The following is a 72,089-nucleotide window of genomic DNA, read 5'->3' as shown; positions in this document are numbered from 1 at the left end:
ATAATAGCAATGACAGTGCCTCACACCTGATGACCAGGTTTTTTCCCGCGATGGAGAGCGACCGTAGCTTCCATCTTCCCAGTTTCTGCCTCACTTTGCTGATACGCTCCTCCCAAGACTTGGCGCACGCCCCAGCCCCTCCGAACCAAATACCCAGCACCTTCAGGTGGTCAGTCCTGATGGCGAAGGGGATCGAGGATTGGTCGGCCCAGTTCCCGAATAGCATGGCCTCGCTCTTGCCTCGGTTTACCTTGGCCCCCGAGGCCCGTTCGAACTGGTCACAAATGCACATGAGTCTGCGCACGGACAGCGGATCTGAGCAGAAAACGGCGACGTCATCCATGTACAGGGAGGCCTTAACCTGCAGGCCCCCGCTGCCAGGAATAGTCACCCCTCTCAGGCTCGCATCCTTTCTGATGGACTCGGCAAATGGCTCTATGCAGCACACAAACAAGGCAGGAGAGAGAGGGCAGCCCTGCCTGACTCCAGATCTGACTGGGAAGCTATCTGATTCCCACCCATTGATTGAGACTGCACTGACAATGTTGGTGTAGAGCAGTCTGATCCAATTGCAGATTCCCTCCCCAAAGCCCATTTTGGAGAGAACATCTCTCATATACCTGTGTGATATCCTGTCAAAGGCTTTCTCCTGATCCAGGCTGATCAGGCAGGTGTCCAACCCTCTGTCCTGCACGTAGGCGATCGCATCCCTGAGGATTGCGAGACTCTCAGCGATCTTCCTGCCCGGCACAGCACAGGTTTGGTCAGGGTGAATCACCGATCCCAGAGCAGACCTGACCCAGTTGGCGATTACCTTTGACAGAATTTTGTAATCTGCATTCAACAGTGAGATTGGTCTCCAATTTTTGAGTTCCTCCCTCTCCACCTTCCGCTTGTATACGAGGGTGATGATGCCTTTCCTCATGGATTCACTCATGGTACCTGCCCGAAGCATACTGACATACACCTCCAGCAGGTCCTGGCCAATCAAGTCCCACAGAGCGGAATAGAGCTCGACCGGTAAGCCGTCACTTCCGGGAGTTTTATTCTTTTCGAAGGACTCGAGGGCCTTGGTCAGCTCGTCCAGAGATAGCGGCTGGTCCAGCCTCTCCGGTGTTCTGTCGTCTAAGACCTCTGTGATAGAGGACAGGAACGACTGGGAGGCCGCGCTGTCGGTCGGCTTCGGGTCATACAGACTGGCGTAGAAGGATTTACTGATCCTCATGACGTCAGCCTGAGATGACGTTACCGAGCCATCTTCTTCCTTCAGGCTGCTGAGCACGGAGCTCTCTTTGTGCACCTTCTGGAAGAAGAAACGTGAGCACGTCTCGTCCTGCTCCACCGAGCAGACCCTGGACCGGAAGATTATCTTGGAGGCCTCCGAAGCAAAGAGCGAGGCTTGCTGGCCCTTCACCTCCTTGAGGTCCTCCGTGATATCCAACCCCATCGTCTGCAGCAGGAGCAGGTTCTGCATACTTTCCTGGATCTGGGACAGTTTTCCCCGCCTCTCTCTCTCGCCTCCTGAACACATTTGAGGATGAAGAACCTCTGATGTTCCCTTTTACTGTTTCCCACCAGTCCGCTTGGGACTCAAAGAGGGGCTTCACGGTTCTCCAACCTGCGTAGTCCATCTTGAGCTCCTCAATGTTTCCCGGGGTCAACAGCTTGGTGTTCAGCTTCCACGTTCCCTTACCAGCCCGCTGCTCGTCCTGTAGGTGACAGTCGGCCAGCAGGAGGCAGTGGTCAGAGAAGAACACCGGCTTGACGTCGGAGGATCTGACCGAGAGCGTTCGGGACACAAACAGGTAATCTATCCTTGAGCGGATAGACCCGTCTGCCCGTGACCAGGTGTATCTACGCTGCGCTCCGTCTGCAGGGGTGCTGAAGACATCGTGCAGCTTGGCATCTTTTACCGTGTCCATCAGGGCTCTGGACGTGGTGTCCAGTTTACTGTCCCCCCCGCCGGATCGTCCATCTGCATCGATGATACAGTTGAAGTCTCCGGCCAGACTGACTGGCCTGGACGTAGCCAGCAACAGAGGAAGCTGTTGCAAGACGGCCAACCGTTCCCTCTTACCCACTGGGGCGTACACATTAATCAGTCTCAGGGGAGCATTCCTGCACATGACGTCGGCGACGAGGAGGCGCCCGCCCACCACCTCCTTAACCTCGGAGATGGTGAAGTTGCCTCCTCTCAACAGGATACCGAGGCCGGAGGCGCGGCTATCGTTGCCCCCCGACCAAACTGACGGCCCATGGGCCCACAAGCTCGACCATCTCCTGTAGCTGCTGAGGTGCGGTATCCCACACTCCTGCAGAAACAGGACGTCGGCTTTAACGTTGGCCAGGAAGGCCATCGTAGAAACACATCGCGTAGCCGATTTGATGCTACACACATTGATGCTGGCAATTTTTAACCCCATTTTAACAGTTTACGAGGTTAACAGTGTCCATTTGCTGCTGGTCTTGCCCCTCTGGGGTAGCTGTGTGCATTCCCGTGGTGACGGCAAACTGCTGGACCTTCCCAGGGCTGAGGTAGCTGTCCGGCTCCACGCTGGAGCCATGTCTCCGCTCTGGTGTCTTTGGGTCGGGCCCAGGGTCCGCACGGTCCAGTTCTCCATCTGACAGCGGGGCTGTCACAGGACCGCTGCTCCCAGTTACCTGGAGCTGTGGGCCGGTGGGTACCTCTTGGTTCTCACCAGGTCGGGGGAGGCCTTTACCCGTCCCCTCAGAGGGATCGTCTTTTCCTGCTTAGGCGGTGCTGCCCTCCTTTTTCTCCACGGCGCTCTGTCTCTTCCTCTGGTGACGACCCTCCTTGCGCCCGTCCTCACTGTCGGAAGAGCTGCCTGTATCCTCGCCGTGTAGGTGTCACTTCCCCCTTCGCTGGGTGGCTCTGGGAGATTGACAGTAATCCAATCCTCTGCCTCCTTTGCTCCCTCCTCTTACATTTCCTCCGTCTGTCTTGCACGCAGTACACATCCTTTTTTTTTACTTACCAAAGGAGTGTAATTTATTTCTAAACCATTGCTCTAAAGTACAAAACTTCAAGTGCATCAGGGTTGTATCCAGCCCATGGGTTCTATGTGTATAAACATACACACATTTAAATTATATAGAAATTGCTAGAGTTACAAGACTAAAGGTCTGGTCATAGAATTCTAAATAGCTCAATCTTCAGTCAACAAGAAAGCATTAACAGTTCTCAGTGAACGTGGTCAGTTGATCAGTTTGAGTTTCAAACAGCCCTAATTTTTAATTTTAAAATTTAGTAGAATGCAAAAGCAGCTGACAAGGAGACGAAGGTCGGTGAGGACCTGGAAACAATCATTACCATGAAAGAGGCAGTGTGGGCAAGCTCATGGAGGTAAAGGTAGACAAGTCTCCTGGCCCTGACTGAGTACATCCCAGGGTACGAACAAGATGACGGGAGAAATAACAAATGCACTTGTGGTAACTTTACAAAATTGGCTGGATTCTGGGGAAATTCCAACAATTCAGTAAACAACAAATATGACACCACATGTTTTAAAAAGGAAGCAGACGAAAGGTGGGGAATTATAGGCTGGTTAGGTTAACCTCTGTGGTGGAAAATACTTGAATCTGTTATCAAGGAAGAAATAGCAAGACATCCAGATAGAAATTGTCCCATTGGGCAGATGCAGCATGGATTCATAAAAGACAGGTTGTGCTTTAACTGACCAACTGGAATTCTATGAAGAATTATGAACACAGTGAACAATGGGGACCCAGTAGATGTGGTGTATCTAGATTTCCAAATGGCATTCAAAGTGCCACACAAAAGGCTGCTTCATCAGAAAAGGATACAAGGCATTATGGGTAATGTATCAGCATGGATAGAGGATTGGTTAACTAAAAGGAGCCAAGAATGTCCATAAATTAGGGCTTTTCTGGTTGGCAATCAGTAACTAGTGGTGTGTCTCAGGAACCAGTATTGGAAATGCAATTGTTCACAATTTACATAGATGTTTTGGAATTCGGGACCATGTGTAGTGTATCAAAGTTTGCTGATGACACTAATACGAGTGGTAGAGCAAAGTGTGCAGAGGACTTTGAAACTTTGCAGAGGGAAATAGATATTTTCAGTGAGTGGACAAAGGTCTGGCAGATGAAATACAAATGTTAATAAATGTGAAGTCATCCATTTTAATAGGAGTAACAGTAAAAGAGATTATTACTTGAATGGTTAAAAAAAACTGCAGCATGCTGCTGTGCAGAGGGACCTGGGTGTCCTTGTGCATGAATCACAGAGAGTTGGTCTACAGTTACAACAGTGAATTAAGAAGGCAAATGGAATTCTGACCTTCATAGCTAAAGGGATTTAGTAATTTAAAGGGATTGAGTTTAAAAGCAGGGATGTTATGTTGTAGCTGTATGGAGTGTTAGCGAGGTCACATCTGGAGAACCGTGTGCAGTGTTTTTCTCCTTACCTGTGAAAGGGTGTACTTGCACTTGGGCGGGTGCAGAGGAGGGTCACTCGGTTGAATCCGGAGTTGAGGGGTCAGTTTAGGAGGAGAGACTGAGTAGACTGGGATCATATTTATTGGAATTTAGAAGACTGAGTGGGGATCTTATAAATTATGAAGGGAATCGATAAGTTAGAAGTAGAGAGGATGTTTCCACAGGTGGGTGAAACTAGGACAAGAGGCCACAGCCTCAAGATTAGGGGGAGCAGATTTAGGATTGAACTGAGAATGAACTTCTTCACCCAGAGGGTTGTGAATCTATGGAATTCCCTGCCCAGTGAAGTAGTTGAGGCTTCCTGAGTAAATGTTTTTAAAGCTAAGATAGATACGTTTTTGAACAGTAAAAGGATAAATGATTATAGTGAGAAGAGTGGGTAAGTGGAGCTGAGGCCATGGAAAGATTAGCCCTGATCTTATTGAAGGGTGGATCAGGCTCAAAGGGCCAGATGGCCTATTCCTGCTCCTAGTTCTTATGTTTGTATGTTCGAAGACAGAGCTCCTGTGATTGGTTGTCAGGTAATTGAAGTGGGATTTTTAAATCCTTTAAAATGATTATGATGTCTGTAGGAATAGTGGCAAATGATTTCCAACCTGTCATCCCCTGTGAGTCATGACAATGTGAAAACAGAACCCCACATTCATACTGAAATAACCATAATCATATGTTACCAAAACCCACCATTTACACTTGTCCTTCCTGTTTGCTGTGCTCCTGTGTCCTCTACCCTCAGGCACACACACACACAGACATGCATTCACACTCACACTCAGACACACACACTCTCCCTCTCTCTCATATACACACACACAGACATGCACACACAGACGCGCGCACACACAGACACAACACACATACATACTCTCCCTCTCTCTCACCCACACAAAGACACACACACACACACACTCCTTCTCTCTCACATACACAGACACACACACACTCTCCCTCTCTCTCACCCACACAAAGTCACACACACACACTCCTTCTCTCTCACGTACACAGACACGCACACAGACATACTCACACATGCACACACACACTCTCACACACACAGACACAGACATGCATTCACTCACACACAGACACGCACACACTCTCCCTCTCTCTAACACACACAGACACAGACACGCACACACTCTCCCTCTCATACACACAGACACGCACACACAGTCCCTCTCTCTCACACAGACACAGACACGCACACACACTCTCCCGCTCTCTCACATACACACACACTCTCCCACTCTCTCGTACACAGACACGCACACTCTCCCACTCTCTCGTACACACAGATACGCACACTCTCCCTCTCTCTCGTACACACAGACACGCACACTCTCCCACTCTCTCGTACACACAGACACGCACACTCTCCCACTCTCTCGTACACACAGACACGCACACTCTCCCACTCTCTCATACACAGACACGCACACACTCTCCCTCTCTCTCGTACACACAGACACGCACACACTCTCCCTCTCTCACACACACAGACACGCACACACTCTCCCTCTCTCACACACACAGACACGCACACTCTCCCACTCTCTCGTACACACAGACACGCACACTCTCCCACTCTCTCGTACACACAGACACGCACACTCTCCCACTCTCTCGTACACACAGACACGCACACTCTCCCACTCTCTCGTACACACAGACACGCACACTCTCCCACTCTCTCATACACAGACACGCACACTCTCCCACTCTCTCATACACAGACACGCACACTCTCCCACTCTCTCGTACACATAGACACGCACACTCTCCCACTCTCTCGTACACAGACACGCACACTCTCCCACTCTCTCGTACACAGACACGCACACTCTCCCACTCTCTCGTACGCACAGACACGCACACACACAGACAGACACACACTCTCCCACTCTCTCTCTCTCTCACACACAGACACGGACACACTCTCCCACTCAGACACGGACACACTCTCCCACTCAGACACGCACACACTCTCCCACTCAGACACGCACACACTCTCCCACTCAGACACGCACACACTCTCCCACTCTCTCTCACACACAGACACGCACACACTCTCCCACTCTCTCGTACACACAGACAGGCACACACTCTCCCACTCTCTCGTACACACAGACACGCACACACTCTCCCTCTCTCTCTCACACAGACACGCACACACTCTCCCACTCTCTCTCTCTCACACACACAGACACGGACACACTCTCCCACTCAGACACGCATACACTCTCCCACTCTCTCTCACACACAGACACGCACACTCTCCCACTCTCTCTCACACACAGACACGCACACTCTCCCTCTCTCTCTCTCACACACACAGACACGCACACACTCTCCCTCTCTCTCTCACACACAGACACCACACACTCTCCCTCTCTCTCTCACACACAGACATGCACACATTCTCCCTCTCCCTCTCCCACACAGACACTGACACGCAATCACTCTCCCTCTCTCTCACACACAGACAGACACACAAACACTCTCCCCCTCTCTCACACACACACTCTCCCTCTCTCTCACACACACAGACACTGACACGCACACACTCTCCCTCTCTCTCTCACACACAGACATGCACACATTCTCCCTCTCCCTCACAGACACTGACACGCACACACTCTCCCTCTCTCTCAAACACAGACATTCACACACTCTCCCTCTCTCTCACACACACAGACACTGACACGCAATCACTCTCCCTCTCTCACACACACACACAGACACTGACACACACACACTCTCCCTCTCTCACACACACACAGACACTGACACACACAGACACTGACACACACACACACTCTCCCTCTCTCACACACACAGACACTGACACGCACACACTCTCCCTCTCTCTCACACACACACAGACACTGACACGCACACACTCTCCCTCTCTCACACACACACAGACATGACACGCACACACTCTCCCTCTCTTACACACACAGACACTGACACGCACACACTCTCCCTCTCTCACACACAAAGACACTGACACGCACACACTCTCCCTCGCTCTCACACACACACACTCTCCCTCTCTCTCACACACACACACAGACACTGACACGCACACACTCTCCCTCTCTCTCTCACACAGACACTGACACGCACACACTCTCCCTCTCTCTCACACAGACACTGACACGCACACTCTCCCTCTCTCTCATACACACAGACATGCACACACTCTCCCTCTCTCTCACACACACAGACACTGACACGCACACACTCTCCCTCTCTCTCATACACACAGACACTGACATGCACACACTCTCCCCCTCTCTCTCACACACAGACATGCACACACTCTCCCTCTCTCTCACACACACAGACACTGACACGCACACACTCTCCCTCTCTCTCATACACACAGACACTGACACGCACACACTCTCCCTCTCTCACACACACAGACACTGACACGCACACACTCTCCCTCTCTCACACACACACAGACATGACACGCACACACTCTCCCTCTCTCTCACACAGACACTGACACGCACACACTCTCCCTCTCTCTCACACACACAGACACTGACACGCACACACTCTCCCTCTCTCTCATACACACAGACACTGACACGCACACACTCTCCCTCTCTCACACACACACAGACACTGACACGCACACACTCTCCCACTCTCACACACACACACAAACATTCTCTCTCTCTCTGCGTTCAGATAGTTTGCCTTCTCTTCAGTAACCTGCTTCTGTTGAACACACTGTTGTGTTGTGCCCTGGAGACGCGATGTTAGAATAGGCACTGAGGTGAGTGTTGCAGAGCTGTGAGAAAGCACAGCTACTGACAGGGAGACACAGGTACACACAGCATTGGCAGCTGCCATTAGAATTAAAACAATGCAAACATCCATAAAGCAAGCCACAGTTGATGTCCCTGATGGAAGAATGTGGCACAGCTATTTCCTACCAGCTCCTGTTAAATGGCAGGGAATTATGAAGCTAAATTGGATATTATTACACATACTATGGCAAAATTATCAAATAGCAACACACTTGTTGAACAAATCATTTCCAGTCTCTCTTTCTCTTTCCTTCCTGACTCCCCTTCCCCAGTTTCTCTCTAGTCTCTCTTAGATCCTCTCTCCATTCTCCCATCCTCCCTCCTCTCTCCATTCTCCCATCCTCCCATCCTCTCTCCATTCTCCCATACGCCCTCCATTCTCCCATCATCCCTCCTCCCTCCATTCTCCCATCCTCCCTCCATTCTCCCATCCTCCCTCCATTCTGCCATCCTCCCTCCATTCTGCCATCCTCCCTCCATTCTGCCATCCTCCCTCCTCTCTCCACTCTCCCATCCTCCCTCCACTCTCCCATCCTCCCTCCACTCTCCCATCCTTCCTCCTCTCTCCATTCTCCCAGCCTCCCTCCATTCTCCCATCCTCCCTCCTCTCTCCATTCTCCCATCATCCCTCCTCTCTCCATTCTCCCATCCTCCCTCCATTCTCCCATCATCTCTCCTCCCTCCATTCTCCCATCCTCCCTCCATTCTCCCATCCTCCCTCCTCTCTCCATTCTCCCATCCTCCCTCCATTCTCCCAGCCTCCCTCCTCTCTCCATTCTCCCATCCTCCCTCCATTCTCCCATCCTTCCTCCTCTCTCCATTCTCCCATCCTCCCTCCATTCTCCATTCTCCCATCCTCCCTCCTCTCTCCATTCTCCCATCCTCCCTCCATTCTCCCATCCACCCTCGTCTCTCCATTCTCCCATCCTCCCTCCATTCTCCCATCCTCCCTCCATTCTCCCATCCTCCCTCCATCCTCCCATCCTCCCTCCATTCTCCCATCCTCCCTCCATTCTCCCATCCTCCCTCCATTCTGCCATCCTCCCTCCATTCTCCCATCCTCCCTCCTCTCTCCATTCTCCCATCCTCCCTCCATTCTCCCATCCTCCCACCATTCTCCCATCCTCCCTCCATTCTCCCATCCTCCCATCCTCCCTCCATTCTCCCATCCTCCCTCCATTCTCCCATCCTCCCTCCATTCTCCCATCCTCCCTCCATTCTCCCATCCTCCCATCCTCCCTCCATTCTCCCATCCTCCCTCCATTCTCCATTCTCCCATCCTCCCTCCTCTCTCCATTCTCCCATCCTCCCTCCATTCTCCCATCCTCCCTCCATTCTCCCATCCTCCCTCCATTCTCCCATCCTCCCTCCATTCTCCATTCTCCCATCCTCCCTCCATTCTCCATTCTCCCATCCTCCCTCCTCTCTCCATTCTCCCATCCTCCCTCCATTCTCCCATCCTCCCATCCTCCCTCCATTCTCCCATCCTCCCACCATTCTCCCATCCTCCCTCCATTCTCCCATCCTCCCTCCATTCTCCCATCCTCCCTCCATTCTCCCATCCTCCCTCCATTCTCCCATCCTCCCTCCATTCTCCCATCCTCCCTCCATTCTCCCATCCTCCCTCCATTCTCCCATCCTCCCTCCATTCTCCCATCCTCCCTCCTCTCTCCATTCTCCCATCCTCCCTCCATTCTCCCATCCTCCCTCCATTCTCCCATCCTCCCTCCATTCTCCCATCCTCCCTCCATTCTCCATTCTCCCATCCTCCCTCTTCTCTCCATTCTCCCTCCTCTCTCCATTCTCCCATCCCCCCTCCTCTGCAGTCTGTCATCCACACAAATCCATCCATCTTCTCCCCAGTCTCTCTTCCAGCCATTCTCCACATCTCAGAATCCCTATCCCACTCTCTCCCTCACCATCTCCCCACCCCAGTTTCTTTCCCTCATTTCCAGACTCTCCACTTCCTCTAAAGTGTCTCTCTCTCACTCCAAAGATGCTTTCCCTCCTCCATAGCGTCTCTCCCCTCCCCAGTCACTTTCCCACCCATCCTAGGCTATGGGTTTCTCTTGGAGATAATGAGGACTGCAGATGCTGGAGAGTCAGAGTCGAAATGTGAGCTGCTGGAAAAGCCCAATGGATCAGGCAGCATCCGAGTCACTGTTTCAAGCATTCATCAGGAATGTAGAGAGGGAAGGGGGCTGAGAGATGGGTGGGGGTAGGGCTTTGGGGGGGAAGGTAGGTTGGCGAGATAGAGGTCAGTGTGCCATACTCTCTCTCATCCACTTCCCACACCTCTGCCCTCAAACCCCATCCCTCCAACTACAACAAGGATAGAAAATCCACTGGTCCTCACCTTCCCCCCACAGACCTCCAGATACAGAACATTATCTTCTGCCAATCAGACCCCACCACCAAAACTATATTTCCCTCCCCACACCAACTGTGTCCTGCATGGTGTGATAGGTTGGAGCAGATAGGAGGTGATTGTGATAGGTCAGTGGGGAGGATGGAGCAGATAGGTGGGAAGGAAGGTCAGAGGGTGGTGCCAAGTAGGAGGATTGGATCTGGGATGAGATGGGGGGAAGGGGAGATTTGAAAACTAATGACACCGATATTGATGCTGTATGGTTACAGGGCCCTGAGGTGGAAGATGAGACATGTTTCCTCCAGTCAGTGGGTGGCTTGGATGTGGCAGTGGAGGAGGTCCAGGACTTGTATGTCCTTGGGGCAGTGAGAGGGTAAGTTGAAGTGGTTGGCCACAGGGCAGTGGGGTTGGTTGGTGCGTGTGGACCAGTGATATTCCCTGAACCGCTAGGCAAGTTGGCGTTCTGTCTCCCAGATGAAGAGGAGACCATATCGAGAGCAATGGACAAACTAAATGAGTGGGTGGATGTGCAGGAAAATCTCTGCTGGACTGTAATGATCCTTTGGGGCTTTGGAATGGAGGTGAGGGGGGAGGTGTGGGCACAGGTTTTACACCACAAAGGGCAGCAGGGGAAGGTGCTGGGAGTGAAGGGTGGGTTGGTGTGGGTTGCATGGACCTAACGAGGGAGTCACAGGGACAATGGTCCATGCAGGACACAGTTGGTGTGGGGAGGGAAATATAGTTTTGGTGGTGGGGTCTGATTGGCAGAAGATAATGTTCTGTATCTGGAGGTCTGTGGGGAGAAGGTGAGGACCAGTGGATTTTCTATCCTTGTTGTAGTTGGAGGGATGGGTTTGAGGGCAGAGGTGTGGGAAGTGGATGAGAGAGAGTATGGCACACTGACCTCTATCTCGCCAACGCCAGATGCCAACTCGCTGACCTCTCATTCAACCACCCCCTTGACCACGACCCCACCTCATATCACAAAACTATCATCTCCCAAACCATCCACAACCACATCACCTCTGGGTATCTCCCATCCACAGCCTCCAACCTCATTGTTCCCCAATCTCACACTGCCTGGTTCGACCTCTTACCTAAAATCCACAAACCTGACTGCCTCGGTCGACCGATTGTCTCCCCCTGCTCCTTCCCCACTGAACTTGTCTCCTTGGATCGAAATTCCATCCTGACCCCCTTGGTCCATAAACTCCCCACATACATGCCGGAGACCACCCACGCCCTCTATATACTCCATGATTTTCAATTCCCAGGCCCCCAACGTGTCATCATCACCGTGGATATCCAGGACCTTTACAACTTCATCCCTCATGACAAAGGCCGAAAAGCCGCTCCCCCCGATCCAACCAGTCCCCTGTCCACCAACAATTTTATTCGATTGGCAGAATGGTTGTCACCCTCTACAACTTCTCCTTTGAATCCTCACACTTCTTACATATAGAAGGTAGCTATGGGCACCCACATGTGCCCCGGCTATGGCCTAACTTTGTTGGATACATTGAACATTCCCTCTTCCGTAACTACACTGGCACTATTCCCCACTTTTTCCTCTGCTACATCGATGACTGTATTGGTGCCACCTCATACTCCCACAAGGAGGGTGAATGGTTCATAAATTTTACAATCACCTTCCACCCCAACCTCACGTTCACCTAGACCATCTTGGACACTTACCTCCCCTTCCTGGACCTCTCAGTCTCTCTCTCTCTCTCTCTCTCTGACGATCAACTCAAAATGGACATATATTTCAAACCTCCCTCCACCCACAGCTGCCTTGACAACATCTCCGCCCACTCCCGCTCCTGTAAAAACATTTTCCCTTACTCACAATTCCTCCGTCTCCACTGCATCTACTCCCAGGAGGAGCAATTCCACTCCAAATGGCTTCTTATTTCAAGGAATGCAATTTCCCCTCACAATGCCCTCCAGTGCATCTCCTCCACTTGCTGCACCTCCACCCTTGAACCCCACCCCTCTAACCTCAACAAGGATAGAACCCCCGATCCTCACCTTCCACCTCACTGATCTCCAAATACGGCGCATCTTCCTCAACAATTTCAGCCACCTACAGTCATACCCCACCACCAGAGATATACTTCCCTCCCCATCCCTATCAGCATTCCACAGAGACTATTCCCTCTGCAACGCCCTCGTTAGGTCCATGCTCCCCCTAACCCACCCTCTTCCCCTGCCACCTCCCCCCTCTCACCTCCATCCAAGGGCCTAAAGGATCATTTCGCATCTGACAGGGATTTTCCTGCACATCCTCCCACCTCATCTACAATGTCTGTTGCTATCATAGAGTCACAGAGTCATAGGATGTACAGCATGGAAACAGACAGTTCAGACCAACCCGTCCATGCCGACCAGATATCCAAATCCAATCCAGTCCCATCTGCCAGCCCACGGCCCATATCCCTCCAAACTCTTCCTATTCATATACTCATCCAAATGCATTTTAAATGTTGCAATTGTACCAGCTTCCACCACTTCCTCTGGCATCTCATTCCAAACACATACCACCCTGTGTGTGAAAACATTGCCCCTTAGGTCTCTTTTATATCTTTCCCCTCTCACCATAAACCTATGCCCTCTAGTTCTGGACTCCCCAACCCAAGGGAAAAAGACTTTGTCTATTTATCCTACCCATGCCCCTCATGATTTTGTAAACCTCTAAGATCACCCCTCAGCCTCCAACGCTCCAGGGAAAACAGTCCCAGCCTGTTCAGCCTCTCCCTATAGCTCAAATGCTCCAACCCTGGCAGCATCCTTGTAAATCTTTTCTGAACCCTTTCAAGTTCCACAACATCTTTCCGATAGGAAGGAGACCAGAATTGCACACAATATTCCAACAGTGGCCAAACCAATGTCCTGTACAGCTGCAATATGACCTCCCACTTCCTATACTCAATACTCTGACCAATAAAAGAAAGCTTAGCAAATGCCTTCTTCACTATCCTATCTACCTTCGACTCCACTTTCAAGGAGCTATGACCCTGCACTCCAAGGTCTCTTTGTTCAGCAACACTCCCTCGGACCTTACCATTAAGTGTATAAATCCTGCTAAGATTTGCTTTGCCAAAATGCAGCACCTCGCATTTATCTGAATTAACCTCCATCTGCCACTTCTCAGCTCATTGGCCCATCTGGTCTAGATCCTGTTGTCATCTGAGGTAACCCTCTTCACTGTCCACTACACCTCCAATTTTGTGTCATCTGCAAACTTACTAACTGTACCTCTTATGCTCGCATCCGAATCATTTATGTAAATGACAAAATGTAGGGGCCCCAGCACCGATCCTTGTGGCACTCCACTGGTCACAGGCCTCCAGTCTGAAAAACAACCCTGCACCACCTTTGAGCCAGTTCTGTATCCAAATGGCTAGTTCTCCCTGTATTCCATGAGATCTAACCTTGCTAATCAGTCTCCCATGGGGAACCTTGTCGAACGCCTTACTGAAGTCCATGTAGATCAGATCTACTGCTCTGCCCTCATCAATCTTCTTTGTTTCTTCTTCAAAAAACTCAATCAAGTTTGTGAGACATGATTTCCCACGCACAAAACCATGTTGACTATCCCTAATCAGTCCTTGCCTTTCCAAATACATGTACATCCTGTCCCTCAGGATTGCCTCCAACAACTTGTCCACCACCGAGGTCAGGCTCACTAGCCTATAGTTCCCTGGGCTTGTCCTTACCACCCTTCTTAAACAGTGGCACCATGTTAGCCAACCTCCAGTCGTCCGGCACCTCACCTTTGCCTATCGATGATACACATATCTCAGCAAGAGGCCCAGCAATCACTTCTCTAGCTTCCCACAGATTTCTAGGCTACACCTGATCAAGTCCTGGGGATTTATCCACCTTTATGTGTTTCAAGACACCCAGCACTTCCTCCTCTGTAATATGGGCATTTTGCAAGGTTTCACCATCTATTTCCCTACATTCTCTGTCTTCCATATCCTTTTCCACAGTATCAATGTAGTCTCCTCTACGTCAGCGAGTCCAAGCACCAACTTACAGAGCAGTTCAGGCAGCATCTCTGGGACACTCATATTAATCAACCTCACTGCCCTATGACAGACCATTTTAACTCCCATTCCGCCAAGGACATGCAAGTCCTGGGCCTCCTCCACTGCCAAATCAAAGCCACCCGCCAACTGGAGGAAGAACTCCTCATCTTCGGCCTTGGGACCCCTCCAACCACACAGCATCCATATTGACTTCACCAGTTTCCTCATCTCCCCTCCCCCCAATTCATCCCAGGCTCCAACTTGGCACTGCCCTCTTGACCTGTTCTACCTGTCCATCGTCCTTCCCAACAATACACTCCACCCTACCCACCACCTGCATCCACCTATTGCCATCCCACCTACATTAACCCCCAGCCCCACCCCACCTCCACCTCTTGTTTATCTCTCAGCCCCCTTCCCCTTCCACATTGCTAATTAAGGGCTTATGCCTGAAATGTCAATTCTCCTGCTCCCCGGATGCTACCTGACCTGCTGTGCTTTTCCAACACCACAGTCTTTGCTTCTTATTCATAGAGTGGCCTGGAGTCATTTCAAATTGTACTAAATTACTTGTATTTACATGTAATATTCAGATGTTACAACCATTTACCAAGTAGAAAAGTTGCTCATTAATACAAATGATCTGAAAGGTTTTGATCTGAGCAGATGAAGTTGACGTTGTTCAGCAATATCTCCCACAAACATCCTGCAAAGTCTATTTACTGCTGAACGAAAATGTCCCTTGTTTCCCTCTCCATCTCCACTGCTCTTCTCTCTGATTTCCTGGGGGAGGGAGAGAGATTTTCTCCTCCTCAATATCCACATCCATCAGCCCCCAGCTGCTCTCGAGCTGCCCTGGCAGCTGCAGGCCGGGTTTCCTCAGCTGCTCCATGAGGCCTGGCTCCAGTCACATCCATGTTGGGAGCCTCCATTTCATTGGTTTCTGGCCCCATCTGGTCTGTGGGCTGAAGGCTCAGTGCTTCCTACAGGGGAACCTTGTACAATGTGCACCAGACCCACACAATCCTCGAGACATTCACAGGTGACCCCTGATCATACCCTTTACCATGTGACACGTCAATACCCTGATCGCTCGCTCCACCATGTGACACGTTGAAGAGTCTTTCACCTTAAAAGATTACAAGCCAGATAACTTGGTGTGAAATCCAATTTACATTTAAAACTCTTATCCAGTTCAAACTGGGTAAAATTCCCTTTGTGCTATGTCAGAAACCTGATAAAAAGTCATGTTTATTTCAGAATATTGGAAATGTCAGTTAAATTTTGTTAAGAACAGCAATTACATGAAATCCATTTTAAAAAGCAGATATTAGACTAACACTTCAGAACCAATTGTGAAATCAGATCCATTTCAACATTGAAATGGACAAACTTTCCGTTCTGGAAGCTCCTTTCTGCTGGGGGTTGAATCTCCCTGGAAAGATGAGATTGGGTTCTGCTCCTGGATAAAGCAGCCTGAAGGTTTCTCAGTGAAAAACCAGCATCAGCTCAGGGAAATGAGCCCAAAGTCTTGAGTGACACAGCCCACTGTTAGAGCAGCAGATCAGGAAAGGCTCATTTGGATCCTGATCATTGCTGAATAGTGTGTGACAGAAGTGGGAATCACATATTCAGACTACATTTGGAAATGGAATTACTTTGCCCTGAGCTTCCTGACACTGACAATGAATATCCTGATTGAATAAACTCCCTGTGTTATGTACCAGCCTGAACCCCCTCAGTGTATTCTGGGAAGGTCGACAAGATGCTAACATTTTCCTATTTTAAAGGTAGATGTGCAGTGCCGTGTTCCAGATACAGCGTGATTGGTCAAACTACTTGACATTAAGCCACTATTTTCCAGTGCTGAGCTATTAAATCTTAAATAATAGACTCCAGCATAATCCCCACTACCAACATCAGGCTGACTGCTCTATAATTCCAGTTTTCTCTCTGCCACTTTTTTTAAAATGATGGGGTTACATTACCGACCCTCCAATGTACAGAAACTATTCCATAGTCAACAGCATCTTGGAAAATTACCACCAATGCATCCGCTATTTCTAGGGGCACTTCCCACCATTTTCCCCAACATGATGTCACTGCTAATACTGAGTTCCTTCAGTTTTTACTCTTACTGAGCCTGGTGTTTCAAACATTCCTGGTCTGTTATTCATGTCCTTTCTTTGTGAACACACAACCAAAGGCTGGAGTTTGTTGGTTAGTTAATTCTTTGTTTCCCATAATAAATTGTCTTGTTTCTGACTATCTTAACCTATCTTTATCCTTTCAGACACCAATAGAAATTTCTACAGTAAAGTTTTATGTTGCCCACAAGCTTATTCTCATTGTCTGTTTTCCCTTTCTAAATCAATCCCTTTGGCCTCTTTTGCAGGATTCTAAACTGCTCCCACTCGTCAGCTCTGATGCTTTCTCCTGGCCAATTTGTATGCCTGTTCCTTGGATCTGCTGCTGTTGTAAGCCATGATTTGGTCACGTTTCCCATGTTACTTTTGTACCAGACACGAATGAACAATTGCTGCACTTCACCCATGCACTCTTTGAATGTTTGTCATCCTTTTAAGCGATTTGTCCCAATCTATAATAGCCAACTCGCACCTCATACCATCATAGTTTATTCTATGTAGCTACAGGGCGACAGTGTCAGAATCAAGTGCACTATTCTCCATATTGATGAGGACTTCTAACATATGATGGTCACTCATCCACAATGGGCATGGCACAACTGGATTACTAATTATTCTTTTCTCATTGCACAATACCCAGTCTGATTTGGCCTGCTCTCTAATTGGTTCCATAGTATTGGTTCAGAAAACATTCCGTATAGATTCCAGGATTCCTCCTCTATGCTATCGTCACTATTTGATTTGTCCAAAGAACCAATTGTAAAGTCAGATCTATTTCAACATTGAAATGGACAAACTCTCCGTTCTGGAAGGTCCTTTCTGCTGGGATTTGAATCTCCCTGGAAAGATGAGACTGGGTTCTGCTCCTGGATAAAGCAGCCTGAAGGTTTCTCAGTGAAAAACTCAGGGAAATGAGCCCAAATTCCTGATTGACACAGCCCAGTGTTAGAGCAGCAGGTCAGGAAAGGCTCATTTGGATCCTGATCATTGCCAAATAGTGTCACACATTTACACCACATTTGGAAATGAAATTACTTTGCCCTGGGCTTCCTGGCACTAACAATGAATATCCTGATTGAATAAAAACAAACCTGTGTTATGTACCAGGCCAAACCCCCTCAGTGTATTCTGGGAACATTGCCAAGACACTAATGTTTTCCGATTTTAAAGGTAGATGTGCAATGTACCCATAGTCACAGCTGTTCCTTTATTGCATGTGTTTCTAATGTCCCGTTTAATATGATTCTCAACATCATCCTTACTCCCACTAATGTTTTTGCTCTTGTGTTTCTCAGATCTACCCATATTGATCCCACACCATTGCAGCGAATGTCCTTCCTTACTACTGCATGAATTTCCTATTTAACCAGCAATGCACCTCCACTGCCAGTTCCTTTTTGTCTGTCCTACCTAAATACTGAATACATCTGAATATTCAGTTCCCATTTCTGGTCACCCTGCAACCATATCTCTGTAATCCAGATAATGCCATATCTGTTTTCATCTAGTTGCACAATTAATTCATCCATGTTATTGAGAATTATACTGTCATAGAGATGTACAAAACAGAAACAGATCCTTCTGTCCAACATCGAACAGATGTCCAAAATTAATCCAATCCCATTTTCCAGCTTTTGGCCCATAAACCTCTAAACTCTTTCTATTCATATATCTATCCAGATGCTTTTTAAATGCTGAAATTGAATTTCTTCTGGCAGCGCTGTGTGAAAAAGTTGCCCCTTAGGTCCGTTTAAATCATTCCCCTCTCACCTTAAACCTATGCCCTTTAGTTTTTGACTCCCCTACTCTGGGAAAAAGACTTTGTCATGCAACTTTTGATCTTATAAACTCCTATAAGGTCACCCCCTGACCTCTGACGCTCCAGGGAAAATAATCCCAGTCTGTTCAGACTCTCCCTGTAGCTTAAATCCTTCAATCCTGGTAACATCCTTGTAAATCTTTTCTGAACCCTTTCAAGGTTCACAACATCCTTCCTATAGCAGGGAGACCAGATTTGCTAGCAGTATTCTAAAATTGGCCTAGCCAATGATCTGTACAACTGCAACATGATCTCCCAACTCTTAAACTCGATGCTCTGACCAATACAGGAAAGCATACCCAAATACTTTCTTCAGTATCCTATCTACTACTTCACCTTCAAAGAATGATGAACCTGCACCCCAAAGTCTGTTTATTCAGCAACACTCCCCAGGGCCTTATCATTTAGTATATAAATCCGGTCCTGATTTTCCTTTCTAAAATGCCACACCTCACATTTATCTAAATTAAACTCCATCTGCCACTCTTCAGCCCATTTGCCCATTGGATCAAGGTCCCGTTGTACTCTGAGCTGGTCTTTTTAACATTACTTATCCCATTCCCATTCTTTATAACTATGCTCTTGTTTGATTCTGGTCCTCGATTTCGCTGCCTGTCATTTTTCTGTCTTTTGGTGTTGCCTGATTTTACTTTCCCTTGTCACCCTCCATTGTCAGTGCTGAGGGATGAACTGTATGGAGTGACCTGTGGGTCAGTGCTGGGGGATGGAGTGAGTGGAGTGACACAGGGGTCAGTGCTGGGGGATGGACTGAGTGGAGTGACTCAGGAGTCAGTGCTGGGGGATCGATTGAGTAGAGTATTCATGATAGAACAGTCAGAGAGTTAATGATCTTGATGGATTCATGATAGTTTCAGTAGGAACATGGAATCCTCCTCTGTGCGCGCGCACACACACATACTTTTGGAAAAGATCTGCTACCCTGCTAACCCACAATAGGCACACAAAAGCAAAATTGGCCAATGGGAGCAAAAACACCCAGAATGCCTCAACAGGGACCAAGCAGGCTGACAAACGAAACTAGTCAGCACTCTCAGTCAAGGGAACACACTAACAATGTCAGAGCACCACAGCTATCCCAAAGCCCCGAGGGCAGTTTCACAACTCAGCAATACCAAAGCCACACAAAGAACAGGTCAGACAGACAGGCACCACCAAGAGCATTGCTCCCAGTACAGGACAATGGAAACACCTCACTATTTCAGAGGAGAGATTAGCCCCTACCTGCCTGGAGGAATGGAAGCTCCAAATCCATTGATCCAGTCAAGATGCTGTTTTGTGGAGAGAATTAGGACATTCTTCCAATAACTGCTTTCCGATTAGCATCATTGTAAGTAGATTACTCCAGCTCCAGATACATTCCAGATACATTGTATTTTCCCCATTTCTAATTAGCTTCATTGTAAAGGATTATTCAGCTCAAGGAAGAGAAATTCTGATCTACCTGCAGAGACCTCAGTGCTGTGTCAGCCTAGTCAATTTCTCTTCCAGTGATATCCCTTGTAATAAACACCATGTCATTTCACCTGATCTGGTTTGTATGGTCTCTGCTTTATTGGGCAAGTTTCCCTATCAAATACAAAGAGTGATATGTGGATTGAATGAAACAATAAATGTAAATATTTATTCATTGAATGCTTTAATTAATGAATAAATCCAAAGATTCATTCAATGAATGAAAGAAAGAATGAATAAGTGAGTGCAATGATTGATTCACTGAAGAAATGAATGGATGCCAAGATTGTCTCATTGAATGAATGAATGAAAACAAAGTTTGATTCATTGAATGAATGAATGCATTACTGATGGCAAATAATAATTCATTGAATGAATGAATGCATTACTGATGGCAAATAATGATTCATTGAATGAATGAATGATTTCAAAGATTGATTCATTGAATGACTGATTCAATCTATGCATTTATTCATTGAAATAATAAATGAATGCAAGTATTGATTAAGTATATGAATTAATGCAAAGATTGATTAATTGAATGAATGAATGAATGAATGAATACAATGATTGAGTCAAAGTATGAATGAATGAATGAATTCAACAGTTGGTTAATTGAATGAATAACTGAATGAATGAATCCAAAGATTGGTTTATTGAATGGATGATTGAATGAGTGAATGAATTCAAAGTTTGAATAATTGAATGAATACATGAATGAATAAAATGAAAGATTGATTCATTGAATGAATGGATGGATGTATGAATGAATGGATGGATGAATTAATGAATGAATGCAATGTTTGATTTATTGAATGAGTGAGTAAATGAATAAATGTAAAGATTTTTTGATTGACTGAAGGAATGGCAGGAATAGGAGCATGGAGCAGATGAATGCATGGCTGAGGAGCTGGTGTATGGGAGAAGGATTCACATTTTTGGATCATTGGAATCTCTTTTGGGGTAGAAGTGACCTGTACAAGAAGGACAGATTGCACCTCAATTGGAAGGGGACTAATATATTGGCAGGAAAATTTGCTGGAGGATTTAAACTAGTAAAATGGGAAGGTGGCACCCAGGGAGATAGTGAGGAAAGAGATCAATCTGAGACTGATACAGTTGAGAACAGAAGTGAGTCAAATAGTCAGGGCAGGCAGGGACAATGTAGGACTAATAAATTAAACTGCATTTATTTAAATGCAAGGGGTGTAACAGGGAAGGCAGATGAACTCAGGGCATGGTTAGGAACATGGGACTGGGATGCCATAGCAATTACAGAAACATGGCTCAGGGATGGGTATGACTGGCAGCTTAATGTTCCAGGATATAAATGCTACAGGAAGGATAGAAAGGGAGGCAAAAGAGGAGGGGGAGTGGCATTTTTGATAAGGGATAGCATTACAGCTGTGCTGAGGGAGGACATTCCTGGAAATACATCCAGGGAAGTTATTTGGGTGGAACTGAGAAATAAGAAAGGGATGATCACCTTATTGGGATTATAGACCCCCTAATAGTCAGAGGGAAATTGTGAAACAAACTTGTAAGGAGATCTCAGCTATCTGTAAGAATAATAGGGTGGTTATGGTAGGGGATTTTAACTTTCCAAACATCAACTGGGACTGCCATAATGTTAGGTTTAGATGGAGAGGAATTTGTTAAGGGCTTACAAGATAATTTTCTGATTCAGTATGTGGATGTACCTACTAGAGAAGGTGCAAAACTTGACCAACTCTTGGGAAATAAGGCAGGGCAGGTGACTGAGGTGTCAGTGGGGGAGCACTTTGGGGCCAGCGACCATAATTCTATTCGATTTAAAATAGTGATGGAAAAGGATAGACCAGATCTAAAGTTGAAGTTCTAAATTGGAGAAAGGCCAATTTTGACAGTATTAGGCAAGAACTTTCAAAAGCTGATTGGAGGCAGATGTTTGCAGGTAAAGGGACGGCTGGAAAACGGGAAGCCTTCAGAAATGAGATATCAGAATCCAGAGAAAGTATATTCCTGTCAGGGTGAAAGGGAAGGCTGGTAGGTAGAGGGAATGCTGGATGACTAAAGAAATTGAGGGTTTGGTTAAGAAACAGAAGGAAGCATACGTCAGGTATAGACAGGATAAATCGAGTGAATCCTTAGAAGAGTATAAAGAAAGTAGGAGTATACTTAAGAGGGAAATCAGGAGGGCAAAAAGGGGATACGAGATAGTTTTGGCAAATAGAATTAAGGAGAATCCAAAGAGGTTTTTACAAATATGTTATGGACAAAAAGATAACTCGTGAGAGAATAGGGCCCCCCCAAAGATCAGCAAGGCGGCCTTTGAGTGGAGCCACAGAAAATGGAGGAGATACTAAATGAATATTTTGCATCAGTATTTACTGTGGAAAAGGATATAGAAGATATAGACTGTAGGGAAGTAGATGGTGACATCTTGCAAAATGTCCAGATTACAGAGGAGGAAGTGCTGGATGTCTTGAAATAGTTAAAGGTGGATAAATCCCCAGGACCTGATCAGGTGTACCCGAGAACTCTGTGGGAACCTAGAGAAGTGATTGCTGGGCCTCTTGCTGAGATATTTGTATCATCGATAGTCACAGGTGAGGTGCCGGAAGACTGGAGGTTGGCTAACGTGGTGCCACTGCTAAGAAAGGTAGTAAGGACAAGCCAGGGAACAATAGACCAGTGAGCCTGACCTCAGTGGTGGACAAGTTGTTGGAGGGAATCCTGAGGGACAGGATGTACATGTATTTGGAAAGGCAAGGATTGATTAGGGATAGTCAACATGGCTTTGTGCGTGGGAAATCATGTCTCACAAACTTGATTGAGCTTTTTTGAAGAAATAGCCAAGAGGATTGATGAGGGCAGAGCAGTAGATGTGATCTATATGCACTTCAGTAAGGCTTTCGACAAGGTTCCCCATGGAGACTGGTTAGCAAGGTTAGATCTCATGGAATACAGGGAGAACTAGCCATTTGGATACAGAACTGGCTCAAAGGTAGAAGACACAGGGTGGTGGTGGAGAGTTGTTTTTCAGACTGTAGGCTTGTGACCAGTGGAGTACCACTGAAAATGTGTTGCTGGAAAAGCGCAGCAGGTCAGGCAGCATCCAGGGAACTTCTATGTACCACAAGGATCGGTGCTGGGTCCACTACTTTTCGTCATTTACATAAATGATTTGGAAGTGAGCATAAGAGGTACAGTTAGTAAGTTTGCAGATGACACCAAAATTGGAGGTTAGTGGACAGTGAAGAGGGTTACCTCAGATTACAACAGGATCTAGACCAGATGGGCCAATAGAGAGGAGACCACATCGAGAGCAACAGGCACAGTAAATGAGGGGGTGGATGTGCAGGAACATCTGTCGTATTTGAAATGATCCTTTGGGGTCTTGGATGGAGGTGAGTGTGGAGGTGTGGGCACAGGTTTTACACCTTGTGTCTTGGCAAGGGAAGGTGTAGAGAGTAGAGGGTGGGTTGGTGGTGGGGGGAAGCATGGACCTAATGAGAGAGTCACAGAGGGAATGGGCTCTGCAGAATGCAGGTAGGGTGAGATTTAACTGTAGGTGGTGAAAATGGCAGAGGATATTGCATTGTATCTGGAGATTTGTTGGGGTGGGGGTGAGGAAGGTGAGAACCAGGGGGTTTTCTATTCTTGTTGTGGTCAGATGGGTGGGGTTCAAGAGCCGGAGATGTGGGAAGTAGAAGAGTGAGAGTATGGCACACTGACCTCTACCTTGCCGATGCCAGATGCCAACTCGCTGACACCTCGTCCTACCGCGCCCTTGATGATGACCCCCACCTCACATCACCAAACTGTCAGCTCCCAAACCATCCACAACCACATCACCTCTGGGCATCTCCCATCCACAGCCTCCAACCTCATCATTCCCCAACCCATCACTGCCCGGTTCGACCTCTTACCCAAAATCCACAAACCTGACTGCCCCGGTTGACTGATTATCTCCCCTGAAGCTGCCTGAACTGCTGTGCTCTTCCAGCACCACTAATCCAGAATCTGGTTTCCAGCATCTGCAGTCATTGTTTTTACCCAGCTAATTTTAACCCTACTGCGAATCGTCTTGCAAGGACAACTGCCTTGAAGAAGTTTTCCTCCTCTCTCTACAAGAATCTCAGGGAGTCCCTCTCCCATTGCAACTCCCAGGTCATTTCCTCTGCCCTGAAGCTCTTCAACCATGTCCTGAAACAAACTCGCTACCACAGCCACATTTGCTTCCTCAGTGCCTGCCTCCGTAACCAACTCATCCCACACGGACTCCAGACCACCTTTAAACCAGCAGAGTTCGGACCCGAACAGGACAAACAGTACAGACTACAGATTCAAAAACACCAGCAACGGTTCTCCTTCAAGATCCTCCGCTCCACGCTTGCAGCAATGCGCTGGCACCTAACCTCTCTACAGTCTGCCCTGCCTCAGCTGAGGGCCACACTCTCTCAGAATTGCAAAGGACCCACTCTGTACTACATCCTCAGGAGAATCCATACTCTCAACAAACAGTATTTCAACTCCATCTCAAACATCAAAAACTGTAAGTACAACAAACTTTTATCTACCCACCTCCATAACCAGTACTCCTCAAACATTCCAGTAGATTCCCCCAGCCTCTGGAACTGCTTGGGCGCCATTAGCCAACCCCCACGCTGATTGATGATGTCACTTCCGCCCCCATCATGGCCACTCCCACAGCCACTTCCACCCCTCACAATGCCTCATGCACTACACATGACATCACTTCTGCCCCTCACATCATCACCGATGTCACATGCTCAGTGACTTCTGCCTCCCCTACTGCCGTGTTTGCCACCACTTCGCCCCCCCCAACAGCGCCACTCACCTGCATTCTGCTGACATGCCCCCCACAGATCCCACTGTCACCATCCCCGCCCCCCAGAACCCTGAGGGGAACACCACCCCTGCTCATGACTCCATCCCCATTCCCCCATCACCACACCAACTCCAGTTACAGGCTCCATCCCCATTCCCAGCTCACACCCACATCGGGTCCCAGATCCCAGCCCTACTGAGTTTTCACCATCCCTCTAGACCTCCCCCTCACTGAGGACGAACGACCAGTCCTCAGCAAAGGACTCACCTTCATCCCCCTCCGTCCACGCATCAATGACTTTCTTCCGCTGCCTCCACGTCCGAGCTTACTTTCACCATCAGGACTCCCGTCCACATACCGAGGACCCCTTCGCCCACCTCCAACACATTGTATCCACTTGGATACCCCCCGCTGGCCTATTACCCGCCCTTGACCTCTTCATTTCCAACTGCCGCCAGGACATTAACCGCCTCAACCTATCTAACCCCCCCCCCACTCCAACCTCTCACCCTCACAACGCACAGCCCTCCAATTCCTCTGCTCCAATCCTGACCTCACCATCAAACCAGCAGATAAAGGGGGTGCAGTGGTAGTCTGGCGCACTGACCGCTACACCGCCAAAGCTAAACGTCAACTCAAGGACACCTCTTCCTACTGCCCACTCGACCATGATCCCACCCCCCATCACCAAACCATCATCTCCCAGACCATACAGAACCTCATCACCTCAGGAGATCTGCCACCCACAGCTTCCAACCCCAGTCCGGGAACCCCGCACTGCCCGGTTCTACCTCCTTCCCAAGATCCACAAGCCTGACCACCCTGGCTGACCCATTGTCTCAGCATGCTCCTGCCCACTGAACTCATCTCTACCTACCTCGACACTGTCCTACCCCCCCCAGTCCAGGAACTCCCCACATACGTTCGAGACACCACCCACGCCCTCCACCTCCTCCAAGACTTCCGTTTCCCTGGCCCCCAATGCCTCATCTTCACCATGGATATCCAATCGCTCTACACCTCCATCCGCCACGACCAGGGCCCCAACAGTACCTTTCCAACGACACTCTCATTCGTTTGGCCGAACTGGTCCTCACCTTTAACAATTTCTCCTTCGAATCCTCCCACTTCCTGCAGACCAAAGGGGAAGCCATTGGCACCCATATGGGCCCCAGTTATGCCTGTCTCTTTGTTGTCTATGTAGAACAGTCCATCTTCTGTAATTACACCGGCACCACTCCCCACCTCTTCCTCCGCTACATTGATGACTGCATTGGCGCCACCTCGTGCTCCCGCGAGGAGGTTGAGCAATTCATCAACTTCACCAACACATTCCACCCTTACCTTAAATTTACCTGGACCATCTCTGACACCTCCCTCCCCTTCCTGGACCTCTCTATCTCCATTATGGACGACCGACTTGACACCGACATTTTTTACAAACCCACCGACTCCCACAGCTACCTGGATTATACCTCTTCCCACCCTACCTCCTGCAAAAATGCCATCCCATATTCCCAATTCCTCCGCCTCCACCGTATCTGCTCCCAGGAGGACCAGTTCCACCACAGAACACACCAGATGGCCTCCTTCTTTAGAGACCACAATTTCCCTTCCCCTGTGGTTAAAGATGCCCTCGAACGCATCTCGCCACATCCCGCACCTCTGCCCTCAGACCCCTCCCCTCCAACTGCAACAAGGACAGAACCCCCCTGGTGTTCACCTTCCACCCTACCAACCTTCGCATAAACCACATCATCTGACGACATTTCCGCCACCTCCAAAAAGACCCCACCACCAGGGATATATTTCCCTCCCCACCCCTTTCCGCCTTCCGCAAAGACCGTTCCCTCCGTGACTACCTGGTCAGGTCCACATCCCCCTACAACCCACCCTCCCGTCCTGGCAACATCCCCTGCTAGCGTAGGAATTGCAAAACCTGCCACTCCACCCTCCCCGACCTATCACCTTCATCCCCTCCCCCACTCACCTATTGGACTCTATGCTACTTTCTCTCCACCCCCACCCTCCTCTCACTTATCTCTCCACCCTTATCTCTCTCTGCCTGTATTCCTGATGAAGGGTGTTTGCTGCTCGATTTTACTGCTCCTCGGATGCTGCCTGAACTGCTGTGCTCTTCCAGCACCACTAATCCAGAATCTGGTTTCCAGCATCTGCAGTCATTGTTTTTACCTCTCCCCTGCTCCTGCCCCATTGAACTTATCTCCATGTCCCCCTTGGTCCATGATCTCCCCACATACATCCCAGAGACCACCCACACCCTACATGTCCTCCATGATTTTCAATTCCTCGACCCCCAATGTGTCATCTTCACCATGGATATCCAGGCCTTCTACATGTCCATCCCTTGTGACAAAGTTTTAAAAGCCTTCCTTTTCTTCCTCTCTTCCCCCCAACACCGCCCAACCCAACCAGTTCCCTGTACTGACACTCTCCTTCGATTGGTAGAACTGGCCATCACCCTCAACAACTTCTCCTTTGAATTCTCCCACTTCCTACAGACTGGGGTGGGAGATGTAGCCATGGGCACCTGCATGGGCCGCAGCTATGCCTGCATCTTTGTAAGATATGTGGAACAGTCCATCTTCCATAGCTACATGGGCACCATCCCCCCACCTTTTCCTCCGCTACATCGATGACTGTATTGGTACCACAAGGAGAGTGAACAGTTCATCAACCTCATCAACACCTCCCATCCTGACCTCATGGACCATCTCCAACATTGCCTTCCTCTTCCTGGACCTCTCTCTCTCTCTCTCTCCAGTGGCTGACTCAACACAGACATCTCGTTCAAAGCCACCTCCTCCCACCCCGCCCCTTCTGTAAAAGCACAATTCCATACTCCGAAATCCTCCACTTCTGCCATATCTAGTATCGAATTCCACTCCAGCTCACCCAGATGGTCTCCTATTTCAAGGTCCGCAAATTCCCCTCTTCCATGATCATCAATGCCCTCCAGCACACCTCCTCCAGTCCGGCAGCCTTGCCTTCGAAGCCCACACTCCCAACTACAATAACAATAGAAGCGCGCCTCACTCCGGCTCCTTTCCCAATGCTCACCTTCCACTCCTCTGCAATTTCTGCCACCTACATTCACACCCCACCACTAAATATGTTTCCCTCCCCACACCTATCTGTGTTCTGCTGAGACCCCTCCCTCCGCGAATCCCTCGTTCGGTCGGCCCTCCCTTCTTTCTCCTCCTTGGCCTGACCCTCCTCTTCCTTCCTCTCCCAATTCTCCTCCCTTTTCTCACATTCCTTCTGTCCTTCTCCAATCCTTTCTCCAAGTCCCCCCTCCCCCATACCCCCCCCATCCTCTAAGTCCCCCCGTCCACCCCACCCCCACTGTCCTCTTTCCCTCTTCCTCCCCCCGTCCTCTTTCCCACTTCCTCCCCACCCCCCTGTCCCTTTTCCCTCTTCCTCCCCACCCCCCGTCCTCTTTCCCTCTTCCTCCCCCCGTCCTCTTTCCCTCTTCCTCCCCCCGTCCTCTTTCCCTTTTCCTCCCCCCCCTGTCCTTTTTCCCTTTTCCTCCCCCCGCCGTCCTCTTTCCCTTTTCCTCCCCCCGCCGTCCTCTTTCCCTCTTCCACCCCCCCGTCCTCTTTCCCTCCTCCTCCCCCCCGTCCTCTTTCCCTCTTCCTCCCCTCCCGTCCTCTTCCCCCCCCCCCCCGTCCTCTTCCTCCCCCCCGTCCTCTTCCCCCCCCGTCCTCTTCCTGCCCACCCGTCCTCTTCCTCCCCCCACCCGTCCTCTTCCCCCCCCGTCCTCTTCCCCCCCCCCGTCCTCTTCCCCCCCCCGTCCTCTTCCCCCCCCGTTCTCTTTCCCCCGTCCTCTTTTTACCCCCCCGTCCTCTTCGCCGCCCCGTCCTCTTCCTCCCCCCCCCGTCCTCATCCCCCCACCCGTCCTCTTCCTCCCCCCCCCGTCCTCATCCCCCCACCCATCCTCTTCCCCCCACCCGTCCTCTTCCCCCCCCTGTCGTCTTCCCCCCCCGTCCTCTTCACCCCCCCCGTCCTCTTCCCCCACCCCCGTCCTCTTCCCACCCCCCCCCCCGTCCTCTTCCCCCCCGTCCTCTTTTCCACCCCCCGTCCTCTTCCCGCCCCCGTCCTCTTTTTCGCCCCCCCGTCGTCTTCCCCCCCCCCGTCCTCTTCCCCCCCCCCGTCCTCTTCCCACCCCCCCCGTCCTCTTCCCCCCCCCCCGTCCTCTTCCCCCCCCCGTCCGCTTTTCCACCCCCCGTCCTCTTCCCGCCCCCGTCCTCTTTTTCGCCCCCCCGTCCTCTTTCTTCCTCCCCCCGTCCTCTTCCTCCCCCCCCACCATCCTCTTCCTCCGCCCCCCCGTCCTCTCCCCCCTTCTCCCACACCCCCGTCCCCCCGTCCTCTCCCCCCGTCCTCTTCCCCCCCCGTCCTCTTCCTCCCCCCCACCGTCCTCTTCCTCCCCCCCACCGTCCTCTTCCTCCCCCCCACTGTCCTCTTCCTCCCCACCCCCGTCCTCTTCCCCACCCGACCTCTTCCCCCCCTCCTCTCCCCTCTTCCCCCCCGTCCTCTTCCCTCTTCCCCCCCGTCCTCTCCCCCCCCGTCCTCTTCCCCCCCCGTCCTCTTCCTCCCCCCACCGTCCTCATCCCCCCACCCGTCCTCTTCCTCCCCCCCCCCGTCCTCATCCCCCCACCCGTCCTCTTCCTCCCCCCCCCCCGTCCTCATCCCCCCACCCGTCCTCTTCCCCCCCCCATCGTCTTCCTCCCCCGTCCTCTTCACCCCCCCGTCCTCTTCACCCCCCCCGTCCTCTTCCCCCCCCCGTCCTCTTCCCCCCCCCCGTCCTCTTCACCCCCCGTTCTCTTCACCCCGTCCTCTTTTTACCCCCCCGTCCTCTTTTTACCCCCCCGTCCTCTTCGCCGCCCCGTCCTCTTCCTCCCCCCCCCGTCCTCATCCCCCCACCCGTCCTCTTCCTCCCCCCCCCCGTCCTCATCCCCCCACCCGTCCTCTTCCTCCCCCCCCCCCGTCCTCATCCCCCCACCCGTCCTCTTCCCCCCACCCGTCCTCTTCCCCCCCCCATCGTCTTCCCCCCCCGTCCTCTTCACCCCCCCGTCCTCTTCACCCCCCCCGTCCTCTTCCCCCCCCCGTCCTCTTCCCAACCCCCCGTCCTCTTCCCCCCCCGTCCTCTTTTCCACCCCCCGTCCTCTTCCCGCCCCCGTCCTCTTTTTCGCCCCCCCGTCGTCTTCCCCCCCCCGTCCTCTTCCCCCCCCCCCGCCGTCCTCTTCCCACCCCCCCCGTCCTCTTCCCCCCCCGTCCTCTTCCCCCCCCCGTCCTCTTTTCCACCCCCCGTCCTCTTCCCGCCCCCGTCCTCTTTTTCGCCCCCCCCGTCCTCTTTCTTCCTCCCCCCGTCCTCTTCCTCCCCCCCCACCGTCCTCTTCCTCCCCCCCACTGTCCTCTTCCTCCCCCCCACTGTCCTCTTCCTCCCCACCCCCGTCCTCTTCCCCACCCGACCTCTTCCCCCCCTCCTCTCCCCTCTTCCCCCCGTCCTCTTCCCTCTTCCCCCCGTCCTCTCCCCCCCCGTCCTCTTCCCCCCGTCCTCTCCCCTCTTCCCCCCGTCCTCTTCCTCCCCCCCCCGTCCTCTTCCTCCCCCCCCCCCCGTCCTCTTCCCCCCCTCCTCTCCCCTCTTCCCCCCCCGTCCACTTCCTCCCACCCCCGTCCTCTTCCTCCCCCCCCCCCGTCCTCTTTCTCCCCCCGTCCTCTTTCTCCCCCCCCGTCCTCTTCCTCCCCCCCACCGTCCTCTTCCTCCCACCCACCGTCCTCTTTCTCCCCCCCACCGTCCTCTTTCACCCCCCCCGTCCTCTTCCCCCCCTCCTCTCCCCTCTTCCCCCCACCCCCGTCCTCTTCCTCCCCCCCACCGTCCTCTCCCCGCCCCCCCCCGGCCGCTTCCCCCCCTCCTCTCCCCCCTTCCCCCCCCCCCCGTCCTCTTTCCCTCCCAGTCCTCTCCCCCCCCGGTCCTATTCCCCCCCTCGTCCCCTTTCCCTCTTCCCCCCCCACCGTCCCCTTTCCCTCTTCCCCACCCCCCCGTCCCCTTTCCCTCTTCCCCCCCCACCGTCCCCTTTCCCTCTTCCTCCCCCCCCCCGTCACCTTTCCCTCTTCCTCCCCCCCCGTCACCTTTCCCTCTTCCCCCCCCCCCGTCCCCTTTCCCTCCCCCCCCGTCCCCTTTCCCTCTTCCCCCCCCGTCCCCTTTCCCTCTTCCCCCCCCCCCGTCCCCTTTCCCTCCCCTCCCCCGACCCCTTTCCCTTTTCCTCCCCCCCCGGCCCCTTTCCCTCTTCCTCACCCCCGTCCCCTTTCCCTCTTCCTCCCCCCCCCGTCACCTTTCCCTCTTCCCCCCCCCCCGTCCCCTTTCCCTCTTCCCCCCGCGTCCCCTTTCCCTCTTCCCCCCCCGTCCCCTTTCCCTCTTCCCCCCCCCCGTCCCCTTTCCCTCTTCCCCCCCCCGTCCCCTTTCCCTCTTCCCCCCCCGTCCCCTTTCCCTCTTCCTCACCACCCCGTCCCCTTTCCCTCTTCCTCCACCCCCCCTCTTCCTCCACCCCCCCTCTTCCTCCACCCCCCCCGGTCCCCTTTCCCTCTTCCTCCCACCCCCGTCCCCTTTCCCTCTTCCCTCCCCGTCCCCTTTCCCTCTTCCTCCCCCCCTCCCCTTTCCCTCTTCCTCCCCCGCCGTCCCCTTTCCCTCTTCCTCCGCCCCCTTTCCCTCTTCCTCTCCCCTCCCCCCGTCTCCCTTCCCACTTCCTCCCCCCTCCCCCCGTCTCCCTTCCCTCTTCCTCCCCCCGTCCCCCGTCCCCCCCCCCCCGTCCCCCGTCCCCCCCCCCCCGTCTCCCTCCCCCCGTCTCCGTCTCCCTCCCCCCGTCTCCGTCTCCCTCCCCCCCCGTCTCCGTCTCCCTCCCCCCCCGTCTCCGTCTCCCTCCCCCCCCCGTCCTCTCCCCCCCGTCCTCTTCCCCCCGTCCTCTCCCCTCTTCCCCCCGTCCTCTTCCTCCCTCCCCCCCCGTCCTCTTTCCCTCTTCCCCCCCCGTCCCCTTTCCCTCTTCCCCCCCCGTCCCCTTTCCCTCTTCCCCCCCCGTCCCCTTTCCCTCTTCACCCCCCCGTCCCCTATCCCTCTTCCCCCCCGTCCCCTTTCCCTCTTCCTCACCCCCCCGTCCCCTTTCCCTCTTCCTCACCCCCCCGTCCCCTTTCCCTCTTCCTCCACCCCCCCGTCCCCTTTCCCTCTTCCCCCCCCGTCCCCTTTCCCTCTTCCCCCCCCCGTCCCCTATCCCTCTTCCCCCCCCCGTCCCCTATCCTCTTCCCCCCCCCCCGTCCCCTATCCCTCTTCCCCCCCCCGTCCCCTTTCCCTCTTCCCCCCCGCGTTCCCTTTCCCTCTTCCCCCCCCGTTCCCTTTCCCTCTTCCTCCCCTTTCCCTCTTCCTCCCCCCCGCCCCCTTTCCCTCTTCCTCCCCCCGCCCCCTTTCCCTCTTCCTCCCCCCCGCCCCCTTTCCCTCTTCCTCCCCCCCTCCCCTTTCCCTCTTCCTCCCCCCCTCCCCTTTCCCTCTTCCTCCGCCCCCCCGTCCCCTTTCCCTCTTCCTCCGCCCCCCCGTCCCCTTTCCCTCTTCCTCCGCCCCCCCGTCCCCTTTCCCTCTTCCTCTCCCCTCCCCCCGTCTCCCTTCCCACTTCCTCCCCCCTCCCCCGTCTCCCTTCCCTCTTCCTCCCGTCTCCCCCCCGTCTCCCCCCCGTCTCCCTCCCCCCGTCTCCCTCCCCCCCCCGTCTCCCTCCCCCCCCCACCGTCTCCCTCCCCCTCCCCCCACCGTCTCCCTCCCCCTCGTCTCCCTCCCCCTCCCCCCGTCGTCTCCCTCCCCCTCCCCCCCACCGTCTCCCTCCCCCTCCCCCCCTCGTCTCCCTCCCCCTCCCCCCCCTCGTCTCCCCCCCCCTCCCCCCGTCGTCTCCCTCCCCCTCCCCCCCCTCTCCCCCCCCACCGTCTCCCTCCCCCTCCCCCCCTCGTCTCCCTCCCCCTCCCCCCCCTCGTCTCCCCCCCCTCCCTCCCGTCTCCCCCCCCTCTCCCTCCCGTCTCCCCCCCCTCCCGCTCGTCTCCCCCCCCCTCTCCCGCCTCCCCCCGTCTCCCCCCCCCTCTCTCCCCCGTCTCCCCCCCGTCCCCCTCCTCTCCCCCCGTCTCCCCCCCGTCCCCCTCCCCCCCGTCCCCCCCTCTCCCCCGTCCCGTCCCCCCCCTTTCCTCCGTTCCCCCCCCTCTCCCCCGTCCCGTCCCCCCCCCGTCTCCCTCCCCCTCCCCCTCGTCTCCCCCCCCCGCTCCCGTCTCTCCCCCCCACTCCCCCGTCTCTCCCCCCCCCGCTCCCGTCTCTCCCCCCCTCCCCCGTCTCTCCCCCCCACTCCCCCGTCTCTCCCCCCCCCCCGCTCCCGTCTCTCCCCCCCCCGCTCCCGTCTCTCCCCCCCCCCCCGCTCCCGTCTCTCCCCCCCCCCGCTCCCGTCTCTCTCCCCCCCCCGCTCCCGTCTCTCCCCCCCCCCGCTCCCGTCTCTCTCCCCCCCCGCTCCCGTCTCTCCCCCCCCCCCCGCTCCCGTCTCTCCCCCCCCCCGCTCCCGTCTCTCCCCCCCCCCCGCTCCCGTCTCTCCCCCCCCCCCGCTCCCGTCTCTCCCCCCCCCCCGCTCCCGTCTCTCCCCCCCCCCCCCGCTCCCGTCTCTCCCCCCCCCCCCGCTCCCGTCTCTCTCCCCCCCGCTCCCGTCTCTCCCCCCCACTCCCCCGTCTCTCCCCCCCCCCGCTCCCGTCTCTCCCCCCCCCCGCTCCCGTCTCTCCCCCCCCCCGCTCCCGTCTCTCCCCCCCCGCTCCCGTCTCTCCCCCCCCCCGCTCCCGTCTCTCCCCCCCCCCCGCTCCCGTCTCTCCCGCTCCCGTCTCTCCCCCCCCCCGCTCCCGTCTCTCCCCCCCCCCGCTCCCGTCTCTCCCCCCCCCCCGCTCCCGTCTCTCCCCCCCCCCGCTCCCGTCTCTCCCCCCCCCCCGCTCCCGTCTCTCCCCCCCCCCCGCTCCCGTCTCTCCCCCCCCCCGCTCCCGTCTCTCCCCCCCCCCGCTCCCGTCTCTCCCCCCCCCGCTCCCGTCTCTCCCCCCCCCCGCTCCCGTCTCTCCCCCCCCCCGCTCCCGTCTCTCCCGCTCCCGTCTCTCCCCCCCCCCCGCTCCCGTCTCTCCCCCCCCCCCGCTCCCGTCTCTCCCGCCTCTCCCGCTCCCGTCTCTCCCCCCCCCCGCTCCCGTCTCTCCCGCTCCCGTCTCTCCCGCTCCCGTCTCTCCCCCCCCCCGCTCCCGTCTCTCCCCCCCCCCGCTCCCGTCTCTCCCCCCCCCCCGCTCCCGTCTCTCCCCCCCCCGCTCCCGTCTCTCCCCCCCCCCGCTCCCGTCTCTCCCCCCCCCCGCTCCCGTCTCTCCCGCTCCCGTCTCTCCCCCCCCCCGCTCCCGTCTCTCCCGCTCCCGTCTCTCCCCCCCCCCCGCTCCCGTCTCTCCCCCCCCCCCGCTCCCGTCTCTCCCGCTCCCGTCTCTCCCGCTCCCGTGTCTCCCCCCCCCGCTCCCGTCTCTCCCCCCCCCCCGCTCCCGTCTCTCCCCCCCCCCCGCTCCCGTCTCTCCCCCCCCCCCGCTCCCGTCTCTCTCCCCCCCCCCGCTCCCGTCTCTCTCCCCCCCCCCGCTCCCGTCTCTCTCCCCCCCCCCGCTCCCGTCTCTCTCCCCCCCCCCGCTCCCGTCTCTCTCCCCCCCCCCGCTCCCGTCTCTCTCCCCCCCCCCGCTCCCGTCTCTCTCCCCCCCCCCGCTCCCGTCTCTCTCCCCCCCCCCCGCTCCCGTCTCTCTCCCCCCCCCCCGCTCCCGTCTCTCCCGCTCCCGTCTCTCTCCCCCCCCCGCTCCCGTCTCTCCCCTCCCCGGCAGCTTGCCCTGCCCCACATTTAGTTGTTTCCCACTGAGCGCCCACCCGGAGATCCCCCCCCCCCCCTCCTCCAATCAGCCCCCACACACCCCCCCCCCCCCCCAATCAGCCCCCACACACCCCCCCCCCCCAATCAGCCCCCACACACCCCCCCCCCCAATCAGCCCCCACACTTCCACTGGGAATGAATCCAACCCCAAGCCATGGCTCATCTTCTGGGAAGCGAAAATGTAACTGAGTGCATCCTTTCCCCAGCCCCCAGTGATAGGCAGCAACCAGTAAAACTGGCGCTTTCCACGCCCTGGGACAACACAACTGCACAGAGGCCCGAGCCCTGGGCCGGGTGGGCGATTAAAGACCATTTCGGCTGCTCAGGAGCTTCACAAACTTCCCCCGGACTACGTGAACGTAGTGGCGGACCTTGATTTCAAAGTTACCCGCTCGAAGGAGCATGTCTTTCTGGTGTGACAGGTTGGAGACATGAGGCGATAACATCAGAGCGGGGATCAGACCGTTCTGAACACACAGTTAGACCGGCCTTAGGACCGAATGGTGCAGTCCAGGACCTTCTTTCAGACCTGGATTAGTCTGAACTCTGACGCTCTCTCACTGCCTGTAAGAAAACGGGTAGTGCCAGGGTCTAAAAGTGTAACTCCCAGTTCCTGTTTCACAGTCTGAACTCACCCTGACTGGCTTTGAGCCTCCTGGTAACTGGTGGCAAACAACGGAGTCCCTATTTAATTTTGGTTTTGTTTTTCTGATACGACCAATCATCCACTCGGTATCTCTGCTGTTTGACTTCAGGGAATTAAATTTTGTCAAGGTAACAAGTCATTTCGACACTTATTGTGTTTTCAAGTTTATAGACTGTTGTTATAAAATAAATGTTTTGTTCCTCCGCCCAAGAATGTTTTATTCCCAATCCCTGATGGGAATAGGGAGAGTGGATTCCCAGAATGTTGCTGATCCTTCTCTCCATCTCCCTGTGTTTTTCCTGGGTGTCTCCTGGTAAGTACAGAATTCAGCTTTCCATTCTCTCTCTCTCTCTCTCTCTGTGTCTGGGGTGAATGTGAATCTCTTGGGGAGAGTTTGAAATGGGGGATGTTTGATCAGCCGCCTGTTATACAGCCAGCCTGATCTTTTACACATTGAAGGCAGCACAGTCTGGGAGACTCTGATGGGATTTGTGTCCAGGTCTCCTGACAGCAGGATGTAGAAACCCCGAGATCAGAGAAGCCCCGAGCAAATGGGAAATGGTTCCAATGGATAATTTTAATTTTCACATCGATTGGGAGAAGCCAAACAGCTTCATCATTCCTGGTCTAAAGTCTTGTAACCACTGCGGGGAGGAGAGGATACTCCATGTTTAACCCAGCCCATGCCCTCATGGTTGAATAGGCCGAGTTACAGCGATAAATCACAGCTCCACGTTTGGATCCTGATAGACTGGGTGTCTCCCGTACTACTGTTCCAGGTTAGTGATAAACCTCATGTGTCCCTGGTCACCTTTCCAGTTTTGTGATAGACTGGGTGTGTCCCTGGTCACTGCCCCAGATTAGTGATAGACCAAGTGCATTCCAGGTTACTGTTCCTCCTGAATAGGTTAGTGATCTTCTGTTTAATACTCAAATCTCTGGATGGTGTCTCAGATCCTCCCCTGTGTCCTCACTGACTGCATTGAGCATCTGAGTGACTCTGATTCTGGGTTTCTTCCCTGTTCTGAGAGGCTGCTGCATCCATTTCTGACCCAATTGAATGTGATTTGGTTTCTAGTATCAGCCAGGATTCTGTGAATCTCATATCGCGGTGGATTACTGGAAATTGTCACTGTGTAGATTGGTGCTCGCTTGGAGCAGGTAGTTGTGTTAATGTTTATTAATCAATTCTTTCAATTGATATTTTACAGAAACTGACAGATTTGTAGTTCTATACATGGCAACCTCTGGAATTAGTGATATCCCAAAGGTTATAGGTGTTGCTCTGGTCAATGGTGTGTTAATTGGTTACTTTGACACTAATCTTGGTCGGACTATACCGAAGATGCAGTTCATGGCTGATACTTTCGGTGAGGATTACTGGGAAGATATCACAAATCTTGAGAAGGCACGAGCAGATGTAGCAAAGGAACATCTGAATCTGATAATGAAGAGCACAAACCAGACATCGGGTAAGGTTGGTAATAACAAATCTCCCAGTCACTGCTCTGGAAAGGGAGTGTGACAAATACCAGTCACATTCTGCTATAAATAGTGACACTGGGAATTAGAGACTGAGATACAATATTTCAGGAACACACATATTCCTTCTCAGAATTCTGAAAGGAGTGGATGGAAACAAGCAGATTGGTCAGTGCAGTTAAATGGCCTTAACCTAATGGGGCATGGTCATTCATAGCACTGACCCCTGGGTCACTCCATTCAGTCCATCTTCCAGCACTGACCCCTGGGTCACTCCACTCAGTTATATTGAATACTAGATCCCCTTGCCCCTCTGATCAGACTATGACTCCGATCCCCTAGTTCCATCTGATATTAGATCCCTCTCCCCCTCTGATCAAACAGTGTGTGATTAATTATTGATGATTGATCCCTATTTAATCACTGACAGGAATTCACACTCTCCAATGGATACGTTCTGTTGAGATCAGTGAAGATGGCTCTGTGAAGAGATCGATGAGATTTGGATTTGATGGAAAGGACTACATTAGTTTAGAGTCAGACAAATGAGATGGATCGCAGCAAATCACTTTGCAGTGATGACTAAAGAGAAATGGGATTCGGATCAATCCTGGAACAAATTTTGGAAAACGCATCTTGAAGAAACATGTGTTCTCTATTTAAATAGATATCTGGAAGCTGGGAAGGATTATTTCAAAAGGAAAGGTATGTATTTCTGTTTTGATGCCATGTTCTGATCTAACCTCACTGATCTATGAAACCTCTCCCATTCCATTCAGTGTCTGTCTATTGTTTGTGGTTTCACCCTTTCCCATCACAGTTCAGCCTGAAGTGTTCATCTCCAGGAGAGAGCCCAATGGTCAGGATAAGCCGCTCACTCTCTCCTGCCTGGTCACTGGGTTTTATCCTGTAGACATCGAGGTGACCTGGCTAAGGAATGGAGAGGTCATGTCTGAGACCCAATCCTCAGGGGTACGACCGAACCACGATGGGACCCATCAGATCCAGAAAGAGATTGAGATCAATGCTGAGGATGAGGATCAATACTCCTGTCAAATTGAACACAGCAGCCTGGCAGAGGCCCAGCTCTATCAGTGGGGTAAGGAAAATAAATGTTTAACATGCAGTGCACCTGTTTTTGAGATTTGCATACATGGGCATCAAATTCCCACTGCTGCTTTTCAGTTGAGTATCTCAACAGTATGAAAATATTCAAATTAATTTTCATCTGATTTAATGTGGATGGTCTCAACCATTGGGAAGTATGATGGAAGAAATTCCCTAATTTCATCTATCAATGTTCCTTCACTCTGCCTCCAAATCTCAAGCCATCTAGAAACATGCAACTTTGAATCTCTATGTCTCCGGCCAGACCACCAAATTATTTGTGCAATAAATTCTGGCACTAGTCATCAACATCCAATTCACATGAATGAAAGAAGAAACAATTATGTTGAAAAGCTGAGGCATTACAGCCCTCTACAACATTTAGATATATAATTAGGGGTTAATGGGTCTGAAGGAGACATTGCCCATTCCATAATACATTGCATAGACGCAAAGGAAAGTGCAGGAATCACAATTTAAGTTAAGGATTTGCAAAGAGCAAAAGAATTAATATACCATTTTCTGCGTGTGCTTATTACACAATGGGACATGGAATATAGTTCCCCTCCTTCCTTCCTCCCTCTCTCCTTCCCTGGATTTAACACCCTCCATTTCTCTCCTCCCTGCCCTCCCTTCTGAAGAAGCATAGACATACTCTATCCAATGCTTTGAATTCTGGACGCAGTCAATCAATCGGGACACCGTCTGTTTCCCTTCTCAGCAGGACTCATGAGCAAGTTCTTGGCACAGACAGGACTATTAGAGCTGTCGGCCGCTCTATACCAATCAAACCTGCGCAGTGTGTTCTAAGCGCAGGAAGTCTATCACCAACTATAGGATGGTCAACCTGTCACCTCAAAAAAATCTAGGGTGCTTTTGACTGTGCCCGTTTAGCTGGCAGATTTTATGATCATTTCCCCATCAGTCATATATAAAAACATCCTGAATGGCACACAGCAGCAGGTACATTGAACATAAAATAGTACAGTACAGGAACAGGCTGTTCAGCCCATCATGTAAGCACTGACCACGATACCATTCTAAAATAATCCTGTGTGCCTGCAAAGTTCTGTATCCCTCTCTTCCCTACCTATACATATGTCTGAGTAAATGCCTCTCAACATTGCTGTTGTGTCTGCTTCTGCCATCTCCTATGGCAGCACATTCCAGCTTCTACCACGCATTTGAAAAATCTTGCCTTGCACATCTCCTTTCAACTCTTCCCATCTCATCTTGAACCAATGCCTCAGAGTATTTGAGTTACTAAAGACTCTGATTATCCGCCCTATCCATGCCTCTCATAATTTTATATACCTCTGTCAGGTCACCCTCAGCCTCCAATGTTCTAGTGAAAACAATCCAAGTTTGTCCAACCTCTTTCTGTAGCTAGTACACTCCAATTAAGACAACATTCTGGTAAACCACTTTTGTGCCCTCTCCATAGTCTCCACATAGTTCCTATTGTGTGTCATCCAGAACTGCACACAATGCTCAAAACATGGCCGAACTAAAGTTTTATACAGCTGCAGCATGATTTGCCAACTTTTATACTCAATGCATCCAACTGATATAGGCAAGTATCATATATTTTCTTTCCAACCTTATCCACTTGTGCTGCCATTTGCAGAACAACACTGGTCACAGCCATCAAGTCAGAAAATCACCCCGCACAACTACTGTCTATCCTATATGAACAAACCAATTTACCAATCCACCACAGATCCCATGTGACTTAATCTTTTATACCAACCTATTATGAGCAACATTGTCAATTTAGTATGGTCAACATAGACACTATCCAATGCCCTGCCCTCATCAATTATCTTCATCTCTTCCTCAAAAAACTCAAATTCCTCAAATTTGAGACGCAAGACCTTCCCCCTCCAATACAAAGACATGCTGAGTTTCCTTAATAAGTCCATTCTTTTCCAAATGCAAATAAATTCTGTCCTTAAAAACCTTCTCCAATAATATTCCTACCACTGATGTTAGCATCACTGGACTGTAATTATTGGGATTATACCTATTGCCCAGTCTTCTGGGACCTTGCCTGTGGCTAAAGAGGAGACAAAGATTTTTGTAAAGGCCACAGCAATTCTCTCCCTTGCCTTTCTCAGTAACCTGGGATAAATCCCATTGGGCCCTGGGGACATAACTGTTAATGTCTTTCAAGATATCCAATACCGCCTCCTCCTTAATATTTATATGCCCTAAAATACCAACATACCTCTCCCTAATCTTACATCATCCATGTTCTTTCTTTGGTGAATACCGATACAAAGTATTCATTAAGGACCTCACCCACTTCCTCTGACTCCAGGCATAAATTCCCTCCTTTGGCCATGAGTGGACCTATCCTTTGTCCAGCAACCCTCTTGCTCCCAATAAACATGCCTGGGATTTTTCTTAATCTTAGTTGTCAAGGATATGTCATGGTCCCTTTTAGCCTTCCTAATTCCTTGCTTTAGTTCTTTCCCTTCCTTCATATTCTTCAAGGACCTTGTTTGATTTGTTTCCTGGCCCTTACATATGCTTCCTTTTTCTTTTTGACTTAAATTTCAATACCTCTTGTCACCCAGGTTTCCTGTTTTTGCCATCCTTGTCTTTCATCCTCATGGGAGCAGACTGATCCTGAATTCTGATCAATTCCCACATTTCAGATGTGGATTTACCCTCAGACAGCTGCCCCCATTCTATTTTTTCCAGTTTCCACCTAATACTATTGTAATTAGCCTTCCCCCAGTTTAGCACTTTCAATCAAGTACCAGAGCTATTCTTATCCATAACTATCTTAAAATTTATGGAATCATGATCACTGTTCCTCAGTTCACCACTGAAACTTCGATCACCTGGCCAGACTCATTCCCCTATAAAAGATCCAGTACAGCCCCTTCCTCATTGGGCTATTGACATTTTGTTTCAAGAAACACTTCTGGATGTGCCAAACAAATTCTTCTCCGTCTAAATCCCTGGCACTGAGAGTTCCCGTAAATATTGGAGAAGATAAAATTACACACTACATCAGCACTGAAGTATTTACATCTTTCCAAGATCTGCCGACATATCTGTTCCTCCAATGCCTGGTTATTGGGGAGCCTCTAATTGTAACCTCATCATCAAGACTTCACCTTGTTTAGTTCTGAACTCTATCCATATGGCCTTGTTGGATCAGCCTTCCAAGACATCCTCACTTATTGCAGCTTCCTCTTAATCAGTAATGCAACACACCCATCCCTTTTACATTCCTCTCTATCAGGCCTGAAACCTCTAAATCTTGGAACGGTGAGCTGCTAATCTTGCCTCCTTTCAGCATAGGTACATCCTTGAGAAAAGCAATTCATCAGATTCAACTAGTGGGAGTTTATTTATGTTGGTCCCAATCTCAGTCTCCTAACTCCCACCAATTTCTCAATCTGTATCAAAGATTCACTCCAATTCCAAACTATTATTGTCAATAATCCCTTCTGTGGAACCTTATCAATGACCTTCATAGTCCTTATGGACCAGATTCATATACACTCTCTTATCCACTAGCTTATTGAGCTTCTCACCAAATTCAATGGGATCAGTCAGACATGAGCTTCCCTTCACAAATCCACCCACACTCTGTTTGATCAGCTGATCCTTGTCTAGGTGTCTGTCCCACTGTCTCTGAACATTTGTGGGATCCTTTTCTTTGAGCTGGATTCCCTCACCTTTTTATGTCTTCACCATTGTGGGTTCACTGCAGTGGATTAGGACTAAGTATTGGGGATAGATTTGATCAAGCACTTCTTTTGAAGTATTTGCTCTGTTTCTATGTTATTTTCCTCATTATCCTCTCTGCCCAGTTTCCCAAGGTCTGTTTATTCCTCCTCCCTTTGAAGTCTGATGTGAAAGCTGTCAGTGGTGCTGCCTCCTGGGCTGTCTAATGTAACCCTGGGGATTGAGTAAGGACAGGACACAAAGGCATCAGGGAGAATGGGAACTGAACTGTCCAGAAAGGTAACCCCCGGGGTAGGGACAACACTGTGTTTACATGTCCATCAACAGAATCTTTAGTGACTTCACTGGAGAGTGAAATTGGGAGAGGGTCAAATCAGCATTTCAACCAATCCCATCAATCCCAATGGGAATGGATCCAGGAACAGAGACAATCCAGATATTATGCAAATGTGTTTCAGAAATCCGAGAAAGGAATGGAGGAGTCTTCATTGGTACAATATTTGGACTCGTGTTCACTGCTGTGGTTGTTATTGGAATATTCGGAATAATCATGTGGAAAAGGCCATGGAGAGGTAAGAATCAGAGAGAGGGGAATGTGGAACTGAGGGGACAGAGTGAGTGTGGGGGAGTCTCCAGTACTGGGAGTACAGGGCACTGTGGGGAATGGAACTGATTGAATTCCCACACACAGATACACTCGTATAAACACGTCTCGTTCCCTGTCTGATCTTCCTTTATGTGATCAGCCCAGACCAGGTCTAATATTTATCATTAAACCCACCACACACACTCACATCCTCACTGACTGAATATTGATGGAATGGGAGAGATCTCCATAAAGTGTAAAGATGGAGGGGAGTGTGGGCTTGAGAATTACCGAAACAATTTCCATTCCCTTACACGGTTATGTTCTCACTCTCTGAGAATGGATTATTCCCCATTCTAATGGACATTTATTTTGTTTCTGCAGAGTTACCAAGAGACAGTGAATGATATAGAAGGCATTGGAAGATGTAACACTCCTCACTCAGTCTCCAGTCCCTCAAACCCCAGTCTCTTCTCCTTTTCCTCATCTCCACACTTCCCACTCCCTCTCCTTCCAATCCCTCACACATCAATTTGTCATCACCTTCCTCTCCCTCACTCTCCACCCCCTCACCCTCTTCCTCCCCTGCACTGGGCTACACTGTCCAAATCCTTCATGACTGAACTGAGAAGGAACATCTTCACCCAGAGGGTTGTTAATCTATGGAATTCCTTGCCCAGTGAAGTAGTTGACGCTACTTTAGTAAACGTTTTTAAAGCTAAAACATAGATACTTACTTGAACAGTAAAGGAATTAAGGGATATGGTGAGAGGGTGGGTAAGTGGAGCTGAGGCCATGAAAAGATCAGCCAAGATCTTATTAAATGGCGGAGCAGACAAGACGGGCCAGATGATCTTGTTCTTATGCTCTTATGTTCAATAAATGACATTTTTTAACTTATATCATCAATGTATGTCTGATGTTTTCACTCCCCTCCTGCTCCTACTTCACCCTCCCCTCATTGTTAAAGTCTGTCAGACTAATTTGACTCCGCTTCTGACCCTGTCTCAACTCCCAGACACAAAATGCTTCTTCGCGCTCTGTTATCCAGACAGCTCTCCACCACACCACCTCCATTCCCCTCTCCACTGCTCTAAAACTCCCCCTCAATCCAATAAAGACTGGGTTCCCCTTGTCCTCATCTTACAGCACACCAGTCTCCACATCCAACGCATCACTCTTAAACACTTACACCAACTGCAACCAGACCCCACCACCAAGGACATCGTCCCTCCCCAACCCGCTCTGCCTTCCACAAGAACCATTCCACTTCATCATCCTTGATTTGAACCACTCTCTCCACCAAACCCACCAAATTCCTGGTACCTCCCCTGCAACCGTAAAAGATGCAAAACCCACTGGCTCGCCACCCTCGCTCATCTCCATCCAGAGCCCCAAACAGTCCTTCAAGGTGAGACAGATGTTCACCTGCCTCTCTTCCAACCTAGTTTACTGTATCCCATGCTCCTGATGTGGTCTTCTGTGCAATGGGGATACCATAGAAATGTAAACTAAGGGCGTTTTTCACTGAGCATCTCACAGGGGTCCACAGGGGTCAACCCGACCTCCCAGTCACCACCCAATTTCATTCCCCTTCCCACTCCCTTTCTGGCATGACCATCCTTGGCCTCCTTCATTGCCTCAATGAATCAGACTGCAAATTGGAGGAACAACACCTCATCTTCTGCTTGGATAGCCTACAGTCCGGAGGACTCAACATTGAGTTCTCCAATTTCAAATAACCTCACTTCCCATTTCACGACTCCCTTTCCAGCCCTTCCCCCTCCATTCCATTCCACCTACCAACCCTTCCTTCCAGCTACCAACTGGATTCAGTCCTCCCATCGACCAACCAGGTCGTTACCTCTACCTGTGTTCACCGAACACTGCCTCACTGCTTTGCACCCTCCCCCAACCTCCCCCTTTTTCTGCATCTCCCATTACACTCGCCCCCAGTCCTGAAGAAGGGTTACACCCGAAACGTTGACTTCTCCACCTCCTGATGCTGCCTGGCTTGCTGTGTTCTTCCAGCCTCCTGCTTGTCTACCTTGGATTCCAGCATCTGCAGTTTTTTTTATCTCTAACTGTTAAACCCTGTCAGACTAATTTCACTCCCCTCCTGACCATGTCTCACCCTCCCAGACACTATTAAAACCTGTCAAACTAATTTCCCTCATTTTTCGTCAGAGCTATTTTTCTCATTGATGTTGTGAATATTCTCATTGTTCAATTGTCTTCCATTACCAGATGAGATCTTTATACAGGACTACAGTCCCCGTCTTTGAACAGATCTTTTTCACCAATGGGAGAAAGGTGGAATGCTATGACTCAAGTGGGGGGGGGGGCATCTCTAACATTGCAGTGCCATCTGAACCAATATCTCTGGGCAAGAGGAGAAGATGGCAAAGCTGGCAAACTGGTCATGTACAAATGGAAGACTGCAGCTGGTAACGTCTGTTAGGTTGCAGAGGTTGAGGTGACTGACCTTCCATAGGAAGGACAGATCCCTAAGAGAGAGAGAGAGGCAGGAAAAACACTGTGATGATGTCCTTAATCAAGCATTAACTGTCAGTGTGAGCATAGCTGGAGGGGACCAAGCCCCAGAGCCTTATGGTCGGTGATGGACAGATCATTAATGTCACTGCAGTCATGGGGCCACAGGCACAAGGGGATTTCTTATATTCACTGGATCTCCTCAGCTGCAGGGCATCCTCCTATTCCCTGTGTGACCTTCAAGAGACTCTGTGACCAGTCAATGAGATTTGTCACAGAAAGGGCTTCCACTCCCTCCCCAAACCAGAATGTGACTACAACAAGAGCTTCCCCCATGTGTGTAGCCACTCTCCTGGCAGGTGCCATGACATCCTCCTTCTCCTCCAGTCTGGGCTGTCTCAGATCTTCACTACAACTTTATCAATTGTGTGGATGGATCCAAGAGGAGAAGGAGGAGGAAGAATATCCCTTGAAGAGATGGTTGCTCACCACTTCACTTGACCCCCCCAGACAGAAGCCCAATGTCTCCCAAGGAAATGTCACCTTTGAGCAAACCATCAGGCATCTGTGTATGTGATTCTGGTAGGAGAAAGTGAAGATTGTACAACCTGCAGATCAGAATCGAAAAGTGTGGCACTGGAAAAGCACAGCATGTTAGGCAGCATTCGAGGAGCAGTATAGTCAACATTTCGGGGATAAGTCCTGCATTCAGAAATTCTGGTGATAAGACCCATTCGCTAGTGATCTCCAACTTGGTAATTGTGTTAGTTTACCTACTGTCCAGAGCGTGAGGGATTCTGGGTATCAAAGATGGAGGACATGAAAAATTTCTGGCTATAAAAGGCTGTTCCTTTTATGATGTTTTTTAGTTGTTGGAGGTGTTTTCCTTGAATTCCAGAACTAGCAATTACTGTTTTATATGTTATTGCATTGTTTTGAAATTTTAGAGGGGAAAAAGAGTCAAAATAGTGGCACTTTTAAAGGAAGAAGGACAGATAAAGGCAGCACGTGGTCAGTCCAGGAGAGAGAGAAAGAAACCAGATCGCTAACTGACACAGCAGTGAACCTGCACAGTTACTGCGTTTTGCTGTTTGAATTTATGCATCGCTGGACATTGGAATGTGTATTGGAAAACTTAACAAATAGGGAAATTCACAACTGATCTTGGAGGAACCTGTTTGGGAGAGGTCACAGCACAGGAACAGATAAGAGAATAGTTTTAAGTAGAGCCTTGCTGTATATCTATAACAGCGTTTAGAATGGGTTCTTATTGATTATGTATTTTACTGAGATATGTCCCTGAAGTCATAAGTATGAGGTTAGCCTGGAGCAGTGTTTTGTAGAGGAACAAGATGGGGTTTTTTTGGGTCTGTAGATTGGAAGAAGAAAAATTGGCCTTCAGCAGAGTGATATGCTCTTCTTGTCGGATGTGGGAGTCTAGAGGGAGTTTATATGTTACTGAGGATTATATCTGCAATAAATGCCGTTGGTTGTGAATCCTTCAGATAGACTGGATCAGTTGGAGTGACAGTCAGAGGCAATGAAGAATTTATAAGAGCAAGGGAGTGTGATGGATGGCAGTTATAGGAAGGGAGAAAAGTCACAGATACAGTCACATACATGGATTAGTTCCAGGAAAGGTAAGAGAGGTAGGCAGGTAGTGCAGCAGTCTTCTGTGTCTGTGCCCATTTCAAACAAGTATGCCGTTTTGGAAAATATAGAGTGTCATGGATTCTCACAGGGGAATGTAGCATGAACAGCCAGTTTCTGGTTTCAAGACAGGCTCTAATGTAATAAAGGGTACATCAGATTCCAAGCAATCGATTGTGGTAGGATACTCTTTAGTTTGAGGTACAGACAGACATTTCTGTGGTAAGCAGTGAAAAATCAAAATGGTGTGTTGCTTCCCTGGTGTCAGAATCAAGGATGTCTCAGAGAGGGTGCAGAATGTTCTTAAAGTGGAGAGGGGCCAGTAGGAGGTAATTGTATACATGGGAACAAATGACACAGAGAGGGAAAAGGATGAGATTCTGAAGGGAGAATATAGAAAGTTAGGCAGGAATTTTAAAAGGAGGTCCTCGAGGGTAATAATATTTGGATTACTCCCAGTGCTATGAACTAGTAAGTGTAGGAATACACCTAAATTGGAAGGGAACTAATATACTGGCAGGGAAATTTGCTGGAGCTGCTCGGGAGGATTTAAACTGGTAAGGGGAGAGTGGGGAGTTGGGACCCGGGGAGTTGGGACCCAGGGAGATAGTGAGGAAAGAGATCAATTTGAGAGTGGGCAGAGATGGGTACTGCAGATGTTGGAGATTAGAGTCAAGATTAGAGTGGTGCTGGAAAAGCACAGCAGGTCAGGCAGCATCCAAGGAGCAGGAAAATCGACGTTTCAGGCAAAAGCACTTCGTCAGCAATGCTCTTCGTCAGCAAGGGCTTTTGCCTGAAATGTTGGTTTTCCTGCTCCTCAGATGCTGCCTGACCTGCTGTGCTTTTCCAGCACCACTCTAATCAATCTGAGACTGGTACAGTTGACAACAGAAGTGAGTCAAACAGTCAGGGCAGGCAGGGACAAAGCAGAGAACAAGGTAGGACTGATAAACTGCATTTATTTCAACGTAAGAAGCCTAACAGGAAGGCAGATGAACTCAGCACATGGTTAGGAACATGGGACTGGGATATGATAGCAATTGTTGTGGTTCTGTTCGCCGAGCTGGGAATTTGTGTTGCAGACGTTTCGTCCCCTGTCCAGGTGACATCCTCAGTGCTTGGGAACCTCCTGTGAAGCGCTTCTGTGATGTTTCCTCCAGCATTTATAGTGATTTGTATCTGCCGCTTCCGGTTGTCAGTTCCAGCTGTCCGTTGCAGTGGCCGGTATATTGGGTCCAGGTCGATGTGCTTATTGATTGAATCTGTGGATGAGTGCCATGCCTCTAGGAATTCCATGGCTGTTCTCTGCTAATAGTAGTGTTGTCCCAATCAAATTCATGTTGCTTGTCATCTGCGTGTGTGGCTACTAAGGATAGCTGGTCGTGTCGTTTCGTGGCTAGTTGGTGTTCATGGATGCGGATCGTTAGCTGTCTTCCTGTTTGTCCTATGTAGTGTTTTGTGCAGTCCTTGCATGGTATTGTGTACACTACATTAGTTTTGCTCATGCTGGGTATTGGGTCCTTCATTCTATTGAGTTGTTGTCTGAGAGTGGCTGTTGGTTTGTGTGCTGTTATGAGTCCTAGTGGTCGCAGTAGTCTGGCTGTCAGTTCGGAAATGCTCTTGATGTATGGTAGTGTGGCTAGTCCTTTGGGTTGCGGCATGTCCTCATTCCGTTGTCTTTCCCTTCGGCATCTGTTGATGAAATTGCGGGTGTATCGTTTTTTGGCGAATACATTGCATAGGTGTTGTTCTTCCTCTTTTTGCAGTTCTGGTGTACTGCAGTGTGTTGTGGGCCTTTTGAACAGTGTCTTGATGCAACTTCTTTTGTGTGTGTTGGGGTGGTTGCTTTTGTAGTTTAGGACTTGGTCTGTGGTTAGGCCACTTTTGAAATATTGCATGCAATTTCAATCGGAAGGATGTTGTGAAACTTGAAAGGGTTCAGCAAAGATTTACAAGGATGTTGCCAGGGTTGGAGGATTTGAGCTATACGGAGAGGCTGAATAGGCTGGCGCTGTTTTCCCTGGAGCATCAGAGGGTGAGGGTGACCTTATAGAATAATGAAGGGCATGGATAGGATAAATAGATAAGGTCTTTTCCCTGGGGTTGAAAAATCCAGAAGTAGAGGGCGTAGGTTGAGGGGGAAAGACGAAAGATTTCAAAGGGACTTAAGGGGCAACTTTTTCATGTGGAGAGTCGTGCGTGTATGGAATGAGTTGCCAGAGGAAGTGGTGGAGGCTGGTACAATTGCAACATTTAAAAGGCATTTGGATGGGTATATGAATAGGAAGGGTTCAGAGGGATATGGGTCGGGTGCTGGCAAATGGGACTGGATTAGGTTAGGATATTTGGTCGGCATGGACCTGTTTAACGGATGGCTTTGTTTCCATGCTGTGATCCTATAATCCTCCTGTGAGGTGTGGATCATGAGGATGGTAAGGCTTGGAAGAAGACAGTTCGTTGAGGGAGAAGCAGAAGGTGAGAAGGAGGAAGAAATGGAAGTGGAGGGAGAGGATGCTGAATGGAGAGGTTCCCAGGCTGCATCGCAAAGGTGGCCAGCTGTGGATCAAGGTCTGAAGGACTTGAGGATGTTGTCAATATCATAAATCTCTCAATTCAGGAACATTTTGACTCCCAACCAAGGATAAGTGACACGTGTGGAATAGGGTCTGGGATACCTGTGCTAATACTGAACAGCTAGCCTTTCAATCAATGTTAAATCACTTGGAGTGAATGGAAGGGGAGATTCCCACTATAGCCTGGTGATATGTGAGCGGGAGGGGGAGCGGGAGCGGGAGGAGGAGGGGGAGGGGGGTCTCAGGAGTGAGAACGCTTCTCACTCCGCCATGTTGTAAACAATGTCCCACTTGGTGTCTGTTTGCTGTCTCCAGGGTAAAGATTCAGATCCCTTTTTCTATCTCCGTTTCAATCTCAATCCCACGGGAACTGGGGATGGTCAACCCTTCGTCCTTTTGTTTTTATTTGCCTGGGAGGAATCAGTCAGTCACTCCCTCGCCTTGTGTTTAGGAAAAGGAGCAAATTTCTGTCAAACAGTTAAAGTCAAATCTTGACAATTCCGTTTTGTTCCCCCGTCCAGTCCATAAACCACGATTATCTCCCCCCTCTATCCTGTATTTTATTCCCAATCCCTGATGGGAATAGGGCGAGTGGATTTTCAGAATGTTGCTGATCCTTCTCTCCATCTCCCTGTGTTTTTCCCGGGTCTCTCCCGGTAAGTACAGAATTCAGCTTTCCATTCTCTCTCTCTCTCTCTCTCTGTGTCTGGGGTGAATGTGAGTCTCTTGGGGAGAGTTTGAAATGGGGGATGTTTGACCAGCCGCCTGTTATACAGCCAGCCTGATCTTTTACACATTGAAGGCAGCACAGTCTGAAAGACTCTGATGGGATTTGTGTCCAGGTTTCCTGACAGCAGGATGTAGAAACCCCGAGATCAGAGAAGCTCCGAGCAAATGGGAAATGGTTCCAATGGACAAGTTTAATTTTCACATCGATTGGGAGAAGCCAAACAGCTTCATCATTCCTGGTCTAAAGTCTTGTAAACACTGCGGGGAGGAGAGGGATACTCCATGTTTAACCCAGCCCAGGCTCAGCTGTGATGCCCTCATGGTTGAATAGGCCGGGTTATCTCAGACACCAACATCCTACTGGCCGTGTATAAAGGGCTGATTAAAAAGCTCAGTGAAGAACAGTGGGGATCCTGCTCTGGATTGTCCATCCCCCTGTTTGACAGAGAGACTGTTCACACAGTGACTGTCCCCCACGGTCTCACACTTCATGCTCCCAAATATTCCTGTTTCTTAACATTTCAATCCAGATTCACTCTCACCACTTCTTTTGTGGTTTTGGTGATAATCTGCAGACCTACCTTTGGTTCAACTAACTTTTTCACTCTGCATCAGTACAAGTGACAATAATAAACTCAAAAATCACTCCAGATGTTCATTGGTCAGGACGGGCTCCTCAGTATCTCACTCCAGATGTTCCCTTTTTCAAGATTCGTGATAGACCGGGTGTTTCCAAGGATACTGTTCCAGGTCAGTGATCGACCCCGGGTTTGTGATGGACCACATTTGCGCAATTGCTATTAAATTTAAGTGATAGGTCAAGTTGTGCTGGGTGTTGCTGGCTGGGCTCGCATTTATTGCTCATCCCAAGTTAGAATCATACAATGCAGAAGAGGCTCTTTTGCACATCAAGTCTGTATTGCCAAATTTACATTAGTCCCACTCCACAGTGATAGACCCATAACCACAAATGAGCTCATTAAGTACTCATCCAAATGCTTGTTAGAGGATATTAAGTTTCTCATCTCAACTTCCATCCTAGGCAGTACACTCCAGATTCCTCTCCCTCTCGGTGAGAAAGGCTTTTTTTCCAAATCCTGCCTCTCTTTAAAGTTTTGCCTCATTGTTATTGACACTTCAAAAGGCAGCACTTGACCTTGAGAGGTGCCTTCCTGAACTGAAAAGACCTGTGGCATTTAGATACATCCACAGTGCTATATATTAACCAAAAATGCAGGAATAGCGATATATTTCCAAATGATGGTGTCTGGGCTGGAGGTGAATTTTCAGCGTGTTCCCATGCATTTGTTGCCATTGTTCTTGACGATAGACGTCACAGGTTTGAAAAGTTCTGTCAGAGGAGTCCTGTTGAGTTGCTGTAGTGCATCTTGTAGATGGTGCACACTGCAACTGTACATCAGTAGTGTAAAGAATGCATGTTGTAATCATCGGATGTGGTAAGAATTTTATGGGGAGTCAGGAGGTGAGTTACTCACTGCAGAATTCCCAACATCTGACCTACTTCTGTAGCCACAGCGTACATGTGGCTTATCCACTTCAGGTTGTGGACAATGGTAACCTCAAAGAAGTTGATCTTGAGGTTTTCATTAATGGTAACACCATTGAAGATCAAAAGGAGATAGTCGTATTCTAACCTAATTCACTTGGCCAGTACATGACACCTGCCTTTTACCTTCCCTTCTTTAATACTCGTTGGATAAAACTCCCAATTAAGATTTACAAAACAACACTTCTCATCTCAAAACCAGGCAGTTGGAGGTTTTTGTCTTCGGGTCTTCCTGTGTCGTCTTTTCTCCTTATTAGGAATTTCTGCGTCACAAGTTACTGATTGAAAAGGTAATTTTAAGAGAGATTTTTTCCAAGCGGTCTGTTGCATGCTAGGACTTGGCAGTTCTCCTCTCAGCTGTTCAGTTTTCCCCAGTCTTATAATTCAGAACATCGGATTGTGTCATTGGCTTCTAAGATTGTCAATATACTCAATTGAAATTAGATTGGAGTTTGACTTTTTTGGGATATAGTTTAAACTGATTGGCCAAATTCAACTTTGTGTTTTTGTCTCATACCAACTCAGCGAGTGCTGTTTGTTCTTAATCAAAATGTTACTTTGTAAATTCTCCAGCACTCTGTGTACTTGCCGCATCCTTGATACTCTCAAATGTACACTCACATCTTCATTACAAAGGACATCAATTTCCTCCACAAATGGAGATTCAAGCACAGCCCGATGTGAGATTGTGATCACCTAAATCGAGTTGTTATTCATATTCCACATGAATGCATATGTCAGAAGAAAGAGGGTAGCAAGGGAAAGAGTAGGCCCACTCAAGAACAAAGGAAGGAAGTTATGTGTGGAGCCACAGGAAGTGGGAGAAATCCTTAGTGCAGGTCGTTCTGCTATAACACACATTTCATTAATTCAAATTTGCTGTAAAGCGATTTCCAAATTGGGGATACTGTGTTTCTAAAGTGCAAACGTTTAAACTGTGTATTGGTTATAACATGATTCAAGTCTCATTAGTTTAAATGGCTCTGCCTAGAACGTGCAATTGCTCAATATAACTACAGTGTTATTGCCGAATCAACTCCAGTATTCACCAAGGAGAAGGACTTAAATGATGTTGAGGTCACGGATGAATGTGTGAGTACTCCAGAGAATGTCAATATATGGAAGTAAGAAGTATTGGGTATCCTAAATTGCGTTAAGATAAACAAGTCCTCAGGATCAGATGGGAACTATCGCAGGTTACTGCGAGAGGCCAGGGAAGAAACAGTAGGGGCATTAGCAGATTCTCTTTGACATTCTCTTTGACTACAGACAAGGGAGATTGGAGACAAAGCAATATCATTTCCTTGTTTAAGAAAGGAAACAGGATAATCCAGGAAATCCTAGGCCAATGAGCCTGACGTCCCTGGTGGGAAAGCTCTTGAAGAAGATACTGAGGGACAAGGTATATGCTCATTGGAAGAAAATGGACTAGTGAGTCATAGGCAGTGTGGTTTTGTTTGGAGAAGGTCATGTCTCATCAACCTGATTGAATTTTTTGAAGAGGTGACAAAGATAGTTGAGGGAAGGACTGTGGATGTAATTTATATGGACTTTAGTAAGGTATGTGATAAAATCTCATATGGCAGATTGGTTAAAAAAAACTAAAATCACATGGGATTCTGGGTGGGCTGGCTAGATGGATACAAAAATAGCTTGGTCATGGAAGACATAGGGTAGCAGAGGAAGGATGTTTTTCAGAATGGAGACTGGTATCTATTGGTGTTCCACAGAGTCAGTCTTAGGTCCTCTGTCGTTTGTAGTATATATATACGATCTGGAGGAGAATGTGGGTGGTTTGATTTGTAAGTTTGCAGATGGCATGAAGATTACTGATGGTGCCGATGATTGTGAAAGAATACAAAGGATACTTATTGGCAACTTGGGCACAGAAATGGCAGATGGAGTTTAATGCAGACAAATATAAGGTGATGCATTCTGGAGCATCAAAATTAGGTGTGAATTATCCTGTAAATGGCAGAACCCTTAGAATCATTAACATACAGACAACATCTGGGAGTGCAGGTCCACATTTCCCTAAAAGTGATAACACAGTGGCCAAGGTGATTAATAAGGCATGTGGCATGCTTGCCTTCACCTGCTGGGACATGGAGTACAAGTGTTGGCAAACAATGTTACAACTAAATAAAACCCTTATGGACAGATGATTGATAAATGTACACACCTGTATATAATAATGATAAATTCTGATCTCTGTATGTAAATGTTTACATATGTATGGCATGACCAATTGTACAGACCATCAAATTATTTTATGAATAAAGTATATTTTTGAAATAAAAAATACTATATAAAACCCTTGATAGGCCACATTTGAAGTCTTTGTGCAGTTTTGGTCACCACAGTACCAGGAGAATGTGGAAGCTTTGGAGAATGTGCAGAGAAGGTCACCAGGATGTTGCCCAGTCTTGAGGGCATTGGCAATAAGGAAAGGTGAAGAAGACTAGGGTTGTTTTCACTGGAAAGACAGCAGCTGAGAGGAGACCCAGTAAAGATCTACAAAATTATGAGAGGCATAGGTAGGGTGGATAGTCAGAGGCTTTGTCCCAAGATTGAAGTTTCAATTGCAAGGGGGCACAGGCTGAAGGTGAGGGGGAAAATTTAAGGGAGATGTGCAAGGCAAGTTTTCATGCAGAGAGTGATAAGAGCCTGAAACACACTCCCGAAGGAGATGGTGGAAGCAGGCACACTGGCGTCCTTTAAGAGGTATCTGGATGGTCACATGATGAGGGAGGAAATAGAGGAATGCGAACTGAATAAGAGCAGAAGACTTTTTGTTTGTTTAGTTAGGATGTGATGATGGGCACAGGCTTGGAGGGCCAAATGGCCTGTTCCTGTGCTGTATTTCTCTTTTTTTTATGGTTTTGAATGTGGTCTCAGGAAGTTGGGGCAGAATTGAAAATAGTTCATATGCAGCTATGACTTGGTTTAAATTTGTCAAGATGCTGTCTGTCATGTGCAAGACAGAGAAGGGAGGCTGCAACATCCAATTCAGACTCATAATTTATTTGATTCAGGCAGAATTCTGACAATGTGTTAAAGTGATCGATTATTGGAGATTGTCATTGTGAGAATGGGGCTCACTTTGATCAGGTGGTGGTTTGTGTAAATGTTTATTGCACTCGCTCATTCACTGATCTACACGGCAGTCTCTGGCATTAAGAATTTTCCTGACGTGACGAATATTTTGATAGTCAGTGGAGTTCAACTCAATTATTATGATGCTAATATTCATCGGATGATCCCCAGGCAGCAGTTCATAGAAGACTATTTTGATACAATATACTGGAAATATTACACAGATGTTGAGAATAAACGATCAGACATGACGTAGGAGAATCTGAACGTATGATGAAAAGTACAAAGCAGACGTCTGGTAAGATCAGTGATATGGAATTTCTGAAGGGTATTGTTGACTGTGGTGTAGGCGGTGCCCCTCTGAGTTCTGCATTAGAAGGTTGTAGGTACAAAGCCTACCCCAGGGCATTAACAGCAATTAAACTGAACATGCCAGTTCAGTCTTCAGAGTGCTATGGTGCTAAGTTGCTGTCTTTCATACAAGATGCTGAACCGAGTCTCTGTCAGCTGTATGTAGAAAACCTTTTGGAGAAGAGAAGAGAAGTTATCCCCAACATCCTGGTCAATGTTAAACTTCAGTTAGTGTTATCAAGCCAGATTATTTGATCATTAATCGGTTCCGATTTGTGAGAACCTTTCTCGATGCAAAAGCTCCCTCATTTCCTCCTTTAAAATGATTACTGAAATTAACAAGCTGTATTACATTTCAGCATGTCCTGAGATCAAGAAACTTGCTTTTTAAATACAAGTCTTATGTCATTCTTTTTCTTTTCGGTGAGTGTCAGGCCGATACTTAGCCCAAGTTATACTTTATCCTGTGACTCGTGTGTGTGTACCTTGTGGCACAATATGAGTGGAAGACATGCAGAATGTTTGTTCCTTCTCCCTATTTTGAATGAAATATTTATAAAATCATGTCACATTGATGAAGATCAAGCGATGGTTTGTGAGTGAGCGAGTAAGAATCCTACGCGATGGTTATGATCCTCCAGGATTGGGCATTTCCTGTCCTCTCATTGCAGTTTCTATTCAAATATAAGAGATTGACCTTCGCCAGTGTTACAGAAGAGATAGTGTGGATCCAGGAGGCAGTGTGAAACGAGAATGTAGTAAGTACAGAGATTCTCCATTCTCTCATTGAGAAATAAGGAAGTGGAGACGATTAAGGACAGGGGCAGTTACTTTTTTTTTGAGTTAGTTAAGGTGATTTGGGCCTCACTGGCATGACCAGCATTTATTTCTCAATCCCAATTGCCTCTGAAGTGAGTTACTTGCTCAGCCTTTTCAGAAGGTAGTTAAGAATAGGCTACATTGCTGTGGGCCCAGAGTTACCTGTGTGCCAGGCCAGATTTTCTTCTTTAAAAAAGAATCATGAAATAAATGTGGTATTATTACGCGCAAAATCAGATTTGTGTTCTTCATCAGGAACATTAGTTTCATAGTCAAGATATTAACAATTGAATTTAAATTCCACTGGCTGTGTAATTTGTGCGTGTGTCCACGGGTGATTCACTTGAACCTCTGGATTAGTAAAAGGGCAAAGTTACCAATCTCCCAGAGTACCACTTTTTCACTGAAGAGAGTGAGAGACAGAGAAAACTGGTAATGAGTTTCCAAAACTGGTCAACATGCCTCAGGCAAGGGGTGAGGTTTAGGTGGAAAGTCACTGGAGAGTTAAATTGAGTGAGGGTCAAACCAAAATTTTAACCAATTCCGTCACTGCCCAATGGACAGGATCAGTTAAAATTGCCCACATCATTACAGAACTGGGAACAGAAATAATTCTGATGTTATTCGAATGTGTTTAAGAAATCGTAGAAAACAGTGGGTAAAGCATCTATCTTTGAATTACGCTTGGATCTCTTTGTTGCCGTGTTCGGGATAATCGTAATGATCATTTGGATCAGGTCACAGAAAGGTAAGGTTTGGTGAGGAAGAGATTTGGAACTGCATGGAGAGGGAGTGTGGGGAATCTATACTGGGAGGAGAGGACACTGGGAGTGAAGGGTGAGAGAATATCAGACTGAATGTTAACAAGATAACTTGTGTTCTCTCTCTCTGTGAATGGGTTATTCTAATGGATGTTTATTTTGTTTCTGTCGATACATTAAGTGCGACGTGCACACCAACTCGCAGTAAGTGACTGAGAGAACAGAGGATTGGGAATGATGGAGAAATTTGTAGTTATATTATTCTGAGTGTGACTCAAGGCGACACATGTGCCCTCCTCCTCACTCTGGCGTCCCTCAACCTCCATTCTCCTATCCCCTCCCCCTTCCTTATCTCCATAACCCAAGACCCATTCCTCCCAATTCTCCACTCCTTGAATCCCTTGTACCCCAATTCCTCTTTTCAGTTCTTCATCCATACTCCCTTCCCCTCATTTCCCTCTGCACTGTGCCGTGCGAGTCTGGTAAGTTAATGCTGAGGATCATTGAATCCTGGATCCAGTAAGTGATTGAGAATACCTCACACTGTCTTATTTGATATTTTATTTAATTTCTCACATTTTGTTTATTTTCTCAGTTTGATGTCTCTGTTCCAGCTCAGTTATGATTTAGTAAGTGATATTTAATTCTCTCTGCATTGATGTATTTGTAACCATACTACTCCTTCCATGACCCTGTCTCACCCACCCAGTCTCTGCTCAACCCTGTCAGATTAATTCCTCACTCCTCCCCTCTCCCTGAAGTATTTCCTTACCTTGTGGGTTTCCTGGGCTCCACTGCAGGGCATTCCTTCCTTAACACTCGGCAGTGACACAGTGGCTCAGTGATTAGCACCACTGCCTCACAGTGGTTTGTTTCCCGCTAGGTGGTTGGAGTTGCATGTCTTCCAAGTGGGTTTCCTTGGCTGCTCCAGTTTCCTCCCACAGTCCTCAGAGGTGCAGATTAGATTTCCTACAGTATGGAAACAGGCCATTTGGCCCAACAAGTCCACACTGACCCTCCGAAGAGTAACCCACCTATTCCCTCACGTTTACCACTGTCTAATGCACCTAACACTATGGACAATTTAGCACGGCCAGTTCACTTGACCTGCACATCTTTGGATTGTGGGAGGAAGCTGGAGCACCCGGAGGAAACCCTTGCAGACACGGGGAGAATGTACAAACTCCACACAGACAGTCACCCGAGGCAGGAATCGAACCCAGGTCCCTGGTGTTGTCAGGCAGCAGTGCTAACCACTGAGCCACCGTGCTGCCCTAGGCAAGAAAGATCTGCAGAAAACGCCCTCTGTTATCATGTAAGACCCAGGGAGCTGGCCTTTCGTCAAACTCCGTAAGCTTGCCATTATTTGCACACACAGATTAGGTGGATTGGCCATGGGAAATGTAGAGTTACAGGATAGTATAGATAGGTAGGTGTAGATGAGAGTCAAGATTAGAGTGGTGCTGGAAAAGCACCTGAGGAACAGGAAGATCAATGTTTTGGGCAGAACCCTTCCTGACGAAGGGCTTCTGCCTGAAATGTCGATTTTCCTGTTCCTCAGATGCTGTGTGAGCTGCTGTGCTTTTCCTGCATCACTCTAATCTTGACTCCAGCATCTGCAGTCCTCACTTTCGCCTAGGTATAGGTGAGATGCTTTTTGGACTGTTGGTGGACTTGATGGACCAAATAGCCTGCTTCCACACTGTAAGGATTCTGTGATTCCCAGAACCTCATGTGGGATTCTCCTATTCCAGTGTGAACATGGACATCATCGCTCATCCTTCCATATCACAACAGACACAGAATTACAGCTCATTGTTCATACCCAGTTCTTTCTGGATTGTAATTAAATTTCCCTGGGAATGTGTTTCCACAGATTGAACAGTAGATCCCAGATCTGCATGTTACGATCCTGAGTCACCAAGTGAGACCTTCTCAAGTAGTGTTTCCATCTCATCTCAGAAATGTGAGCAGTGTCACCATCAGAGGGATTTTTATGGATGGTTTCTCCCTCATGCTTTCTCATCTTCACTATCTTCAGTGGGTCAGTGATTTACCTGAAATAATGCAATGTCCTGAGGCACCTCAGAAGCACTTTTTATGTTGTAGGATACCAAACGATTTTGCACTTTTATTCACCAAATATAAACGTACAGTTATAAATTGAATAATTATAATCTATCTATAGAGAAAGCATCTTTATCTATTTCCTATCAATGTGTAGCTACAAATGCTGATAATTGTGGTTTGTAATAAATTAATAATTTTTCGTGATTCATGTTATCCAAATTCCTCATTAATGATTTCACAAGAAGGGTTCAATTCATTTAATCTGAAACTTGAAATCAGTAGTTGTGAGCTTCAATTCAGTATGTAAACAGGGGGAGTTTAATGTCAAACATCAACATCTTACCCTGCTTTGAGCAAATGTGAGGTCTTGCATTTTGGAAAAGAGAATGCAGGCATGGACTATTTTCTAAACGGTGAGAAAATTCATAAAGCCAAAGTACAAAGGGATTTGGGAGTGCTAGTCCAGGATTCTCCAAAGGTTGACTTGCAGGTTGAGTCTGTGGTTAAGAAAGCAAATGTAATTTTGTAATTTATCTCAAGAGGGTTGGGATATAAAACCAGCAATGTGCTACTGAGACTTTATAAAGCTCTAGTTAGGCCCCATTTGGAGTACTGTGTCCATGTTTGGGTCCCACACCTCAGGAAGGACATACTGGCACTGGTGCATGCCCAGCGGCAATTCACGCGGATGATCCCTGGAATGGTAGGCCTAACATACGAGGAACGGCTGAGGATCCTGGGACTGTATTCATTAGAGTTTAGAAAGTTTTGGGGAGATCTAATAGAAACTTAGAAGATAATACATGGCTTAGAAAGGGTGGATGCTGGGAATTTGTTTCCATTAGGCAGGGAGACTAGGAACTGTGGGCACAGCCTTAGAATTAGAGGGGGTCAATTTAGAACAGAAATGAGGAGACATTTTTTCAACCCGAGAGTGGTAGGCCTGTGGAATTCAATGCCAGGGAGCGCAGTAGAGGCCGGGTCATTAAATGTCTTCAAGGCAGAGATTGATAAATTCTTGATCTCGCAAGAAATTAAGGGCTACAGGGAGAGTGTGGGTGAGTGGAGTTGAAATGCCCATCAGCCACGATTAAATGGCAGAGTGGACTCGATGGGCCGAATGGCCTTACTTCCACTCCTATGTCTTATGGACTTATGCTTTCCATCAACATTTATTCACTTCTGTACACTGCAGAGGATGACAGCAGATGTGAGGAACAGATTTCATAACTTTGGTGAGTCAATCTTGAATCCATTTCCCAATGAAGTAGAAGTATCACCAGTTTCTCAGTGCAAGTCACCTTTTAATGTTAGTGTCTGGGTGTTTAAGTAAGTCACAGAGACTGCGACTGCTAACAGCACTGTCCCATTGACATGGAACAATGTGGAAAGAAATTGAACATAATCAACGGGCTTTGTAGACTTCTTAGATTCTTATGAATTTAAATTATCATTGCTCCTTTCCTGGCTTATTAATCTTTAGAGATGTTATTATACACTTTTCGCACAGGTAGGACTTGAACCCAGGTCCCTGGGCTCAGAGGTAGGGGCACTATCACTGCACTACATGGTCATAAAATGACCATCTTGCTGAGCAGCTGATTCAGATTAAATGAAGTCAAGTGGCTTCTGACTATAAGGGAGTGACATTTGTGCTGATCCAGATCCTCCTTGATCCACTTCATGACCATACTTCCAGAGTCCATTGGGAAATAATGAGGACTCAGGGGTTCTCCCCAGTTTGCCTGGGTCTCCTGTCTCACCTGAACACCCTTGGTTTGATTTGCTTTGTCACATGTACTAAGCAGATAGATTGGATCATACAAAGTGCATCAGGGTAGTAAAACAATAGTGTTACTGTTGCAGAGAAGATGCAAACTGATCAACGTTAAAATTTGACAGATTTGTTCTAACGTCTGATAATTCAGGGAAGAAGCTGTTCTTAAATCTGTTGGTAATTGTATTCAAATTTTTGTATTTTCTACCTGACGGAAGATTTGGAAGAAGGTATAGCCAGGGTAAGAAAGGTGTTTAATTGTGTTGGTTGCTTTCCTGAGGCAGCTGAAAGTGTAGGCAGGGCCTGTGTTCATGACACTCTGTCCAAAACCGCAGTAACCGACAGAGCAGTTGCCATTCCCACCTGTATTGTATCCAGATAGGATGCTTTCTACGGTGCATCGATAAAAATTGGACAGCAGCTTTGTGGACATGCTGAATTTCCTTAGCCTCCTGAGGAAGTAGAGGTGTTGTTGTGCTTTTTCGACCATGACGTCGATGTGGTTGGGCCAAGCCAGATTGTTGGTGATCGTCACTCCGAGGAATTTGATGCTTTTGATCATCGCCACCTCAGCATCATTGATGCAGACAGGGACCTGCCCTGCACTCCACTTCCTGAAGTCAATGAACAGCTCTCTAATTTTCCTGACATTGATGGAGAGATTGATGTCTTTACATCATGCTGCTAAACGCAATCTCTTTCCAATATACAAGAACTGACTGCCACGAGTTGGCCGGGAATCGAATCGAGGTACGTGGGAATTGAGAGTTTGACCACTGAACCAGCAATGCACCCCATAGCTGGAGACAAACAAACCACTCTTCCAGGATACCCTTGCTGCTGGAGATTGCTGATAGAGCCCACCCACTAAATTGCTCTGGATGGTGGGGTGTGGGAGTCCATTCAGTGTCAACCTGAGGAGAATCCCCCCCCCCCCCCCCGGAAAATAAAACTACCTGCAGTCTATTTGCAGTCTATTGCCAACAGGAGGAAGTCCGGTTCGGACAGTATTTGTTTCACTGTGTGGAACTGAAACTGTCTGTGTCTGATCTTCCTGGTGACTGATGATAGATTTTGTTCATCTCTTCATTTTACTGAGACTGACCAATCATTGACTCTCTGGTTCTGCTGCTTGAAGTTCAGGAAATTATCAAAGTTAAAAACCACACAATACCAGGTTATAGTTCAACAGGTTTATTTGGAAGCACTAGCTTTCGAAGCGCTGCTCCTTCATCAGGTGGCTGTGGAGTATAAGATCGTAAGACACAGAATTTATAGCAAAAGTTTACGGTGTGATGCAGCTGAAATTATAAATTGAAAAAGACCTTGATTGTTTGTTAAGTCTCTCATCTTTTAGAATGACCATGTTAGTTTCAGTTCTTTCATATGTAAATCCCAGAACTTTGTAAAAAAGTTACATTCCAAGTGAACTTTAACAATAGGTACAATGTCGTTTCAAATAATACATTGAAAGTGTGAGGCTGTCTGTGCCCCAATGTTCAGACTGATTCTATTTCTAAAAAAGGGATTTACAGAAATTTGAATGGTTTCATGCAGTTTTTGAGCAAATAAACTCCATTGCACAGTCTGGAAGACTCTGATGGGATTTGTGTCCAGGTCTCCTGACAGCAGGATGTAGAAACCCCGAGATCAGAGAAGCTCCAAGCAAATGGGAAATGGTTCCAATGGAGAATTTTAATTTTCACATGGATTGGGAGAAGCCAAACAGCTTCATCATTCCTGGTCTAAAGTCTTGTAAACCCTGCGGGGAGGAGAAGGATACTCCATGTTTAACCCAGCCCAGGCTCAGCTGTGATGATGCCCTTGAAAAGGATGGTTTTCTCTTCAATTTCCACAGCCGAAGAAAACTAGACAGAGCAATTTGGAAGCTTGGCCGGTGTTTATTCATGCATATGCAAATAAGATACACTCTCCCATTGGGAAAAATGGATCTCCCCAAGCTATTCCCAACTGGGGACAGTCTTTCACTTCTCACATGGACCTTACGTTATTCGAATACATCAATGAATTTTAATCCATTCATACAGTCCCGGTCAGGTTCCATCTGTGATGTTTGAATCTTAACACCAGGGTACTGTCCAGGAAGTGGGATAGGCTGGGCTGGGGGAAAGGTAAACAGATGGCTAACTCCTCTGTCTTTAATCCTGTTTTAATGGGACATCTAACCTCATGGACTGGAACATCCTATCTCTTTACTGCCCCTGGGGAAGGTCTTAGGCTGGCAGTTCTGGGTTTCCCATGGGAAAGGAATCATTTTCTCTGAGCCGAGCATCATTCCCAGGATGATGGGGTCTCACTGTCCTGTATGATTCTGGTCCTGAAGACTTTTCTGTTGTAACAAAAGTTGCAATGATGAATGGAGTTATAGTTCATTATCGTGACAGTAATAATCAACAGACAATTGCCAGGCAGCAATTCATGGCAGAATCTTTCAGTCAGACTAGAAGTACACCACAGCATTTAGAAACAAACATTCAAACTTCGCAAAGAAATATCTGTGTACATTAATGAAGAGCATGAACATGGTAAGAGAATTGATTCAGAAACTCCCCCTGGTCTGTCCTGTGTTCCCAATGCCATGAGTTATGGACATAGGGCACATTCTTCTGTTCTAACTCTTCCTTTTCTGAAGAAGGTATTGATAAAGTTGTGATGCATTGAGGAAGGTCAGGGATTTGATTTGCAGGTGGGAACCTGGTTGGATGGTTAAGATTCTCTAGGAATGGGCAGCTTGTTGGAGAATTCCTATCATCTCACTGAGTCTCAATGTCTATTCATATATAAAGGTGGGGATGCGAAATCTATCTTCTCCAGGATTACGGAATGGGCAGTGTGGACTTAGGAGGCAGTGTGAACAGGAAATAGAAATCTCTGTAGTAAATGCTTCTGAGAGATAACGAAGGGGAGATGATCAAGGATAGAGTCAGTCCCTCATGGATAGAGAATGTGAGGAGAATCAATCGGCAGAAATTAATGTGACTGAGTGTTTGCATGTAGATATGGGTCCCTGTACCTGTTCAAACTATCAGGAATCAATCAAGATAATTAATTCTATAACTGCGCTGTACTGTTCAAACTGTTCTATCATGAACATTCCACTCAGTCCATCTCCCAGCATTGATCCCTGGGTCACTCCACCCCCCAGCATTGACCTCTGGGTAACTCCACTCAGTCCATCCCCCAGCATTGACCTCTGGGTCACTCCACTCAGTCCATTGTCCAGCACTGACCCCTGGGTAACTCCACTCAGTCCATCCCCAGCATTGACCTCTGGGTCACTCCACTCATTCCATCACCCAGCACTGACCCCTGGGTCACTCCACTCAGTCCATCCCCCAGCACTGACCCCTGGGTCACTCCACTTAGTCCATTCCCCAGCACTGACCTCTGGGTCACTCCACTCAGTCCATTCTCCCGTGCTGCAGTGTTTACCTCCAGGAGGGAGCCCAATGGTCAGGACAAGCCGCTCACTCTCTCCTGCCTGGTCACTGGGTTGATCCTGTAGACATCGAGGTGACCTGGCTAAGGAATGGAGAGGTCATGTCTGAGACCCAATCCTCGGGGGTACGACCGAACCACGATGGGACCCATCAGATCCAGAAAGAGATTGAGATCAATGCTGGTGATGAGGATCAATACTCCTGTCACATTGAACACAGCAGCCTGGCAGAGGCCCAGCTCTATCAGTGGGGTAAGGGACTGGGCACAATGTTTGTGTGTCTGTGTCTGCCCTTGTGTCCGTGTCTGTGTGTGGCTGCACTCAGCCCTGGTTAATCACCTGAATGAACTGATATTTTTTCAATTTCATTAGAGTATCCTGATTTTAAAAAGTGAGTATATTTAATATTAACTACAAGAGGAAGTAGGGAAGCAACACACATGTAAAGAGTTTAGAAATAAGATGAAAATTTTAAAAAAAGTTGATCAATCTCTGAATTGTTCACGAATAATAAATATTTGAAAGTTGTGGCCATTGTAGTGTATGTTGCCAGTAGCATTAGTTGACAGTCAATTTTGAGATTATTAGCTACATAATTTGAATGGTCCCCTGAGGTGATGAGGTTATGGACGGTCTGGGAGATGATGGTTTGGTGGTGGGGGGTGGGGTCATGGTCAAGGGGACGGTAGGAGGAGGTATCTGCGAGCTGGCGTTTGGCCTCAGCGGTGTAGAGGTCTGTGCGCCAAACTACTACTGCGCCTCCCTTGTCAGCTGGTTTGATAGTGAGGTTGGGGTTGGAACGGAGGGAGTGGAGGGCTGCGCGTTCCGAGGGTGAGAGGTTGGAGTGGGTGGGAGGGGTGTGGGAGTTCAGGTAGCAGTTAATATCGCGGCGGCAGTTTGCTATGAAGAGGTCGAGGGCAGGTAGGTGGCCAGCACGGGGTGTCCAGGTGGACGGGGTGTGTTGGAGGTGGGAGAAGAGGGTGGGCGGGAGTCTTGATTGAAGAAGAAGGCACGGAGGCGAAGGCGGCGGAAGAATTGTTCGGAACGCCCTCGGAATGCGCAGCCCTCCACTCCCTCCGTTCCAACCACAACCTCACCATCAAACCAGCTGACAAGGGAGGCGCAGTAGTAGTTTGGCGCACAGACCTTTACACCGCTGAGGCCAAACGCCAGCTCGCAGATACCTCCTCCTACCGTCCCCTTGACCATGACCCCACCCCCCACCACCAAACCATCGTCTCCCAGACCATCCATAACCTCATCACCTCAGGGGACCTCCCATCCACCGCCTCCAACCTCATAGTCCCACAACCCCGCACCGCCCGTTTCTACCTCCTGCCCAAAATCCACAAACCTGACTGCCCCGGACGACCCATCGTCTCAGCCTGCTCCTGCCCAACCGAACTCATCTCGGCATACCTTGACACGGTCCTGTCCCCATTAGTCCAAGAACTCCCCACCTACGTTCGTGACACCACCCACGCCCTCCACCTCCTCCAGGATTTCCGCTTCCCCGGTCCCCAACGCCTCATCTTCACCATGGACATCCAGTCCCTGTACACCTCCATCCCCCATCACAAAGGACTCAAAGCACTCCGCTTCTTCCTTTCCCGCCGTACCACCCAGTACCCTTCCACCGACACCCTCCTTCGACTGACCGAACTGGTCCTCACCCTGAACAACTTTTCTTTCCAATCCTCCCACTTTCTCCAAACAAGAGGAGTAGCCATGGGCACCCGCATGGGCCCCAGCTATGCCTGCCTCTTCGTAAGGTATGTGGAACAATCCATCTTACGCAACTACACTGGCCCCACCCCCCATCTTTTCCTTCGCTACATTGATGACTGTATCGGCGCTACCTCGTGCTCCCACGAGGAGGTTGAACAGTTCATCCACTACACTAACACATTCCACCCCGACCTCAAATTCACCTGGACAGTCTCGGACTCCTCCCTCCCCTTCCTAGACCTTTCTGTTTCTATCTCAGGCGACCGAATCAACACGGACATCTACTACAAACCGACCGACTCCCACAGCTACCTCGACTACACCTCCTCCCATCCTGTCCCCTGTAAAAACGCCATCCCATTCTCCCAATTCCTTCGTCTCCGCCGCATCTGCTCCCAGGAGGACCAGTTCAAAATACGTACAACACAGATGGCCTCCTTCTTCAAGGACCGCAATTTCCCCCCCGACGTGGTCGACGGTGCCCTCCACCGCATCTCCTCCACTTCCCGCTCCTCCGCCCTTGAGCCCCGCCCCTCCAACCGCCACCAGGACAGAACCCCACTGGTCCTCACCTACCACCCCACCAATCTCCATGTACAGCGCATCATCCGCCGTCACTTCCGCCACCTCCAAACAGACCCCAGCACCAAGGATATATTTCCCTCCCCTCCCCTATCAGCTTTCCGTAGAGACCACTCCCTCCGCGATTCCCTTGTCAGATCCACACCCCCCACCGACCCAACCTCCACTCCCGGCACCTTCCCTTGCAACCGCAGGAGGTGCAACACTTGCGCCCACACCTCCCCCCTCACTTCTCTCCAAGGCCCCAAGGGAAACTTCCATATCCGCCACAGATTCACTTGCACCTCCACCCACATCATCTACTGCATCCGCTGCAGCCGGTGTGGCCTCCTCTATATTGGGGAGACAGGCCGCCTACTTGCGGAGCGATTCAGAGAGCACCTCTGGGCCACCCGGACGAACCAACCCAACCACCCTGTAGCACAGCATTTCAACTCCCCCTCCCACTCCACCGAGGATATGCAGGTCATTGGACTCATCCACCGCCAAACCACAACAACGCGACGGTCGGAGGAGGAGCGTCTTATCTTCCGACTGGGAACCCTCCAACCACAGGGGATGAACTTGGACTTCACCAGTTTCTTCATCCCCCCTCCCCCCACCTTGTCTCAGCCGAATCCCTCCAGCCCGGCACCGCCTTCCTGACCTGCAGTCTTCTTCTTGACCTCTCCGCCTCCATCCTACTCCGACCTATCACCCTCACCTTGACCTCTTTCCACCTATCACATTTCCAACGCCCCTCCTCCAAATCCCTCCTCCCTACCTTTTATCTTCTCCTGCTGAACACTCTCTGCTCATTCCTGAAGAAGGGCCTGTGCCCGAAACGTCGAATCTCCTGTTCCCTGGATGCTGCCTGACCTGCTGTGCTGTTCCAGCAATAAAGTTTCAACTTTGATCTCCAGCATCTGCAGACCTCACTTTCTCCTCGTTAATTGCAGAGACACTTGTTCCTTCTGCCTCACCTCCCATTGATCAGGGTTAAATTCCATCTGCCATTGATTGTTCATCTGGCCAATCCATTTATCTTCTCCTGGAACCAAGACCTTCTTTGTCACTTGTCACCCACCTGGCAAATGTTTGTGTCATCCGCAAGCTTATTTCTCGTCCTTCCCACAGCCTCATCTTTGTGGTTTATATAAATCTATCACAAACTGGATGAATTCAGCTCCAACCGCACAAATGAAGCATGTCACCATCCAGGACAAAACAGCCTGCTTAAATGCAGCCCATGTATGTATTATTTCCAACATTTATTCCCTCCTGCACCAATGCACAGTGGCAGCTGTGTGCATCATCTCCAGGGTGCACACTCCACTAACAACATGTTTCACCACATAGCTTCCACTAACTAAAAGGTCAGGCGCAGAAGATACTTGGGAACACTACTATCTGCAGGTTCCCCTTCCAGTTACTCGCTATCCTGACTATGTATAGTATCCTGGCTCCTTTACTGTCACTGGGTCCAAGTGCTGGACCTCCCTTATGAACAGCATTGTGGGTGGCTCAAATGCAAAGGGCTGCTGAATTTCAAGAGGCAACACATATCAACTTTCTGCAGGGCAATTTGAAATGATCAATAAATGTTTGCCCACCAATATGGCAGCAGCCCATGAATGAGTAAAAGAAAAAGTTTTTAATGCATCTGTGCACGTTTTTAATGCTGGAGAAGGAGTTTACCCTCCAGCCCCTCCAGACTGGAAATAAATTGTGGTTATGCAACTTCGCAGTGGCTTTTAATAATAACTTTGCATAGCTGTACATATCTATTTTTACATTCCCAAACTTTTCATAATTACAAAACTATTCTGATTGATCATGCTCTGATTTAACCTGGATAATCTCTCAATTCCACCCCCCCACCCCCCCCCCCCCCCATCCCCAACCCTATTTGGTTAAACTATAGCAAATGGAATTCAGTATTCCACCTGTCAATACCTTACACTTGGCCTCATGACCATCTCTAAATTTGGATGTATCATTCTCTGCCAGGGAACTCCTGTGACACAGTGGTAGTGTCCATACCTCTGGAGGAGAAGCCAATGGCTCATGTCCCACTAGAGGACTTCATGGCCACTGAAGGTTTGGAAACTGTCCTGGTGTGACAATGGCCCATAGTGAAATTGGAAAGTTTTCTGGTCGTTCAGGACTTCCTGGTTAGCGCAGCACAACTGTCAATGATATCAAGGATGTGATCTTCCAACGAGCAAGCATCATCCTCATTCCGACAACTCTGTTCCTTTATCAAACGCATTAATAGCGATGGTGAAAAGCTGAGGACCCAGTACAGACTCCTGAGGATGAAAACTTGTCACATCTTGCCAATGTGAAAGCATCCCAGTTATTCCCATTCTCCATCTCCTTCCTCAATTCTGGAGGTTTGTAAAGACTAGGTCCACAAACTTTCCCTGATACACACTGAGCTCTGATTCCCTCCAAATTCATATAGTCTTATTATTGTCAATAATTCTCTTGTTTGGAACCTTATCAATGACCTCCATGAAGTCCATATGGGTCAGATCCAAAAACTTTATGTCAAACACCATGTTAGTCAGCTCCTCTGCAAATTCAGTGAGGTTCGTCAGACATGAGCTCCCCTTCACCAATCCATCTGTTTAATCAGCTGATCCTTATCTAAGTATCTGTCCCTCAATCTCTGGACATCTGTGGGAGCCTTTTCTTTGAGCTGGATTCTCTCATTTATTTCATGTCTTGATCACAATGGGTTCACTGCAGTAGATTAGGACTAAGTTCTGGGGTTGAATTGGACCAAATGCTTATTTTAAAGAGTTTGCTGTTTCTCTGTTGTTTTCTTCAATACCAGCTCTGCCCAGTTTTCCATGGTCAGTTTATTCCTCCTCCCTTTGAGGTTTGATGTTCAATATAGCCCTGGGGATTGAACAAGGAAAGGACACAGAGACATAGGGGAGAATGGGAACTGAACTATCTGGGAAAGTAGTCCCTGGGATTGGGACAACACAGTCTTTACACCCCATCAATGGGATCTTTAGTGACTTCACTGGAGAGTGAAACTGGGCGAAGGTCAAACCAGCATTTCAACCGATCCCATCAATTCCCAATGGTTGGGTTTAGTTAACATTGTTCCCAATCAACACAGAACTGGGAATGGATCCAGGAACAGAGAAAATTCTGATTATTCAAATTTGTTCAGGAATTTTGCAAAACAATTGGAGATGCTCCCATCTTGGAACTTTCATTGCATCAATGATCATTCCACCAGCTGTTATTGTGGGGATAATCAGGATATTCATCTGAAAAAGACCATGGAGCAGTAAGAATCAGAGGGGAATGTGGAACCGAGGGGACAGAGTGAGTGTGGGGGAATCTCCAGTACTGGGAGTACAGGGGACTGTGTTGAATGGATCTGACTGTATACCCACACACACATTAACATGTATAAACACATTCCCTGGGGAGAAAGTGAGGTCTGCAGATGCTGGAGATCAGAGCTGAAAATGTGTTGCTGGAACAGCGCAGCAGGTCAGGCAGCATCCAGGGAACAGGAGAATCGACATTTTGGGCATAAGCCCTTCTTCAGGAAGGGCTTATTCCTGAAGAAGGGCTTATTCCTGAAGAAGGGCTTATGCCCAAAACGTCGATTCTCCTGTTCCCTGGATGCTGCCTGACCTGCTGCACTGTTCCAGCAACACATTTTCAGCTAAATACATTCCCTGCCTGATCTTCCTTTATGTGATCCGCCCAGATTCCGTCTAATATTGATCATTAAACCTACATGCACACACTCACATCCTCGCTGACTGACTGAATATCAATAGAGCAGGAGAGATCTCCAGAATCTCCATAAAGTGTAAGGATGGAGGGGAGTGTGGGAATGAGGATCTCTTCCACAATTCCCTCACATTAGTTGTGTTCCTGATCTCTGAGAATGGGTTATTCCAGATTGTGTTGAAAGGTGTATAATTATTATCACTGTTTGGGATTTGGATTTTAAAATAGAGGCAGATGGAAGATGGTCAGTTCTGTAAAGGTGACCCCTTTAAAAAGGTTAGAAACTCATTTCAAGCAGTGACTTCAGTGCGTCAATTCCAAGAAGGCATGTTACTGCCCTCAAATGGCAGGCAGGCTCCTTGCAGTGTTTATTGTTTAAATGTTCATGCTGAGTTTATGTCAAACAAGGAAAAATAATAAAGATCATTAGTTTAGCTAAGTTTTGACTTCAGAATAGAAGGGTAAAGATTTTAGTTCATTGGTGAGAACAGTTTTCTTTCTGTCAAAAGAGCATCGTTGTTCCGTTCAGGGGAACCCGTCGCCCACCCTGAAGTGTTGGCATTTGTGGAGTTTCTAAGCCAGGAGAGTTTGGATTGAAGTCTTCAAGTTGCTGGAACTAGACATGTGCAGACCATCAGAATTCTGAAAGGTTCAAGCCATTGGATTTGGAAAGGAATCATTAACCTGTCGCAGCATTCTGACAGTCAGACACTGGAGAGAGTCAGTAAGATAAACTCTTAAACCGTTGAGTGTGGAGTGAAATTTCCCTGCAGTTGAGTATCTGTAAAAGTGTAGTGCTGTGGGATAGACTGGATCTTTGATTTATTGTATACCTTCAGATCGATCTGTCTTGTATGTACATGTGCCTGTGGTTGTTCCATTTCCTTTTCTATAATAAACTTCTCTCTTTCTGAAGAATATCAGTAGCTTTATATGAATATATTTCAGTGAGGAATCCGCATGGTAACCAATTGCAAATATTAAACTTATGATCTGTGAGCCAGTTTGATTCTGGGTTCACTTGCCAAGTGTGAATCAACTGGGATCATTCCATCTGATATTGATGCTGTTTCTGCAGATTCACCAAATGGGATGGAGACAGCAGCTCACAGGAAGTGACTGAGGGAGTGGATCATTGGGAATGAAATCCATTTGAATTTGATTCACATTTTTGGCATTCAGATGATTTAAAAACCAGATCAATCATCAACTGCGTATGAGACTTTGCCAACAGTTTTCTGATAAAGTTTAAAAGATCATAACAAGATTGATATTTTATTAAGAGTTATCTAACTTAATGTAATTGATTCTATGACATATCCAAGTGGCGAGGATAACATCGAAGCAGATATCTCATCTCCCGGAGTGTGAACAAGTCAGGGGTCCCTTTACAATTCTTTCCTGTGAATGTCTCGAGGATTGTGTGGGTCTGGTGCACATTGTACAGGAAGCACTGAGCCTTCAGCCCACAGACCATATGGGGCCAGAAATCAATGAAATGGAGGCTCCCAACATGGATGTGACTGGAGCCAGGCCTCATGGAGCAGCTGAGGAAACCCGGCCTGCAGCTGCCAGGGCAGCTCGAGAGCAGCTGGGGGCTGATGGATGTGGACATTGAGAAGGAGAAAATCCCTCTCCCTCCCCCAGGAAATCAGAGAGAAGAGCAGTGGAGATGGAGAGGGAAACAAGGGACATTTTAGTTCAGCAGCAAATCGACTTTGCAGGATGTTTGTGGGGGATATTGCTGAACAACGTCAACTTCATCTGGTCGGGTCAAAACCTTTCAGATCATTTATATTAATGAGCAGTTTCTCTACTTTGTAAATGTTTGTGATGTCGAGATATTATGTCAATAAAAATTATTTTGTACAATTTGAACTGACACCAGGCCAAACTATAAATAAAATGATGGACACCAATAGAACAGAAACAATTTATTATTTAGAAATAATTTCCTTAAATAAAACATTTCCTCAAAATGAAACATTAAAAACTGACCCTCTCATCAATGCCTGAGAATCACTCTCACAGGATGCAGTGGGGTGGGGAGCAGATAAAGATATTCCCCTGTAGGAGCTGCCACCCTCATGCCACCTGTATCTCCCCCTGTGCCCGTATCCTGCCCCCCCCTCCTGTCCCAGAGACATGCCCAGCAGCTGAGAACTCCTCCCTGGGGAGCTGCTGGCCAGAAGCTGCATCCATGAGAGCTCCAGCTGCTCT

At 49.0% G+C, this 72,089-nt stretch overlaps 1 pseudogene across 1 annotated transcript; it reads left to right on the top strand.

Moving 5' to 3' along the window:
• Nucleotides 1-35,129: 35,129 nt before the first annotated feature.
• On the top strand, nt 35,130-43,366 carry LOC148140930 (class I histocompatibility antigen, F10 alpha chain-like; annotated as a pseudogene). Its single transcript, XR_015753106.1, has 6 exons — nt 35,130-35,899; nt 36,798-37,058; nt 37,499-37,773; nt 37,889-38,167; nt 42,339-42,452; nt 42,851-43,366. The product of XR_015753106.1 is annotated as a class I histocompatibility antigen, F10 alpha chain-like (transcript).
• The last annotated feature ends 28,723 nt before the right edge of the window (nt 43,367-72,089 follow it).

The sequence above is a fragment of the Chiloscyllium plagiosum genome, unplaced genomic scaffold (genome assembly GCF_037043375.1).
Source record: "Chiloscyllium plagiosum isolate Xiang-an unplaced genomic scaffold, Cpla_swu_hap1 HiC_scaffold_35, whole genome shotgun sequence".
Taxonomy (NCBI): domain Eukaryota; kingdom Metazoa; phylum Chordata; class Chondrichthyes; order Orectolobiformes; family Hemiscylliidae; genus Chiloscyllium; species Chiloscyllium plagiosum.
The sequence above is the reverse complement of the archived record's forward strand: the minus strand, read 5'-3'. Positions and strand labels throughout refer to the sequence as shown.